The 72,089-nt window shown below is 35.0% G+C and overlaps 2 protein-coding genes and 1 long non-coding RNA gene across 10 annotated transcripts; all 3 read right to left on the minus strand.

The window, feature by feature from the left end:
* Positions 1–28,866: 28,866 nt before the first annotated feature.
* LOC136235300 (uncharacterized) lies at positions 28,867–32,890 on the minus strand. 3 transcript variants are annotated; one of them, XR_010691757.1, is made up of 5 exons: positions 32,685–32,890; positions 31,106–31,149; positions 30,263–30,613; positions 29,260–29,690; positions 28,867–29,133 (listed from the first exon to the last, which is right to left on the minus strand). It is a non-coding gene; the product is annotated as an uncharacterized lncRNA (long non-coding RNA). The 3 variants fall into 3 exon arrangements; XR_010691756.1 differs by having other exon boundaries at positions 31,106–31,211; XR_010691758.1 differs by lacking the exon at positions 31,106–31,149.
* A 9,305-nt stretch (positions 32,891–42,195) lies between these two features.
* Positions 42,196–42,756, minus strand: LOC136200533 (glucose and ribitol dehydrogenase-like). Its single transcript, XM_065990900.1, has one exon. It carries the CDS (start codon positions 42,754–42,756, stop codon positions 42,196–42,198), a length of 561 nt encoding a protein of 186 aa, XP_065846972.1.
* Positions 42,757–45,760: 3,004 nt separating this feature from the next.
* On the minus strand, positions 45,761–51,486 carry LOC136235297 (auxin-responsive protein IAA19-like). 6 transcript variants are annotated; one of them, XM_066024901.1, is made up of 8 exons: positions 51,100–51,486; positions 50,851–50,897; positions 49,138–49,563; positions 48,053–48,185; positions 47,902–47,956; positions 46,757–46,872; positions 46,103–46,323; positions 45,761–45,977 (listed from the first exon to the last, which is right to left on the minus strand). In XM_066024901.1, exons 6-8 carry the CDS (start codon positions 46,769–46,771, stop codon positions 45,914–45,916), a joined length of 300 nt encoding a protein of 99 aa, XP_065880973.1. In that variant the 5' UTR covers positions 46,772–46,872; positions 47,902–47,956; positions 48,053–48,185; positions 49,138–49,563; positions 50,851–50,897; positions 51,100–51,486; the 3' UTR covers positions 45,761–45,913. The 6 variants fall into 6 exon arrangements, 4 of the variants coding, with proteins under 4 accessions (XP_065880973.1, XP_065880972.1, XP_065880971.1 ...); XM_066024900.1 differs by having other exon boundaries at positions 48,053–48,099; positions 49,167–49,563; positions 50,998–51,486; XM_066024899.1 differs by having other exon boundaries at positions 49,167–49,563; positions 50,998–51,486.
* Positions 51,487–72,089: the final 20,603 nt, after the last annotated feature.

Raw genomic sequence — 72,089 nt, forward strand, 5'->3', positions numbered from 1 at the left:
ACTAAGCCGACTGCATAGAGAATATCCGGTCTCGTACATGTCAAGTATCTGAGACTTCCGACCAAGCATCGGAATAATGTCGGGTTGACTCTGTCTCCACCTTCATCTTTTGTCAACTTGATTCCACATTCGACTGGCATGCTGATGGAATTACAATTTTCCATCTTGAACTTTTTTAAGATCTCCTTTGCAAAACCACTTTGAGAAATAAAAATTTCATCGTCATTCTGCTTCACTTCAATGCCAAGATAATATGACATTAGACCAATGTCAGTCATCTCGAACTCACGAGCCATTGTCTTCTTGAACTCTTCAAACATCTTAGGATTGTTCCCTGTAAAAATGAGATCATCCACATACAAACAAACAAGTCACATATCTCCATTTTTCACTTTTGCATAGAGAGCATATTCATGTGGGCATTTGACAAAACCATTTTCTTGAAAATATTTGTCAATGCGACTGTTCCAGGCTCGTGGTGCTTGCTTAAGACCATAAAGTGCTTTTTTCAGTTTTAGCACTTTATTTTCTTGACCTTTCACAATATACCCAAGTGGTTGCTGGATATAAATTTCCTCTTCCAGATATCCATTGAGAAATGCGGATTTCATGTCCATTTGATGGATTCTCCACCCGTGTTGAGAAGCTACAGAAATTACTAGTCTGATACTCTCCATTCTGGCAATAGGGGCAAAAACTTCATTGTAGTCAATTTCAGGTCGTTGACTGAACCCTTTTGCCACCAATCTTGCTTTATGTCGGACAATTTCACCGTTTGCATCTTTCTTTGCTTTGAACACCCATTTAACTCCAATGGATTTTTGACCGGACAGAAGTGACGTCAGCGCCCATGTTTTATTTTTCTCGATCGAATGAATCTCCTCTTCCATGGATTTTCTCCATTTTTCATCTTTCATTGCTTCTTCTGGATCTGTTGGTTCATCATTAACAAAATGACAATAAAGAGTTAATTCATCATCGAGATTTCTTGTTACATCATAGAGATCTTTAATAGGTATGAATTTTTTAGGCTTTCCAGGCGGATGTTCATCTGAACCTTCTTCATTACTCGAGGACGAACTCGAACTGGATGAGCTTGCTGATGTCGAACTGGTTGCTAGTGTTATGGCTGCGACTGTGGTTGGTTCTTCCTGATCATTGTCTTCATCCATGAAAAGATAAAAACTGTAGCTATTTTCTTTTTCACATGTCCAGTCCTAAACTGCTTCTTCATCAATGGTGACATCTCTACTGATGACGATTTTCTGAGTTTGAGGATCGAACATTTTGTACCCTTTGGAATGTTCTGAATAGCCCACAAACAAATATTTCTTGCTTTTATCATCTAGCTTCTTGCGTTCTTCATCCGGTACATGGACATGAGCAACACTGCCAAAAACACGCAAATGAGAAATACTGGGTTTTATTCCGGTCCATGCTTCTTGTGGAGTTTGATCCCAAACACTGACAGTTGGCGATCTGTTCAATAGGTACACAGCACAGTCTACTGCTTCGTCCCATAACTCCTTCGGTAAATTTTTGCTTTTTAACATGCTCCTCACCATGTTGAGCACCGTTCTATTCTTTCTTTCTACTACGCCATTTTGCTGAGGTGATCTGGGGACTGAAAGGAAATGACGAATTCCATGATGTTCACAAAATTGCTTGAAAGAGATGGACATGTATTCACCGCCTCTATCTGATACGAGTGCCTTAATAAAATGACCACTTTCTTTCTCCACTTGGACTTTGAATTTTTTAAATTCCTCAAAAACTTCTGTTTTTTCCTTAAAAAATACACCCAAATTTTTCTACTATAATCATCAATAAAAAGTAGAAAATATTTATTTTTTCCCAGGGACTGTGGAGTGATCGGTCCACACATGTCTGTGTGAACTAGCTCAAGCGGCGCCTTTGCTCTTGACATGGACTCTTTTGGAAAACTGGTTCTGAATTGTTTTCCAACAAGACATGCTTGACATAGTTGATGAGGCTGGTCAATGTGAGGCAATTCGTTTACCATCTGCTTCTGTCCCAACTGCTTCCGTCCTCCGAAATTAAGATGCCCGTACCGTAAATGCCAAAGCCAGGGGAACTTTGCACATAAGCTTTCAAACATTTGGCCACGTCCGTCTGAATGTTAATTGTGAACATTCTATTTTTCGCCATTGGTACTCGTACAATCAACTCCTTTTTCTCATTCAACATGAGTAGTTTCCAGTCCACCATGTGAACTTCATAATTTTTCTCTAGTAACTGTCCCAAACTCAAAATATTGCTTTTCATGCTAGGAACATAATAAACATTATCAATAAATTGGTGAGCGCCATTTTTGAGCCGAATAAGAATTGTTCATTTGCCTATAATAGGAACCTTGGAGGAATATCCAAATACAACATTACCGCGAATGGATTCATAGAGCTCCACGAACATTTTCTTGTCACCACACATATGGTTACTTGCCACATTGTCAAGATACCATATATTATTTTCGCGACTTTCTTCACCTTCGTAGGTAAGTAACACAGTGTCAATTACTTCCTCATCTTGAATATTATTAGCAGTCTCCTCTACCTCCTTAGGCGGACTCCAACATTCTACCGCGTAGTGACCATACTTGGAGCAATTATAACACTGAATATTGGACTTGTCACGTCCTTCATTCGGCCTCCAGTTTCCTCATCCTTGACCGCGTCCTCAGCCTCTTCCTCTGCCTCTAGTGAATTGAGTGCTTTTGTCATTGTTGTTATTGCCGTTTTCATTTCACTGATGTCTCTAGACTCCTCCATAGCCACCACTACATAATCAAATTTTGGTAGTAGTGATCGTAGAATTTTTTCAACAATTCTGGACTCTTCAATTTTTTTCCATACTGCCGCATCTGATTTACAACAGATTTTACTCGGGATGAGTAATCACTAATGGCCTCCGTCTCTTTCATCCTCATCATCTCAAATTCTCCTCTCAGCATCTGCAAACGAACTTTTTTAACTTTCTCCTCCCCTTGAAGAGAAACTCGTAAAATTTCCCAAATTTCCCAGGCTTGTTTGGCAGTGGTAGCTTCGGCTACTTTCTCGAACATTAATTCATCCAAACCTTGATGGATGAGAGTAAGCGCCTTTTGATCGCTTTTACGATTTTTCTGCAGAGTATCTTTTTCTGCTTGTGTCAACGCTGCCTCGTTACCTGGGCCTACGTAGCCTTTTTCGACAATATCCCAGACATTTTGACATTCGAGTAACGCCTTTATTCGAATACACCAACTTGAAGAATTGGTTTTGGTGAGCTGGGGGTATTGATAAGGAAGTTTGAGACCGTCTGACATTTTTTATAGGGTCTATTTGGATGAAAACTGACTCTCGTAATATGGCTCTCATACCACTCTGTTGACTAAATTATAATTGTATGAGGAATGGATATGTAATTTGGAGAACTAAGAAAAATTGACACAAATGGCACAAAGCACTCTTTTATTCAATTTTTAATTTTTTTCATACAACAACATACACTCCATATTAAGTATTTCTATATATATATATATATATATATATATATATATATATATATATAATACTTGTAACATACCAATGACACCATTTAACTAAACCCATACTTTCACATTTTCAACATAAAAAAAAAAACAATCCCCATACCAAGACTTTGACAACCCATACCAAGACTTTGACAACCCATACATGTCTTTCTTTATTTAATTTTTATTTATTATTTTTTTTATATCAAAATTAAGTTTATTAATTTTTTTTAACAATACCGGCATAAAATAGAGATTTAACAAATTAGACCGGGTATCACTTTATGCGCTTATTCAAGCTGATAATTTGGAACAAGTACCACTTGTAGCATTTTGCAAGAAAGTAGTGAATTCATAATTAATATCTAAAAACTACAAGGTAAAAGTAACTTAAAATTACCAGCCTTCTGAAATTTCATCACTAACCACAAATTGAACATCAACGACTAAAAAAGTAATATTTTGCAAACATAAAAGCAAACAGATAGATAAGAAAAGAGGCATAATAATGATCATTTGGAATTAGAAATAGAACAACATTGAGTGAAAGCAAGAACATCATATTCATTTACTAATTTAGAACAACCTTAGTTTCATCCCATCGAAATACCAACAGTTTAAAACACCAAAACTATCCTACCGATTAAAACGGCATTGAGCGATTCTTACATAATTTCATCTCTAACTAGTAGAGTTCGATAAATTTCCGAAGAAGGGAATGGACTATGAAGGATGAAACCAAGCTTAAATCGGTAGGAACACTTCCTCAAGAAAGTAGGACGGACCATCAAGTGATAGTCATGAACCCGTACAAAATCCTTTTCAGGATTAATAACCTCTATAACCCGATGTGCAAAAAATTTATTAGCAGAAACATATGCTTGCCACAGCAGCTAGTCAAAACGACCACCATCATCAAGCCACATAGTGAATCCTCATCAAAGCAGAATGACCAGCTCCAATGAATTTGAATCTCCATTGCTACGCCCATCACCACCATCCATTTCAGAAGAAATCCCTGGAGCAATCATCGCCATCTGAATCTCCTTGCTTCGGATTTCCATTAACTAAAGACATGATGCAAAAATAAGAAATCAAGGTCTAAAACTAGATTGCAGTTTTAATTACAATAAAACAAATGGGTAACACATAAAGACATTTTCTTCAAGATATTCCCTCTGGGGAGTTCGTCATGTAAATCTCATAACCAACATCAATCTCAAAGATTTTCAAATTAACCGAAAAATGTATTGAGTTAGTGGCTTTAACTTATAGATCAAAGACAGAACAAGCATAAAAAAACACATGAAGAACAAAGAAAATTGTAATCTATGTCTCTATGCTCCAGGAAGCAAAGAACAAGAGATATTTGGAGTGTTTTCTCGAGATTTATGAAACCTAATTAATATATTTTCGTGTGTATTGCATAAAGAAATTAAAACAACATGCACAATTTCCATGAAGTTTTTTCCGAGAATCAGTGGATGCTAAAGCACCCGAACCCCACTTGGATCCATCCCTGATATGAAAATTAGCTTTTAAGATATGAAAATTCAATAGCATCCAACAGTATATGCATATGTTCAATAATCAAATTAGTGAATCTTAAAATAATTACAACAGTTAAATGATAAATAATTCAGAAAATACAATCTTAATTCTTCAAAAGACATGGATCATATAAATTCCATAACTTGTAATTAAAACAGAATTACTGAGTATTATGTATAAGTTTTCCTTAATCAGAATTAATTTAAGCTTCTAAGAATTGAATCCTAACATGGCTCAAATTCCTACCCTTCAATGTCCTTCCATTTCCAGTACAAACAGAGACATTTTTCTTATCGGACATGTTACATTTTTATATACCATGTTGCACAGAAACTCTTCTACGTCAGTGTTTCCGCGTTTTTCAGATTCCGTGCAACATAACACATATATTATCCCGTAATTCAGAAATGCCCTTCTATAAATTCCCTCTCTTTACATGGAAAGAACGGAAATGGATTAAGTTTTCAATGGAATTAAATTCACTAAGAAAAAACATATAATATATTCACCACACATCAGCATATCAAAGATAAATGCAATGCTCTTTTCAATTAATCATATCTTCAGTGTTATAAACAAACACATCATCTAACAAATACATCCAACCATAGATCTATTGAATTCAGCATTAGAATCAAAAAATTTAAAGCTATTTAATCTTCAGTTAAGCAAAAATAAATCCAAAACTTGCCATTAAAACATGAAAACCAACAAAGCAAAAGTACAAAGATTTACCATAAGGAATTGTAAGCGGTGATTGGATTGGTTAAGCAAAATAGTTTCCTGCAAAAAAAAAAAAAATTTCAGCACAGAATCAAAAGGCATATAAGAAATACGAATTGCCCAATTCAACAAAAACAACAAAAACACAGAAAGAAGTTGCAATTGCCCAATTTACCTGTAAACAAACACAACAATTTTTTGCTAATAATATTTTAGCAGATAAAGTTATGGAGGTCATTAATCCGGAAGATGATTTTGTAGGGTTCATGACCATCACTTGATGCTCCTCCCTTCTGTCTTCAGGAAAGGTTTCTACCGAATTAAGCTTGATTCCCCCTTCATAGTCCGTTCCCCCTCATCGGAAATTTACCGGACACTAGCAGTTAGAGATGAAATTTTAAAAGAATCGCTGAATGCTAATTTAATTGGGTTTCGTGGATTGGATTACGCCACTTTCTGAAGAAGATAAACCATAATCCTAATCGCATAACAAGTATCCATAATCCCTATTCGGCGATTGAGAAGGAGGGGCTATCGGCGATTGCGATCTCAAAGAGAAGATATCAATATCGAATGCGTATATCTAACCCTAATTGCTATTCGGCGAATGAGGAGGGGCGGAGAAAAGCAAAGGTGTAAGTTCATTTATATAGAGGTATTGAATCTGTGTGAGATTTTGAATTTGTGCGAATATAATAGGCTTCATACATTTCTTTTCATGCCCCTTACTCTTCATTTCCAATTACCCCTAAATTTTAGAAATTTCCTAAATTCTCCTATGTTATTATCTAATTATATTTAATAGTTTCATATTCTTATCTAATTTTATTTAGTAACTTTAGGCCTCGTTTGGTTCGCGAAATAGAGGATAAATAAAATAGTTATTCCTAAATAATAGTTATTTCCATATTTGGTTCGTTTTTTTAATGGAATAGCTACTCAATGGAATCTATATTCCCTATTTTAATAGAATAGGTATTATTTAATTTATTTAAGGAATAACTATTCCTAACATTATATTTTAGTAATTGACAAAATTACCCTCAATTAAATCTTCAATCTTTTCATTAGCCAATTTCTCAAATCCTATAAATTTTGACGAATCTATAATTTATATCATAAAAAAATGAAAAATGGAAAAGTGAGAAAAACGTTAAAAAATGTAAAAATACGGAAAATATGAAATACAAAAAACGTGAATAACATGAAAACATTACAAAACACGAGAATATACAATAAAAAAACGAAAAAAATGAAAACTTGAACAAACATGAAAATGTAAAAAAAAACACGCGAAAAAAACACAAAATAGGAATAACGCGAAAAACTGTCAACATGAAATATACAAAAACGTGAAAAATACGAAAATGTGAAAAAAATACAAAAAATAGTTAACACAAAAACGTGAAAAAATACGAAAACATGAAAAAGGGAAAACCCGAAAAACTAAAACGTGAAAACGCGAAAAATCAAAAAATGCAAAAAAAAAACATGAATAACACGAAAACATGACAAACCAAAAAAAAAATACGAAATTGTAAACAAACGCGAAAAATAAGAAAACTTGAAAAAACGTTATAAATGCATTTTTCACATTTTCGTGTCTTTTAACATTAAAAATGGTTTTCACATTTTTGTGTGTTTTAACGTTTTTTCACGTTTTCGTGTTTTTCGATTTTTCACGTTTTTCTTTTGTTCACATTTTCGTGTTTATCCTCTTTTTCATGTTTTCTTGTTTTCAACATTTTTTTACTTTTAGTGATTTTCACATTTTTCAACTTTTTTAGTTTTCACGTTTTTGTGTTTTTAACAAATTTTCACGTTTTTTTACGTTTTTTCATGTTTTTGTGATTTCCTTATTTTTTCAGGTTTTCGTGTTTTTAACGTTTTTTACATTTTCGTGTTTTCCACAACTTTTCACATTTTTTTATGTTTTTCATGTTTTACCTTTTCTTGTTTTCATGAGTTTTTTCTATATTTTTTCTTATTTTTGCGTTTTCACAGCTTTACATGTCTCTATATTTTTTTAGTTTTACCTTTTGCACATTTTTTTTGTGTTTTTTTATATTTTGTGTTAATCCATTTATATGTTTTTCGCCATTTCACCCTTTTCCGTTTTATTTCGTTTTTTCTTTTGTTTTTATGTTTTAATGTTTTTTTATGTTTTTACACTTTGTGTTTTTTCAATTTTTCTGTTTTTCAAGTTTTTATTGTTTTTTCATTTTTCTTGTTTTTTTTCTATTTTTCGTGTTTTTCCTGTCCTTCATGTTTCTCATGTTTCTATTTTTTATATATTTTTTAAAATAATATATATTAAATATTTGAATAATTTATAGTAATACATAAAAAATTTATAAAAATAAAAAATTACATTTAAAGGTAATTTTTCAATAAAGTTTTTATCTATTCCATTCTATCTCATTCCACCAACCAAACATAGAAATAGTTATTTCTAAGAAATTTCTATCTCATTCTTTATTATTCTAATCCTTTGGAATAGCCATTCTATTCCATTCCATTTCATGAACCAAATGACACCTTCATTTTTTTTTGTTTATTTTTTATAGAAATTGGGACGAAACAGAACTTGGGCGGGGTGAGCACCCATGGCCCAAGAACTGACAAACCCATAATATATATAAAAAAAAGATGAGTGTTTGAACAAGAGAAGAAGAAGGAGAACAAACAAAAAGAAGGGGGAAGGAGAAAAATATAGGAAAGTCAAGAAAAACGCAAGTGTTAAATACTACAAATGTCATCATTGATAAACCTGTGGCAAAAAGCAGGAGCTGAAGGCCACCAATTGATCACTGAGGAAGAGACTCCAAATTTAGCCAGCGCATCAGCAACTCTATTTCCTTCCCTAAAGATGTGAGAAAAAATAATGTTCATCCTAGAGCAAATGCTGAGACAATGCAACCACTCTTGACGAATACTCCAAGGAACATCCATGGAATGATGTCTAAGCAGATTAACAACGTGCAATGACTCTGACTCAATCCAAAGCTGATGCCAATTTTTCTCCCAAGCAAGTTCAATTGCGAAAATAGCGGCTCTCAATTCAGCCATATAAGCAAAAGAATGGGAGGTAGAAAAAGCAAAACAGCCTTTGGGAAATCCTCGATAGTTGTGAAAAATACCTCCCGCTCCTGCCTCGCCTAGAGTGCCAAAAGTAGAGCCATCCACATTGACTTTAACCCAACCCGGAGGAGGTTTAAGCCAATGGACCGGAATAATGTTGTGAATAGGGGGCGGCCTAGGAGAAGCTAGAAGACGGGATAAGATAACATCATCTCTCCGTGAAGAACAAAAACCTTTAGAAATGGCAAAGGACTCTCGAATCATTCGAAAAAGGGTGACCTTCGAGTGCTGAATAGAAGGAGGAACTTCCTTAAAGATTACTTCATTCCTGCAATGCCAGATTAACCAGATGCAAGTGACAGCGGCAACACGCCAGATCATCGACACCTGAGAGCCAAAATGAATGCTACGAAGAGCGCTGAGGAAGTGGATGAATTGGGAATAACGAGGCAAAGAGCATTCAAAATGAATCTCAAGTGCCCTCCAAAGAGAATCTGCAAAAGAACAGCTAATTAATAAGTGGTTAATGGATTCAGAATCCCTGCCACAAAGAGCACAACGAGAGGCAAAGGAGAATCCAACACGTTGTAGGAGGTCGTGAGTCGAAACCCGACCATGCAAAACCCTCCAGAAAGTGAAGGAACGAGAAGGGGGAGTGTGAGCATTCCAAACAAATTTATACCAGTCCATCGAGGAGGAACTAGGACTGATAGTCGAATAGTACTCTTTGGCAGAGAAAATACCCTTCGTAGAGGGCTGCCAAGCACAGAAATCAAAATCATCCCTACCCTTGTGAATAGATCGAATGTTGTCTTAAACAACCAAATGAAGAGTACTTAAGTCACGCCACTCTGAATTTACCAAAAAATCATCAATAGAATTAAAGCGTGAACGCTTATCCTGATGATCAAGACCCAATCTATCCGTCACCGTTGGAATGATCCACCTATCTATCCAAAAATTGAGCTTTGTAGACTGGCCAATCCACCAAAAGGTCTGGTCCTAAATGGAAGAATAAACAAATTTACAAGAAGACCAAATCAAGGACGGAGCAATGGTAGCTTTAGGCAAACCAGAGACAGCCAGAAATCTAGACTTCAACAGAGAAATAGCTAGGCTGGTGCCTTGAATTAATTCCCAACACATCTTATCCAAGAGAGCCTGGTTAAAGATCCTACAGTCCTTAATGCCCAAACCTCCACCCTCCAAACTTTTGCAACAAGTTTGCCAGGGAACCGTTATTAACTTCCTCTGATCCACACAACCCGTCCAAAGGAAATTCCTAACACTTCTATTGAGTTTATTCAACAATCCCACTGGCCACTTATAAATCAGGAATGAATGAACTAGAGAACTAGTAAAAGCAGATTTAATTAGGGTTAAACGCCCTGCGAATGAGAGAGAGCTACCTTTCCACTTGCTAAATTGAGAGAGAAATTTGTCAGCAAGACTGCTGAGATGACGAGCTCTTGGAGCTCCTTTAAATAGAGGGACTCCTAAGTAACTGAAGGGGAGAGACTCCAGACAGATGCTAAGACAGTGAGCAAGACGAACCCTCCTCGGAGGACTCACCTGAGAACCAAAAAAAGACAGCAGATTTATCCCAACTAACTTGCTGACCGGAGATCTTTCCATATAACAGGAAGAAATTCTTGAGAGCATGCAAATTTCTTAAGGATGCCACTCCAAAAAATGAGCATGTCATCAGCAAAAAGAAGATGAGATGGAAAAGAAATTCTTCCAGAATAATACATAGGAGAATAGGAACCCTCCCTCACCATCTTATCAAGCCAACGAGAGAAAAAATCCTCAGCAATGTCAAACAGAAGAGGAGAGAGGGGGTCCCCTTGTCTAACCCCTCTAGAACAAGAAAAGTAACCCTTTGGAGAACCATTAATCATCACAGAATTACGAGCAGATGCCAGAATGTTTAGGATCCAATCTCTGAAAGTGAGAGAAAAACCAAAAGAGTCCAACACAACCAAGAGAAAATTCCAATCTAAAGTATCAAAAGCCTTACGAATATCAATTTTTAAGGCCATGTGACCACGAAAACGTTTTCTGTCAAGCATATTAACTCCCTCAGAAGCTAAGGCAATGCACTGATGTATGCTTCGACCTTTAAGGAAACCATACTGGTTGGGAGAGACAATCTTTGCTGCAATAACTGCAAGTCGATCTGCAAAGAATTTTTGAGATGATTTTGAAACCAAAGTATAGTTACATTCAATAACCTCAAAGCTTCAATAGTGTGGCTTGAACTTTCAAAAGTTCATAATTATTTTTCTATTTGTCATTTTGTTTTAGACACATGGTGAAGTGGACCTATAAATTATCATGTTCAAATTATGTCATTTTTGTCTTCGTGTTTATTAGGAAAATATATTATATTTATTGTTTTCATATTGTAATTATGGTGGTTGGAATAAATTAGGAAGTTTACAATTCATAATCTCTCTATTGTAATTATGGTGACTGGAATAAATTAGGAAGGTGACAATTTACACAAGAAAATAACAGTTTACTAACGATATTTTACCAATGATGCATATGTCATAGTTATTAGCAAGGACATGCTTACAATTTACTTTCAAAAATTTTCAACCAACTTTATAAATGAATATGTCAAGAAAATGCAAACGACTTACCGACAACAACTATTATCAATGACTTGTGTCGTCTGCAATTGTAATGCCAATATTTGTCTACGCCATGTGGACGGCATTAGAGACCATATACCAGGGCCGCCTTAAAAAATTTGGGGCCCCTGTGCTAAATTTTTATCAAACCTATATTTAATAGAATTTTATATTAAGAAAATATAAAAAGAAATGAATGAATGGTATGGTTGTAAATTTTGAATGATTGAATATCTAAATCACATATGGCATATACCAACAACATTTATGCAAAATCTTTGTGCCAAAATTGAAAAAAAAAAACTAAAAATCTCAATTCCCTCCCACTTATTTCTCGAAATTTCCCTCTACCGCTTCTTTCCCACATATTCCCTCTCACTTTCTACTTACCATAATTTCTCTCTCGAAGTTGTTGTGGCTCTATTTCCCCCATTCTTTCATTCTCTCAATTTCCATGTCTTACCTTTCTCGAATAAGCTCTTAGCCAGTAAGAGGGTTTCTAGTTTCATCTGCCTATTTCCCACACTTTCTCGACAAGGAAAGGACAAAAAATATAGTCAGAATCCAGAGCATTATCATTAGCAAACTTCAGAAACTCTTGTAAGTCTATCCTAAACTGTAGTGGTCTCTTATCATCTACCATCTATGATTTATCCATATTGAACAAACACAAATCTATGATCAGTTATGTTCTGACTAAGTTGTTAGGGGAAAAATAGGATGCCGATTGCCAACTTTAAGATGATGGAAGTTGGGAATGGTTTTTATGTTGTTAAATTTGATGACTCCCTGGACAGAGAGCATGTAAACTAGATGGACCTTGGATTGTTCAAGGAAATTATCTGACAGTTCGTACCTAGTCCCCCACGTTTTCTCCTTTAGACTCCCTGATTGAAAATACCCTTGTGTGGCTTAGGTTCCCTCAAATACCATTGTTCTATTATAATCAAGATGTTCTTTTGGCTATTGCCAAAGCTATTGAAAAGCCTATTAAGGTCGACGATAACACGACCTTTGCTGATCGTGGTAAGTTTGTAAGGGTCTGTGTTGAGATTAACCTGTTGAAACCCCTTGTTATGATGATGTGACCACAAGGGACTCTGTTTGTGCTGAATATGAAGGGTGTTCAAATCTCCTAAGTTGTCCTGACTAAGTGAAAGGAGAATCGAAAGGCAATGTGAGCTCCAAATGTGGTTCTCATTCCAATTCCAAATTTCCTTTCACTAGTCAGAACAGCTAAGGAGCCATCAATTACAACCGAAAGGCAACACTCATCCCCCCCTTTTGTAATATAACGTAGAGCTTTGCTATTCAGTTTGTATGTATGTGCAAGTAGACTAAACTGACCCTTTTACAATGCTCCTTCCACTTGGGTTGTACTCGTGGTACTCTAAACTTGGTAATGAGGTTTATGATGCTGTCAAAACAAGGGACTCTGTTTGTGCTGAATGCATCATAAACCTATCACCATGTTTAATGTTGTTGTTACGATATCAACCCGAGTGGAAAGGAACATAGTAAGAGTATGACCAATGCACATACATAACCATTTATGTAGAGCTTGTTATTCAGTTCGTATGTATATGTATATTCTATCTAATCAAAATATATCTTATCATTTGCAAGCCATATCAGTACATGCAATTAGCCTAAATTTACCCTTTAATACATGCTTCATAAACGAATTACATTCGGAATCCTTACTTATCATTTCAAATAAAAATGAGCCAGTTGAGTTCATAACATTTTTAGCTTTAAGAGTATGCCTAACATGCTATAAAAAGTTATTCAAGACAACTTGTTCAAGACAACTTATTCCTTACTTATCATCATATGTCATGTTCAATTTCAAAAAGAGTATGGATATATCTTATCATTTGCAAGCCATATCAGTACATGCTTCATACATGCTCAATGACCCTTTTACAATGTTCCTCGTACACATACTCATTAGGCACCTCAAACATAAGCATCAACAGAACATCAAACATAAACATGTTTCATACACATACATATACTCAATCACTTCTAGCAGTATAACTCATAGGTGTAAGAGTAGTGCCAATCTCAATGAACATTCAAAGCTTTAGAGTATGCCTAATCAGCCACATGCTTAATGACCCTTTTACAATGTTCCTCTAATACTTGATGCATGATTAATAAGCTATATGCCCAAATGAACAATCATACACATACTCATTAGGCACCTCAAACATAAGCATCAACAGAACATCAAACATAAACATGTTTCATACACATACACATACTCAATCACTTCTAGCAGTATAACTCATAGGTGTAAAAGAAGTGCCAATCTCAATGAACATTTAAAGCTTTAGAGTATGCCTAATCAGCCACATGCTTAATGATCATTCATATATAAAGTCTATGAGTCCTAGCTTCCTAAACAGTTATATCTAACCAATCAGTTTATACCAATCATTTCATCATGACCCAAAACATCATACATATATGTAATCGTTCAGTTCAAACCCACATAACAATATATATACTAAATCAGGCTAGTTTCCTAAATGAATGAGTTTTAGGTTCCAAAACAGTACATCAAACATACACAATCACTTCTAAAAGCATGACCAATCAGTTCAAACCAACGTAACATTAATATATATTCAGTAAGTTAAAGAAATCTTCCCATATGCTAAAGGAATGAACCGATTGACAATCTCTTCAGTCAGCCGTCCCATGTACTGAAGCATTCTTACTATCCCTGCAAATAGTGTTCAAATAAAAAGGAAACAGATGAGTTCATACCATCTACTGTATCAGGCACTATCTTGCCCTAGATTAAAAAAGATAAAGACCCAAGCTTTCCAGCAGTGAATCTAAATATAATAAAATCAGTGTAGCTAAGCGAGAGATCTAAACCTTTCAATGATAGGTCTGAAAATCACAAGATCCTTATACCAACTGCTGAAATCGACATACACAAAAGTAAATCGGATGAGGAAAAGATAAGAGTAAGGAGCAATGATACATCTAGGAACGAAGAAAATATGGCTTACCAGTACTGTGTTTCCAGCTCACCCAGTGATTGCATGTTCAAATCAACCATGGAGATAGAGAGGGATGAGAGGGATGAGAGGGATGAAGCTTGCGTAACCTAAAACTGAGGTTTGGGATTGAGAGAGGGTTTATATATCAACTGAAATTTCAGTCAAATGATATAGAGCGCCTAAAATTTGGTATGGCCGCGTAAGTGAAATTTCATTTGCCGCTTTTTTGTTTTCGGCATACAATGACATTCATTTATTAGAAGTGTAATCTGTTGACTGCATCAAATTTAACGAAAACGTGCGTTTTCTTTGGATGACAGGATTCTGTAATCGTAATGTCATCTGAGAATCAAGCGCATTTTTTATTTCGCCTTAAGATGACATACAGTTAAAATACTGTCACGAAAAATATTCAGACGACACGAAAACAGATGTCTGTCATGTATCTTGTGTCATGTGAAAGGGAAAATGGCATAGTGCTTGTTATTCAGTTCTTATGTATGTATATTCTATCTAATCAAAATACATCTTATCATTTGCAAGCCATATCAGTACATGCAATTAGCCCAAATTTACCCTTTAATACATGCTTCATAAACGAATTGTATTCAGAATTCTTATTTATCATCATAGGTCATGTTCAAATAAAAATGAGTCAGTTGAGTTCATAACATTTTCAGCTTTAAGAGTATGCCTAACATGATATAACAAGTAGACAGCTTATTCAAGTAGACATATGTATATTCAAGTGAACATGCTATAACAAGTACACAACTTATTCGTGCATGTCTATTCCTTACTTATTCAAGACAAATTATTCCTAACTTATCATCATAGATCATGTGCAAATAAAAAGGAGTATGATGATATATCTTATCATTTGCAAGCCATATCAGTACATGCAATTATCCTAAATTTACCCTTTAATACATGCTTCATACATGCTCAATGACCCTTTTACATTGTTCCTCTAATACTTGGTGCATGATTAAGGTATATTATAAACGAATTGCATTCAGAATCCTTACTTATCATCATAGGTAATGTTCAAATAAAAATGAGTCAGTTGAGTTTTAACATTTTCAGCTTTAAGAGTATGCCTAACATGCTATAACAAGTAGACAACTTATTCAAGTAGACATATGTATATTCAAGTGAACATGTTATAACAAGTAGACAACTTATTCGTGCATGTCTATTCCTTATTTATTCAAAACAACTTATTCCTTACTTATCTGTAAGAAAATAGACAAGCCTAGGCATAGCGGAATAATAAAATTTTATCTATTTTATCTATTTCCTTTTTCCAAGATCTGTTAATTGTTATTTCATATAAAGAGGGATAGAAAGTAATACCTTTATTGAAGAACTATCTACTGTTGCAAACGAAGTGCCCACAACTTGTTATTATCAACTCATGAACCACGAACGTTTGATTCAACACAAAACAGAATTAATCAGTGATCAACCTTTAATAAATAACAATCACAATGATTGCCTCTAATAGAAATCGATACGAGATCAAAGAGGGAGTAAGAAATAAAGTAAATTAGCTGAGACGAAAGACGGAACGGTTCCTCTTCTCCTTCTTCTGTGTTAGTCAAAATTCATGGGTTAGGGAGTCTATTTATAGACTTCTCTAAGCCCTAATCCCAGTTGTGTTAGGTAATTAAATAATCAGAATCTTATTCGGAATAGGATTACTAATTAGATAATTAAATAAACACTTTAATATTATCTAAACAATAATTAATTATATCTAGATAATTATTATTAATCAAATTAATAATTTAATTATTGTTAGGGATAATTAATTAGAGTTTCAATCACATAAAAACTTTTAATTAATATTATCAGATAGTCCTTTAATTTAATTTATAACCATAATCTAATTATAATTATTAAATCAAATTAATATCCCTATTTAATATATAAATTTCGGCCCATGCACTATGTCTCACTAATTTACATTTTCGTCCTCCGATTCTAAGTCCCATATGCGACCCATTAGGTTCTTTATTGTCACTAGCCGTATATATCCTTTGAAATTATTCATCACGATTAATTCCAACATATATATAACGGAATACCGTCGCGAGCTGTTACTAGCAGAACCCATGATATTCCCCCAGAGCAATTGAGAAGTCAGGTTGATAACTGACGTTAACCTTTCTGTATTAGGTACAGTATAATACGATCCTTCATCAACTATATCCTGTCGATCAATTCCTTATAACCATGGAATGTGTCAAGGTTACATATAACGAAGAGTCCGGTTTTACTTGTACAGGTTGAATTCACTCTGAAAAGATAAGTTAAGTGAAATGTTCATTTCTACTCTTAACTGTATCACCTTGCAAGGATTTCAGTCAATTCACCACAAGTGGCCATTTGGATATATCTCCCACTTATCGGGAGTGACGAATGCTCAATCTGACATTAACTATTCTGCAATTACTTTGTGTGATACCCAACCCTACTCTCACACACCCTAGGCTCTCACCTATTGGATCGTGCTCGCACAGAATCAAAGTATCAGACTCCATAATCCAGAATCACTAATTAACGAATGTTTGAGTCTGAGGATTAGTTATACCTACTAATACCAATGAGATGAATAGTTGACACATTAAATAAATCAATCCATTCTATTATCTCAAGTCGGGTCCCAATCCTAATGAACTCCTTCACCGGATCCATGTAACTGTCTAGATATATGAATATCTAAAGCTTGTGAGATCAGCTTTCTGTCTCGACAGAAAACACTGTTACATGCAAGTCTCAACAGTAATATGCCAACCCCTATAACATATTACTTGACTTGGGTTTACTTTAAGTCTATTGGTTCTATTATAAAGTACAGTCTCACTTCATGCTTGTATGAACACTTTATAATTACTTAAATAAACTTAGGGTAACTTTCTTTATGAAAGATTTGTGCCTTTATATATAATTACATTGTAATGCTATATATCTGATTAAACAAATAATCAAATAAACAATTTATTCATTATTATTAATATCCTAACACAATTGTCTTTAGGACACTAAACTCCAATATTATCATCATAGGTCATGTTCAAATAAAAAAGAGTATGGTGATATCTTATCATTTGCTCAATCACCCTTTTACAATGTTCCTCTAATACTTGATGCATGATTAATAAGCTACATGCCAAAATGAACAATCGTACACATACTCATACAGAACATCAAACATAAACATCAACAGAACATCAAACATAAACATGTTTCATACACATAGACATACACATACTCAATCACTTCTAGCAGTATAACTCATAGGCGTAAGAGTATTGCCAATCACAATGAACATTCAAAGCTTTAGAGTATGCCTAATCAGCCACATGCTTAATGATCATTCATACATAAACTCTATGAGTCCTAGCTTCCTAAACAGTTATATCTAACCAATCAGTTCATACCAATCATTTCATCATCACCCACAACATCATACATATATGTAATCGTTCAGTTCAAACTTACATAACAATATATATACTAAATCAGGCTAGTTTCCTAAATCAATGAGTTATAGGTTCCTAAACAGTACATCAAACATACGCAATCACTTCTAAAGGCATGACCAATCAGTTCAAACCAACATAACATTAATATATATTCATGAATTAAAGAAATCTTCCCATATGCTAAAGACATGAACCGATTGACAATCTCTTCAGTCAGCCTTCCCATGTACTGAAGCATTCTTACTAGCCCTGCAAATATTATGTTCAAATAAAAAGGAATCAAATTAGTTCATTCTATCTACTGTATTAGGCACTATATTGCCCTAGGTTAAAAAAGATAAAGACCCAAACTTTTCAGCAGTGAATCTTAAGACAATAAAATCAGTGTAGCTAAGTGAGAGATCTAAACCTTTCAACGATAGGTCTGAAAATCATAAGATCCTTATTCCAGCTGCTGAAATCGACATACACAAAAGTAAATCAGATGAGGAAAAGATAGATTAAGGAACAATGATATTGTAATAAAACTAGGAACGAAGAAATTATGGCTTATCAGTACCGTATTTCGAGCTACCCAGTGATTCCTTGTTCAAATCAACCATGGAGATAGAGAGGGATGAGAGGGATGAGAGAGATGAAGCTCTTGCGTAACCTAAACTGGGGTTTGGGATTAGAGAGAGAGTTTATATATCAGTTAAAATTTCAGTCAAAACAATAGAGCGCCTAAAATTTGGTATGGCCGCGTAAGTGAAATTTCATTTACCGCTTTTTTGTTTTCGGCATACAATGACATTCATTTATTAGAGGTGTCATCTATTGAGCGCATCAAATTTAACGAAAACGGGCGTTTTCTTTGGATGACATGATTCTGTAATCGTAATGTCATCTCAGAATCGAGCGCATTTTTTATTTCGCCTTCAGATGACATACTGTTAAAATACTGTCACGAAAAATATTCAGACGACACGAAAACAAATGTCTGTCATGTATCTTGTGCCATGTGAAAGGGAAAATGGCATAGTGTTATATGGTATTTTTTTTTATCTTTTTCTTTTTATGAAAATGTTTATATCATACCATTAGCTAACAAAAGTAGAACTACACCGAGAAAATAATATGAATGAAACCTTATACAATTACATATTAAAGCCAATACAAGATCCACGAAAGGAATAAAAGGACTATGGCCTGAAACGACCTTTAGCCGATCCTTGACCAAAAACACCTAAACGACCTCATACCGAAAAATTTCAAGAATGCAAGTTGCTTAAAATATCATTAATTCTTAGAATTTTTTATTCTAAGACTATCAATGGTCATTTTGATGCGTTGAGTAGGTTTTTGTTAAATTTTGAAGTTCAGTGGCCATACTTAAAAAAAAAGCAAATTTAAGTGGGTGTAATTTACCTCCCAATTTTTTACACTTGTCAATTGACTTAATTTTCTTTTCCATATAGATTTAATATGTGAACAAATAAGATTTAATTTTTTCTTATTTATTTACACAGTAAGTTTATAGAGAAAAAAATTTATTATATTACATGTCACATGTCAAAAATTGTGTCATGTGGCAAAACTTAGTTAGTTTTCCGACCAAATATGGGTTAAATATATCACCTATGAGAATACTTTAAGGGACAAATGTTACCAAATGATACCATATGTGGCAAATGACAAAATTACGAAAACCGCACATGAGCCAAATATGGGTTTAATCCAAATATAAATAGTGACATCTGCCAATTTTAAGTCTAACATAATGGAATTGCACATTTAACTCTAACGTATAAAATGGTGTAAATTTAACGGTAACGTTTATGAGAAAATGGCCTTGATTTATTGTGGGAGAGTGTGAGAAAGTGGTTTTGATTGGTGTGGGTATATTTGTAATTTGTAACTTTGCTCTTAGGAGCTCTTTTCCTATTCCACATGTGAAACTTATCAAAGGCTCTTGGGCTTTGAGATACACAGTTTTATTCTCTTCTTTTCATAAACTTTCTCGACAATTAATCACTCTTGTTGTTTCAATACTTTCGACTTTGAGTGCACAAGTTCGAAGGTCTTTGTGTTAACCTTATGGAGCCACCGGAGTTCAGATTGCACCTCTCCGTTTGTCGAAATCGCTTTCAAGGCAGTGACTCTAGCAACGACACAGATCCATTTCTGTTTCAATTTGCCATAAGTTTTTTCTATAGCCCTAATCTTTTCTAATAACTAAGAAAGATCAACATTAGGCATACCTTACCAAAATTTTAAAAAGATTGGTTTGACTAACTGTCATATTAGACATTCCAAATAGGTTCATGGGTAAATTGAAGCAGTTTCATAAATTTTTTTTGTTCGTTATTTGTAATTATATTAGCAACATAGTAATTATTTTAGACAGTTTGACTAATTTTAAAATTGTGATTAACTTATATGTGAATTTCTCAAAAAAAAAAAAAAAAAAACTTATATGTGAAAAATTTAGTTGTTGACATTTTATCAGGTTTTTTGTATTTGTGTTGGTAACATACTAAATATCTTTTAATAATGGGGTAAGGTTCAAAATTTCCCTTAACATTGTTGGGAAGTCATATTTACATCTAACGTATGAAATGATGCAATTTTACCCCTATCCAATAGAAGTTTGAACTGACTGATTTAACCGTTATTTGTCTATCAAATCAAATTTTCTAAACAAATTTATAGATAAAATAAAACAATTATGTATATAGTTTATGCCTGTTTTAATAACATAGTACAAAATTTAGGTTTTTTTGGTGGGTAACTTGTATTTGTTAAACTTAAATATTGACATTTCAACATGTTGTTATAACTGTGTTATGGAGAGAATAAATATTTGAGAAATTGTTGACGTTTGAAATGTCTGATGTGACAATTAAATAACGAGTCAAATAACAGTAAACCAATCTGTTTAATTTTTTTTGTTAAACATAGGTAAAATTTACCTTATTTGAAAATAATAGAGCTAAAATTGCACCATTTCATATGTTATGAGTAAATATGCAAGATAGGCCAAGACTTTGATGCCTTGGATCTCTTGCAAACTTCTTTCATATTTCCAATAAAGTGAACTTGGATACACTTCATAAGTCTTGGTTGCATCTTGCTCTTTGAGCCTATATTCCCACAAGCTTTCCCAAAAATAATAAGGGAAGTTTGCAAATGATTCTTAAAATAATTGATGTTTGGAAAGACTAGAGTGATAATTAAATAGCAGTAAAACAAGTTTTTTTAAAGTTTTCGATTAACATATATTATAATTTCTAGGCCTAAACCATACATGGTCCCTAAATTTGTCATTTTTGGTCATTTTGTCCTTGAACTTATGAGACGATCTATTTGCCACTTCAACTATTTAAAAGTGGTATTAGCAGCCCCATGTTTTCATTATAACAAAAACAATCATGATATGTTCTCATTATAAACACCAAGGTCATAGTAAAAAGCGTTGTGAAATACTAAAACAAAATGAGGTTAGTATAGACAGTACATAAGTTCTCTTGTAAAAATTGCATATAGCTTTAACTCTTTCTGTTATAATGAAAATAGGGGATTGCTAATACCACTTTTAAATAGTTGAGGGGATAAATAGGTTGTCCAATAAGTTCACCGGGCAAAATGACAAAAAATGACAAGTTCATAGGCTGCGTATGGTTTAGACCCAATTTCTAATACATTAACACGATTTTCAATGAATATGACTATGACATTGGATTCAAATTGTAAAAAAAATCATGTTATAATTTTAAATATTATAAAAAAAATTAGTTACAAAAAATACATAAAATAATTAAGATGTTGCCGACACAGTTATAAACAATCTGCAATATTTGTTTCAGTTAATTAATAACTTATTTAGATAAAATGTAATAATTAAATAATAAACAAACTAGCATGTTAATTCTACCACAAGAGCCCTAATGGCAATCTATTTTGCCTTCAACTCCCATGTTTAATGCTATATGTGATCTTATGCGTTCAGATGCATCTACTACCTCTACATTTACTTCTTATTTTCCTTTCTTAAACATTATATAATTTGGCTTAATATTTTAGCATCTAAATGTTTATAATTTAGACAACATAAAAGCAAACAGATAGATAAGAAAAAAGGCAAAATAATGATCATTTGGAATTGGAAATTGAACACCATTGAGTGAAAGCTAGAACAACATATTCATTTAGTAATTTAGAACAACATTAGCTTCATGGCATCAAAATACCAAGAGATTACCGATGTCTAACTTTAATACACCAAAACCATCGTACCAATTAAATCAGCATTCACCAATACTTACATAATCTCGTCTCTAACTGGTAGAGTCCCATAAATTTCCGATGAGGGGAAAGAACTATGAAGGAAGAAAGCAAGCTTAACTTGGTAGGAACACTTCCCCAAGAAAGTACGGAGGACCATCAAGTGATGCTCATGAACCCATAGAAAATCATTTTCAGGGTTAATAGCAGAAACATATGCAGTTAGAACAGATTAGGGTTACAGAGAAAACTTATCAAAATTGAAACAGAAATCGAAGTGTGTTGTGGCCGAAGAGGCTATGGTGGAATTGCTGCCGGAGAGGCTATGGTGGAAAACTTATATGGAAAATCAAATCCTTCAGCATGTATAGTGTCATCATAATCTTCTTTGTACAAAAGACATGAATAGAAAGCATGCTTAAATCTCAAAAGAGATTTCACAGGCAACCTCAATAGAATTTCTGTCACAATCTCCTCCAGTAGCAATATCACCATAGCCTCTTATTCTGTATTTCTTCTTTTTTCTATCCATTTCGCCTTTATTGTTTTGGCAACCTCATCAACATCTGCGTATCTTAAAAAGTACTCCAGTCAATCCTTTTCTAATATATTAAGTACTGGTTGTCCTTAAAGACAATGTTCAAGGGGTATTTTTTTCAATAAAGCAGCTGCCCACCAATTAGGTATGTTCATATCAACGTCCTTGCCTTTACCTGCTTTTGGGAAAAGTCAACGCTCTGGTCCAATCTGGACTGCTCTACAGATGCTGCAGACTACTTTGCCTTCTGATTTTGATTGCATTGGCGAAAGATACTTCATTAGTAAGGGTGACATGGTAAATCTTGATTTCAGTATGGAGATTATGCAGCCCGTGATAAATGAAATTGTCATCTCGATATTTTTTTAGAAAGGTCCTGATGCAGTTTTCAAGTGCTTTCTGCAATATCTTCGTGTTTTCCTGACAGATTTGGTAACGTCATATTCTGCTATAGCTTCTCAACAATGTTGAGGTCTTTGACGATCCCATTACCATGACTAGGAACTTCATGTAGCTCGTTCTTCAACCCTTCATTAAGAGCTCCATAAAAGTATTACAATGTTTAAACATCTATATTTGTGTACATTAATCCGATCTGTTTCTTGGTTGTTTGACAATTATTCCTGTATATCAGCAGTTTGAGAGGTTTAATTAGCATAAATTCTATTATAAGCCACCCGACTAATAAAAAAATGGATGCATATCAATTCATAGAAGATTGTTTTCCACTCACTTCTAGGAAGCTTCTGATATTTGATGGGACGCACATGGTTTGAAGAAGCATTGTCCTTGAGCTATAAAAGTTTTTAGTTTTGAAAACTTAAATTCTAACAGACTACAAACAATGTCCTTGAGCTTTTTCTTTCCGTCATAACCTGTAGCAAAAATCACAGCATCACCTTTCAATTCGGAAGCATCAGTATCAGATTTCACATTAATGATAAAATAAAAGTCCATACATTTAAGTGCATTGGTTGTATAGACTTTGAATCTAAAAGTCCATACTTTTAGAGATATAAAAGCTACTCGCGAAAACTTCAGTTCTACAAAATATAAAAGCTAAATTGAGCAAGATCGAAAACTTCATTAGCAATTTTTTTTTATTTATAGCATATTCAATCAATTTAACACCATATCATTCTCAACATGCATCCAGCTAGCACACTATTCACAATATTCAATCAATATGGCCCTTCTCATACACTCCCTATTTCATGGAAAACAATCAACCCCTAATATACAAGTATGTTTTTAAATAAAAAAAGATCTTCAGCAAAAGCTTCCTCTCAATTGATTCTATGCCAGAAGTAAAAATGAACTTATATTCTCTTAACAAATTGATCAATTATTATTTTTTAGGTGCAATAACAACGCCACCATGTTTTTGTAGGAATTGCTTGTATCCCAATTTCAAGAACAATTAATCATTCCTGTATATCAGCAGTTTGAGCAGTTTAGACAAAAATTAAAATTAGTATGTATCCACAAGAATCACAACATGAACTTTCAATTAGGAAGCATCATCATCAGATTTCACATTAATGAAAAAAAAAAAGTCCTTGGTTGTATAAACTTCAAATCTAAAAGGCATTCAGGAGACATTAAAGATATAAAACTTATCATAACAAAAGAAACATAAACAGACTTGGGGTTTCAATTTCAAGTAATCATATCATCATATGACACATCAAATAGGTTATATATGCCACTCATAAACAAACACACCAGATAGCAACATCTAATAAGAAAAATTAGCAGATCAAGTTTAAAACAAACTTATATAAGACACTCATAAACAAACACATTTAACAATAGATCTATTGAAATCACCTCCTAAAATTCTTCCCTTTTGGCATAATCATCGTAAAAAAAACCACTATTCGGAACAAGTAATTAAAGAAAAATTAATAATAATAGATCATCTGTAAACACGTATAATAAGCTAGAGTAGCTGCAAATCTCATTATATCTCCATAATTTCCATTAAAACATAAATCCCAACAAAGCAAAAGTGCAAATATTTACCATAAACAATTGTAAGGGGTAGTTCCTTAAGCAAGATAGTTTCCTACAAAAAAAGTTTAAGACAGAATCAAAATACGTATGGGTTAGTGAGCAACAAAAAAAAAACACATAAGGAAGTTACAATTGCTCAATTTACCTCTAAACAAACACAACTCTTTTTTGCTAATAATATTGAAGCAGATAAAGTTATGGAGGTTATTGATCCTGAAGATGATTTTTTAGGGTTCATGACCATCACTTGAAGCTCCTGGTTTCTTTCTTGAGGAAGGGTTTCTACCGAATTAAGGTTGATTCTGGCTTCATCGGAGATTTACCGGACTGTAGCAGTTACAGATGAGATTCTAAAAGCATGGATGAATGCTAACTTCATTGGTTTACATAGATTTGATTATGCCACAGAAGATGAACCCTAATCCTAATCGCATAATTGAGATGAGAACATTAGGTAACCCTAATTGCTATTCCGCGATTGAGAAGAGCAAAGATGTAAGTTCAGTTATATAGGTGATGTCATTCATACATTTCTTGCCCCTCACTGTCAAATTTCACCTACTCCTTGAAGTTTTAAAGTTCTAAGTTACACCCTCTATTTTTGTCTAATTATCATTAATAATCTCGTATTTTTGTCCAATTGCATTTAATAACTTCTATCTTTATACAATGAAATTCAATAACCTCAAAAACTTAAATTGTTCTCTGAAATTTTAAAGATTCATAATTATTTATCTATAAGGTATTTTGGTTTTGACACGTGATGGAGCGTTTCACTCACTTTTAAAATTTGGACCAAGTATTAGTCTTAAATTCTAGAGGAAATTACATTAAAAATCAGATTTTATTTTTTATTTACATTCATGAAAATCATTTTTATGCATTTTATCAATGATTTTAAATTTTTAAATATCATAATATCGTAATTTTAATTTTGTTTTGTCAAATTTTCAGTTAGTCACTTGTAGGAAGAAACACATTTTAAAATAACACAAGATTTGACATTTTGAAAAATTTATTTAAGAAAATGATACACTTGTAAATAATTTATCAATCTTTACTATTGTTTAATTTACCTCTTTAACGCAAGAAAAAAAAAATCATGTAAAGATTTCATTTCCATTTGTTTTTTCTTTCTGGTATGTTAAGGTCTCATATTTATTTTAATGAGTAATATCAGGCGAATATAAGCTTGTCATGTGACATTTATGAAAAAGAGAACATGTAGCGTCTTCAAAATTAATAACCTCCATAACTTGATATGAAAAATTTATTAGCACAAAAGTATGCTTGCCACAACAACTTGTCAAAAATCATCAAGCCACATACTGAATCTCCATTATTGTTTCCATGACCACCATCTTAATCTCCTTGCTTTGGGTTTTCATTAACTACTGACAAATGAAAGTAGTGAACAAAAGAAGGATATCATTATTTTCATCACATTTATTAAAGTTATTGGTTTAGTTTTCAAAATATATGCTAGTCCTACATTTATATTACCACAACTTAAATGACAGTCAAAGATAAACATAAACACATATACTATGTTGTACAAAAACTCTTCTTCTTTAGAGTGTCCTCGTTTCGTCTTCGTTTTCGTTTCCGTTTCTTTTTAGAAATAAGGTTTTCATGTGTCCATTTCCATTTTTTTTGCAACAATGCTCATCTATAAATTCACTCTCTTTATGGAGGCTATAAGACTCTCAGAACCACCATAGGAAAACCTGCCCCCGCTAGCTAATATAGAAAGTAATTCCTGACTAACAGTAATCTCTATGTGAATCTCTTCCCGACAAGCCAGAACGAATCAATGAACCATGCATTTTATAGTCTTATTTTTACACTGATAAAATAATTAATTTATTTTAATATGACAATTAATTAAATGGAATTGTAATTGGTTATAAACAAATAAAGTTTTCAAACTATAAATTCAATTGAATTCGAAGACTGTTATTTTTCACAAATATTATAATTATATTTATAGTTACAAAGAGTTTTTTTTTAGAGTTACAAAACAATTAATTAGTTTTCAAGTAAGCATATAATCATAGATGATTTGTAATATAATTAGTTTTCTTGCCCCTTACTCTCAAATTTCACCTACTCCCTAAAGTTTTGAAGTTCTATAGGTGTTGTCATTCATATAATTATCATTGAATATTCAGCAAGGTATTTATAATGAGGGACTCAATTTTTGTAAACAGTCTATTATCGGATGTATCATTGTTTCTAAAGGGGAATCTCCTTGGAAACAACCGGATTTGAAATCCAAACTTTCCTCTATTTGGGGTTGCTCTCCCAATTGGAAACTGATTTCTTTGGGCAGGGGTTTCTATCACATCATTCTCCCACTTGTCAATGTTCTCCAATCTGTTTAGGGTCGTGGAGCCATTGCACTTAAGCTTGGAATTCTGCGCCTCATTCCTTGGAGTCTAGGATTTAATCCAGATTCTTATCAATCCACTTCTGCTCAAGTCTGGGTCAGATTTTACAACCTTCCATGGGAGTTCTGGGATAAGGGGATAATGACAAGCATTGTAAGAGGGGTAGGTGTACCATTTTGTTTTGATAAGAACATAGTTGATGGTGAATTGGGTCATTATGCATCGATTTTGATAAATGTTGAACTTTCTAAAGAAGTTCAATATAGACTTAGGGTGGACATTGATACCTCCATGCATTGGGTTTCCCTTGAATATGAAAGGCTCCCTGATTTATGCTCAATCTGTCATTCAATTGGTCATTCTACAGGAGCTTGTAGGAGGAACCTTCGTCGTGAGGATCATGTTGAGCTCAAACAAAGGGAAGGCAAACAAAAGGTGAGATCTCCAGAACCTTGAGGTAGATCCATCACTCGGGTTTGGAAGAAAAAGCAAGGATGTCACACGGAAACTGGTGAGTCATCTAAAGGGGAACTATCTAAAAGAGAAGTTGATAATCATAAAGACTATGAGCCACAAATGGTGCTTCATAGCTCAGTGAAGAATAGTGAGCCAATTTTGGCTTCTAACTCTGACTCGGCCCCGTCTTCTCCTACTCATGGTTTTCCTTCCTATCAACTTGATAAGGAATTGGCTAGCATGGGTTGGCATATTTTCCCTCCTGATCCCCAAGTTTCAGAATTACAAAACTTGCAAATAATAGACTCTGGAAATAATGACAATTTGCAGGTAGCAAGAATTGATGATCCAGAGGATAAAACATGGTCTAAGGTCCAGAAGAGGAGAAAACACAAAGAAAATTCCATTCCTTTTGAGGTCAATGGTAAACAGCATAGCAAGCCGCCTGTGCAGTTTCAATAATTGTGCTATTTTGGAATTGTAGGGGCATCGGTAATGATCGCACACAACGAGCCCTGAAACTTTTGTTCCAACAACACCGTCCTGACACTACAAGAAAATCGCTTTTTGGCAACGCATCATGTCATTGCGTAAAATAGTTTTAGCAACGACAAATGCTTTTTCGCAACGACCGGCGCCTATTACAATAAACTTCGTTACTAAAGATTTCTGCAACGACTTTGTTGTCGTTGCCAAACCGTCAGCTTTGGCAACGACACGCGTGTTGCCAAATTTGTAAGCTCGAAACGAAGATAAAATATGTCTTTTATAACAACTATGACGCTGCTATATATGCTAAACTTCAGCAACAAAGACTATCGTTGCCATATATTAGTCTTTGGCTATGTGTTATGTTGTTGCCATAGAGTATAAATTTCAGCAACAACCAATGTCGTTGCTATATATATGGAAACTTTGGCAACAATATACGGCATTGCCATATATATCGATATGTAGCTACAACGAATGGCGTTGCCATATATGTTTTATTTTACAACAACTTTGTCGTTGCCATATATGTTTTATTTTACAACAACTTTGTCGTTGCCATATATTATGGTTTTTGTTTTTTTTAATGAGATCCATCCATATGATGTTCCTGCTTTTTGATAATACTGCATATGAAATAAATATCAGAAATAATACGATACGTACCCATTACCACAAATTGGAAAACAACAATTATATATAAGAGAAAACTACTTAGTTACCCATCATAAGTTACCAAATCAACATGGGTTCTTTACATAAACAAATGACATCTAATTCTAAGAAATTTCAAAATTAGCAAAAAGCTTGAGTATGAATTTCACAGAAATTCAAAGCCACAAGTTCATTAACTACACAAAAAAAAGTGGTCTATTTTCTCAAGCATGGATTCCTCTTTGTACTTCACTTCCATTCGTGATAATTATCTATCATTATGAAACTCCATCCTACATAAGAAAATGAAAAGAACAGAGGATAAGCAAAATATTTTTAAGAGATTGAAAATGAACATGGCTGCAAAATAGTTACTAATATATGCAAATAAAAAAGAATTGTAAGTTCATTATAAATACCTATTTGACCATTTTTATCATTTCCATAAGTTCATTATAATGCATCTTTGTTGTGCTTTATATTCTTCCATTTTCTTCCCACTTGCTTCTTTAAACTCTTCCATTTGCTTCTTGTTTGCTTCTAGCTCATTTTGCAGATAAGTACTCTGATTTTGACTTCCTTCTAGCTCCCTTTGTAGATGTGTAATCTGATTTTGACTCTCTTCTAGCTCACTTTTTAGAACAGTGATCTGATCTTGTTGTTTGCGAATGTTTTGTTGTTCTTGCTACAATCTTGATCTAATCGAGCCACCATATCCACTGCCTTTTCCTCGAGTGTGGCCAGATCTTAGGTTAAGTACATGAAGCAACATTTCTTCTTGTGTTTGAGGACGGGTTTCCTCCCCTTTAGGTTCTTTGTCCTTGTCTTGCACAAGTTGATGGAGTTGTTCCTTCAAAAAATTCATTAAGTTGAGTTTTCAGTATGCATTTAACTTTGATAGAATAAGATTCAAAAGTAGCAGTAGCCATACCAGAATATTAACATGAGCCAAATTCATTTAACTTACATGTACTTCATTTAACTTACATGTACTTTTTTTAGAGCTGTTAAAAATATTTAAAGCATGTCTTAACAGAAAATTGCAGGACTCTGTAATAACTGAGTTGTGTGCAAAGCAAAAAAAAAAGCATGTCTTAATGTTACCTATCAAAGGAGGAAGAAGAAGGATAATTAACAGTTTATTGAAGTGCTGTTGTTAAAAAGATTGTTGGCAGCTGTCCTTGCTGAGCTATCTTGTAACTGTTTTTATGACCTCAGAAGTATTAAAAGGTCATGCATATTAATCTAGTTCATAATAGTGTTCTTCCTCTTACCTCTGAACTTCTCTTTATCAATTATTCACTATTAATCTAGTTAATATAACACTTACAGAAAATTGCAGATTCATACACAACTGAGTTTTATAGTTTCAGAATTTAAGGTTGCATTAGATCATTTAAAGCAAAAAAGGGGCAGAATTACCTTGATCATTTCTAGGTTGCACTGGATCATTGTTTGCATTTTCTTCATTTGTAGGACTATGGGTATTAGAGCCCATATCATCCATATCATTATCAGTTTCCACAATGCGTAGAGGATCACTGTGAATAGAGGTCACATGAGTTCTTATTCCACCTTCAGTGTTTTGAGTTCTTGTTCCACCTTCAGTGTTTCTTACTATCTTTTGATTGACCTTGTACTACCCTATTGACATTGTTTCTTTTTCCATCTTCAGTCGTCTTCCTTATTACCTTATGACATCGTCCTCCCATATTTGCATTTCCACCCCAGTGCTCTTCTTTGATATCTTTGTTTGACTTTGAACCACCATATCTACATTCAAAAATAAAAAGATAGAAGCTATTAAAACTTGAAGCAAACGGGAATAAAGAAAAATGAGAAACAGCTCTGTACATTAATGAAAATCATGAATAATAAGCAGAGAAACATGTCTGAATATTATATGAAAAGCACAGAAAACCACACTTAAGACAATTCTGTTTACATGAAACAGCATTTTTACGGTTCCTTAAATTAAGAAATTACCCTACTGATTATTGTATAAAAACTGTACTTTTCAATCCCTTAAAATTAGCAATTACCCTAGCTGATTATTTGTATAAAAACAGCAATATCGAGCATTCACAAACAAAGTGATGAAGTATGTTTTTTTCAACAAGACTAGAATTTTGAAAAACTCCTTGGAGATTCATTACAAGAGACCTATACTAATTGCAAGTATTAGTATTCTTAACATGAAGTTTAAATTCAGAAACAAAACTCTAACATTAAAAAATAACTTTCACAAAGTACAAGTTATAGTACCTGTTTGCTTAATTCAAATATGCCTGAATTCGAAAACTCCACAACTGTTGGTTTATATCAAGATGAAGAAAGAAATCTACATCAAATCACGTCTATAGCAAATCACCTAATTAAACAAAAAGAGCTTTAACAAAAAAGAGCTATTCTATTAAGTAGGAAAATATAAAAAGAAACTAGGAGCCTTTCTCACTCTTAAGCAAAAGTAAGCATCCCACTTTAGCATATTAAACTCATAATCAACGGATACATTAATTTATTTTTATTCTAGTTAGCCAAGGATACCCACTTGTAAGTATAATATAACCTCATACTTCATGGCAAGTATATGGATTCAAATTGATAAATAATGTAGACTATTTTAAGATTTCCGATGAAGAAGCCATTAAAAAAATCCAAAAGAAGGGACTTTTTAAATGTGACAATATAACAAAGGGTTAAGTGACCAAAATACACCTAAAGTTTTCTAAAAGGTAATTTAGTCTCAACGTATAAAATGGTATCAATTTAGCCTCAATGTTTAGAAAATGACACCAATTTAGGCTCAAAGTTTACAGAATAGTATAATTAAAAGCCTCGGTAAGCCTAAATTGGTACCATTTTATAAACGGTGAGCCTAAATTAGTACCATTTTATACATTAGTCCTAAATTGATACTTCCCAAAAAAACACCTTGGTACCTTATACCTATAACAAAAGCACACAGTTGAATGCTTCAATTCAGAAAACACAGAATAACTTCACAAAACACATTAGGCCTTATTAACATTTCATTCTAACATACACAGAACAACTATCTTATTTTTGTTCATTGGAAAGTGAATAAACATTAGTACTTTTTTTTTTCTCCAATTTGAACGCAAATAATGACATCAAAGACAATAGAAATTTGTGAAATTGCAATCTTAAATTTGGGACTAGAAATTCGCTAAAAAATTACTGAGCTACAGTAGAAGTCTCAGGCACGTAACTAGAAAAAGAATTAGGACGAGTCCATGCTTGATGAATGCACTTAATAAATTAATGGTTTTACGTTTCAACAACCTTTTAATTAAATAGGACAACTGCATTCTTATCAAGAGTATGGCCACTTATACACAAAACATGCATCTTATAGATTCAAGAACCAATCTAGTTTACATAATCAATACTGAACAACAAACCTAGATAATTAGGGTTCAACCTAAAACTCACTCTCACATAATTCAAAATTGAAAAGAATCACATTATATCAAGCTGAAGTGACATGGACTATTATTTAGTTTTGAATTGATAGAAACCAAAGGCATGTAAACAGTGTAAACGACAGCAAAATGCAACACACAAATGGCACAAACTTGAAGCATCAAAATCACAGTCCTTAGAGAAACCAAAACATAACAAAAATTCTAATAAACCCAAAATAAAAAATAATAATCTCCCATTATACCCATCCCAATTAACAACCTTCGAATGAACCCTATACTCCCAGCACTCGTAATACTCTATGCGTAAAATAGATCCTTCAACTGAGCTATCTAGTTAGTGTAATCTATATTAAGAAGACAGAAAATAAACTAGAGAGAAGCAAAATAGAGAATACCTAGACTGACAGAGAGAAGCAGCAAACTGACAAAGTATCTTAACAGGGTCTGGTGGAAAGGAGTCGGCCTCGAGGTAAGCTGGAAAGCGACGGCGCCGGCACCGGGGAGAGCTTGCAAGCGCCGGCGTCGGGAGGGCTGCAAAGCGTCGGAGTCTGGAGGGCTAGAAAGCGCCGGAGTTGGGAGGCAGAAGGAATTGGGGATTTTAGGGAATGGTGCGCAATAGAATGAGGGAAATTAGGGTGACTTGGCTTTTATATTTTCTATTAATTTTTATTTTATTTTATTTTTTTAGGAAATTTTTTTTATTTTTTTAATTAGAAAAAAAAACTCTTGTGCAACAATCGAATTGTAGCGAAATAATTTAATTAAACGCAACGCCAAATCTTTGCTACTAAATATCATAACATTTATAGTAACAACAATGTTGTAGCTAAAATTGGCCAAAATTTTCAAAAATCCACGCCACACAAAATTTTTGGAGGGAATTTTAGATATATTCAGCAGCGACATAGAGGTTCATTTTGAAAGTTCATTTTAAGCAACGACAAGCTTTTGTAGCTATACGTGTTAGTTCAGTTTACTCTTTCATTAGCTTAACAAATGTGTTTAGTAACAACGACTTACGTAGCCAAAATGTTTAATTTACCGCAACGACATGAATATGTTGATATAAATATGCCAATATTTATAGCCACTACAAAGCTTCGTTGCTGTAAAAGATGATATTTCTGGCAACGACTGGTTGTTGTTGCTATAAATCTTATATTTATAGCAACGTAGACCTTGTTGCCAAAGTCAAGGCCTTTTCTCCTTAGATTTCGTTTGGCCAATATTTTTGGCCGAGATTTATAGTAACGATATCTGGCAACGACATAAGCTGAATTGTTGCGAAAGTAACTTTTTTGCAACGAAATTTGCTTGTCGTTGCAAAAACTTGTTGCCAAAAAACAATTTTCTTGTAGTGTGATATTCTGTGTCTTGCCGAACCTCTTGTTTGCTTTAGTGACATGCATTTCTGACCGTTTTTGGAGTTCACTTGGTTTGTCCCTTTTTTGCCTAGAATGATAAAGAATCTCCTTCTCTCTGGCTTCTATCTCGAGAGACTTCTTCTCTCTCTTCATACTTCCCATGCCCAGCATGTTACTGTCCAGCACCATCTTGGTGGCAAGAATTTTCTACTCTCCTTTGTTTATAGAAGTAATTTGGCTTCTGAAATGAGGGATATTTGTGGTATTCGCCATCAATTTGTGTTGCTCCTCAAGATAAATGGTTGGTTTTTGGAGACTTCAATGCTATCAGAGGTTCTCATGAGAAACTTGGATCCCCTCATGCTTCTGGCTCTTGTCGGGATTTCAGGAATTTTATTGATGATTATGATCTTGTAGATATTGATACTTTGGGTCAAAATTTTACCTGGTCCAATGGTCGGCATAGGGCAGCCCATGTTGAATGTCGTTTGGACAGAGCATTAATGTCTGATCACTGTCCGATGCTTCTTCAATGCAAAAACGGGGGTCCAAGGATAGCTAGATTCAGATTTCATGCTATGTGGACAACTGAGGACTCTTTAAAGGGGGTCATTGCTAATCACTGGACCGCTTCTCACATTTCTCTTCCTTCTGCACAATTATTATACCATAAACTTCGTACTCTCAGGCCTATTCTTAGGGACTGGAATAAAAATGTGTTTGCCAAAGTTGACTCTAATATTCATTTGGCTGAATCCCAACTTGCAGATATTCAAAACCAAATTACAAGGCAAGGTGATTCCCCGGATTTGAGTAGAGCCGAATCTGCTGCTTGCTCCAACCTTGACTTGTAACTTCTGTGGTAGAAAATGATGTATAGAGATCAAATCCGTATTAAGTGGCTTAAGGACGGTGATAGAATCACAAGCTTTTTCCAGAAGTCTGCCATAGTTAGAAAGTCAAGGGCTGACATTCAGAATTTAATAATTGATGAAGGTAGACCTTCATCTGACATGGAGAGGTTATCTGATCATGTAATTGGATACTTCTCTAACCTCTTTCGTAGCTCAAGGGAGCATATTGATCTTTCTCCAATTAATGAAGTAATTCCCAACTTAGTAACTTCTTTAGAAATTGAGGAACTAATTTCTAAACCATCCATAGAGGCCATTAAATCCACTGTCTTTAACATGGATCCTGATAGCGCCCCTGGTCCTAATGGTTTTGGAGGGATTTTTTTATCATCGTTTTTAGGACATTTTAGGTAATGATGTTTGTAATATGGTTCAGGCATTCTTCGACTATGGTTGCATCCTTCCTGGTTTAAATTCTAGCCTAATGGCTCTTATTTTTAAGTTTGCTGAAGCCGACAGAATTGAGAATTTCCACCCAATTGTGATGAGCAACTTTGGTTTCAAAATTATTTCAAAAATCCTTACAGATTGATTAGCAGTTATTGCAGTCAAAATCATTTCTTCCAACCAGTATGGTCTTCTTAAAGGTCGTAGTATACACCAGTGCATTGCTTTAGATTCTGAGGGGGTTAATTTGCTTGATCGAAAGCGTTTTGGTGGTCACATGGCCCTAAAGGTTAATATCCGAAAGGCTTTTGATACCTTGGTTTGGAATTTTCTCTTGTCCGTGTTGGATTGTTTCGGATTTTCTCTCATGTTCAGGGACTGGATTCTAAATATCTTGGCCTTAGCTCGTATATCTGTTATGATTAATGGTTCTCCGAGGGGTTATTTCGGTTGTTCTAGGGGAGTTAGGCAAGGGGACCCCCTTTCTCCTCTTTTATTTGGCATTGCTGAGGACTTTTTTTCTCGTTGGTTATCTAAAATGGAGCGGGATGATATTTATGCCCCAATGTACTACTCTAGTGGAAATCCTTTTCCTTCTCACCTCCTTTTTGCTGATGATATGCACATTTTTTTGGTGTAGCTTCTATGTGCAACATGTGTTCGCTCAAGGATTTCTTTCTTTTCTATGGGAAGATCTCAGGTTGATAGGTTAGCTGGAGCAAATCTTCTGTCTTCTTTAGTTCTCAGGTTAGTCTGCCTAGGCGAGATAGGGTTGCTCATTGTCTTGGCATCCGTATGGAGTCTCTTCCATTCAATTACTTAGGGGTTCCCCTTTTTAAAGGAGCTCCAAGGGCTCGCCATCTCAGTAGCCTGGCGGATAAATTTATTTCTCATTTTTGTAAATAGAAAGGTGGTTCTTTGTCCTTTGCTGGTTGTTTAACTCTAATTAAATCTTCTATAACTGGCTCTCTAGTTCATTCCTTCTTAATTTATAAGTGGCCTATGAGATTGTTGAAAAAGCTTAATAGAGGAGTTAGAAATTTCCTTTGGACGGGTTGTATTGATAAAAGGAAACTAATTACTATTCCTTGGAAGACTTGTTGTAAAAGCTTGGAGGGTGGAGGTTTAGGAATAAAGGACTTCAAGGTTTTTAATCAGGCACTCTTGGGAAAATTATGTTGGGAGCTGATCCAAAGTAATAGTCTGGCTATTTCACTTTTGAAATCTAGATTTATGGAAGTCTCAAGATTGCCTAAAGCTACCATTGCCCCATCTTCGATTTGGTCCTCTTGTAGATTTGTTTACTCCTCAATTTGGAACCAACTATTTAGTGGATTGGTCTTCGGCTCTCAACTTATGGACTGATAGGTGGATAATTCCTTCGGTGGCAGATAAATTGGGGCTTGATTTGCACGTTAAGCATAATCGCTGTAATTCTGTCAAGGATTTTTTTGTTCACTCGAAGTGGCTTAATTTAGAAAATCTGCCTTCGGATGTTCAAAACAGTATTCGGTTAATTCAAAGAGGTCGAGACAGTAATGACTTCTGTGCTTCGCAGCCCTCTGAGAAAGGTACTTTCACTACTAAGAAATATTATTCGATTAGTGGATTGGCGTAAATTTTTTTGGAATCACCACATCCCTCCCTCTCGTTCTTTCACCTTTTGGAGAGTTTTGCATGGTCACATTCCGACTCAAGATCTTCTCCAGTGCCATGGTGCTCTATAGCTTCTCGATGTGCTCTTTGTGGTATGGATGCTGAATCCATTAACCATTTATTTATTAATTGTTACTTTGCAGGTTCTCTTTGGCGGGTCCTTGAGCAGGTTTTCAATTGCTCTTTACTAAGGTACTCCCAATTTATCCACTTCTTCGACAGTCTGCGTAGCTTACGCTTCGTCTCTCAGGTGTCTTTATCTGGCGTGTTGCCTCTGTCACTTGCATCTGGTTAATTTGGCACACCAGGAATGATGCAATTTTCAACGAAGTTTCTCCCTCTATCCAGTTCGCTCAGATCCGTCTCTTTCGGATGATCAGAGAGTTCTTTACCAGTGCTAGAGGTTTTTGCACCTCAAGTCATGATGCTGGTTTTATCCCGTCTTCAGGCTTCTCCAAGGACCCCTCCTGCTCCCAACATCATTTCGGTCCGTTGGGTTAAGCCTCCTCATGGCTGGGTTAAAGTTAATGTTGATGGCTCTACCCTTGGTGCACCTGGTGAGGCGGGGGCGGGTGGCATTTTTCGTAACTCTCACGGCTTCTCCAAAGGCTATTTTGCACTTTCTATCCCTCCTTCTTTTGCCTATATGGCTGAATTAAGAGTTGCAATTTTCACAATTGAATTAGCTTGGGAGAATAATTGGCATCATCTTTGGGTTGAGTCTAACTCGATGTATGTGGTTAATCTAATTAAACATCGTTCCATGGAGGTCCCCTGGGCTATTCGTCAAGATTGGTTGCATTGTCTCAACATTTGCTCAATGATGACCATTTTCTCTACACACATTTTTAGGGAAGGAAACAGAGTTGCAGACGCTCTTGCAAAATTTGGGGTCTCCTCTTCGACAATTAATTGGCTTCGGCTGCTTTTTGTCACTTGATGATTGATCATGACATTTGTAATTTTAGTCATCTTCGTTTCTCCTAACTCTCTATTTTTTTTTCCTTTTGTTTGTCCTCCGTCCCCTCTTCTTGTTTAAAACTCAAACTTTTTATTTTTTAATATATTCGGGTTTTTCAGTTCTTAGGCCATGGGCGCTCACCCTGCCCAAGCTCTGTCTCGTCCCAATTTCTATCAAAAAAAATATCTATAAGTTATTTTGGTTTTGACACTTGATGGAGCGTTTCACTCACTTTTAAAATTTGGGCCAAGTTTTAGCCTTAAATTCTAACTCAGAAAAAAAATTCATGTAATAAGTTTGAAACCCAATCGAGTTCATGTTTTTTTTATATTGTATTACTCGACATATTCTTTTATTATTTCTGTTAATATAAACATTTGAGGAATAATCATTTTTCGGAATTTCGAGACTTAATGGCAGGAGAGATTTCATTTCCATTTCTTTTTTTGTTTCTGGTATATTAAGGTGTCATATTTATTTTAATGAGTGATGGCAGACGGATATAAGCTTATTATGTGACATTTATTAAATATGAATATCATCTCGAAAAATTGAACATGTAGCGTCACCCGGTGAATACGATTCCGTATTGAAGGCATTGGCTTGAGAAGTTTCAAAAGACACAGTCAAGATCCACTCGTTATCGTAATCACAATCCCATGAATCGCGAACCTAGTTCCTTTTAGGGTTGATATCCGAGGGCAGATTCATCTATCAACAGGTCACACGTCTCATTTCTAAGCTCAAAACCGTCTTCTATAGCTCGATCATATTGTAAATAGAGTAAAAAACACTCAAGGTACACTACTTCATTCGTCCATTAAGATTACATCTTATCTTTGATTTAATGTTGTGTTGATTCTTAAGTCTTCTCTAAAAATGAATTAGGCATTGGACCGTGTGTAAGCCGGACCACGGCCCCCTTTGATCTCGTTTCTATCCAATTACAAGTTTACAAGTGAACTTATAGGATTTAATCACAACAATGTATAAACCATTAATTAGTTCATATGTTTTTACCTAATACACTAGTTTTCCACATATATAATTTAATGTCGTTAAGTTTTATGTTAGTCAACGATTTACTTACTCCTTTTAGTTTTGCACATTAAAAAATGCCCTTAATTATACAATTAAAAAACTTGCCTTTTATTTTTTAAAGTTTAATCATTGTATTTATATTAAATTTGTATAGTGTATATATTAATATTTTTATACTTGTACATATTAATATATATAGAAAATATATTATTTATACTTTGAAACACCAAGACTATTGAGCAATTTCGGTAAATTTCCGACGAGGTTAATGGACTATGGAGGAAGAAACCAAGCTTAACTGGACCATAAAGTGAACTCATACAAAAGCATCTAAAGATTTTATTAGCAGAAATATATCCTTTCCATAACAACTTGTCAAAATGATCACCGTGATAATAAGCATTTGAATCTTCATCAAAGCTAAATGACCACCTGCCAGAATGTGAATATTTATAAGCATCTGGATCTCCATTATTTTTTGCAGCAACACCATATGTTTCGAACACAATTTCTGGAGAGTCATCACCGTCTTAATCTCCTTGCTTCGGATTTCCATTAACTAAAGCAAGGATGCAAAATAAGAATCAAGATCTAAAAAGTAGATTACAGTTTTGATTATAAGAAAACGAATGAAAATATAATGAACAAGAGAATGATAGCAATTATTTTCTTCACATTTAGTAACATAAGTTGCTTATATTTTCAAAATCTACAGCTAGTCCCACATATACAAATTAAAATCGATTTTCCAATAAGGAACACAACTTAAATGGCAATCATAGATGAACATAAATGCATAAATAAGTAGCACATAAACTCTTTCTCATTAGTGTTTTCATTTCAGTCCCTTTTCTGTTTCCTAGCTATATTGTTTAGAATTAAAGATTCCCCATATCCTTTTCCATCTTTGTGCAACACATCACATTATATTACATGCACAAAATGGTATGCAATAATTTAATCAAAAAAAATTCCATCAACTGTAAATAGAATCTATGCTATTTAATTTTATAAAATAGAAAAAATAAAATTACCCCAAGAGCAATATATGTATAATTTGTCAGAGATGTGAATTTAACATTTATAACAACCAATCATCTGACTTTATTTGAATACTAAATCACCTCAAGTTGAGTAACAAACTAAACATACGGAATTTAAGAGGTTTATTAAGGAAAGAAAACTTCAAAGGTAATATCATAAGTTTTAGTTACCTAAAACAAAATATATAATCTTCTTGTTGTAAGTATACATTATTAATATGATATCATTTCATTTCATTTCTGTTACAATTAGTGTCTTCCTCATTTCATTTCCGTTTCAATTTCATTCCCATTGCAGTTTCTTTTCCGTTTCAGTTTTTCATCTTGTTCCAAGAACAAGATCTATTGTTTTTAAGATTATATATATAAGTTTGAAATGGCTGTTTATACACCAAAACATCATGAACCGACTAAGCAACCAAAGGCTAGAAACTCTAATGATTCTCAAAATTAGAAAAGCTTGACACTGAAAATATATATGATAACCAAGGTCTATTCTCTCACTAAAAAGGTTTTTCAAATTTTCAGAGATAAGTATGAGTCAGACAAGAGGTCAATAATCCTAAAAAATATTCATAAATTGGTTTTCTAGTTTCAGTTCTACACTAAAGTACTACAATCATACAATCTCAACTGATTGTCCGTTGAAATTTAGATATTATATCGAGCATGGCAAGCATAGTTTTCCCTGAGTCTAACTTCAGTCCCTTTCCTTCACTTCGTTTGTGCTTCTGGAAATTTGTATTTCGTTTTTTCTTCAAAATCAGAAGCTCGCCTTAATGCTGCAGAAAACCTAGCCGGGCCTGAACGACGCTTTCTCAAAACTGGTCGTACTGCAATAGAGAAGGCGTGTTCCTCATCCTCGAAGCCGGATTTCCACCATTCTCCAGTCGCTTTCTCATTCTCCGGTGGCGTGTTCCTCACCATTCTCGATTTCCACCTTGCTCCCTATGATATTTTTGGTAAATTTCCCTTCCATATATAGGTATTGTTTATCCACTTGTCTTCTACTTTTAAATTATGTTGCATAGGTATTTTGATTTGAATAATTTCACAAGTTTGGGTTGAAATACCAGTACATTTTGATATGGGTCTTGTTTTAATTTGTTTTAATTTGGGTATTTTTGAAGTTCATATAGTTTGTTTTGATTTGGGTCTTGTTTTGATTTGGGTATTTTGGAAGAGACGTCATGAATTTGTGATTTGGGTCTTGTTTTGTTAACTTCCTGTTTGAATTTATCTTCTTTAAATACGCAATATGTGATTGTGGAGCTGGGTTTGTTTAAGGGTTCTATACATGTGTTAGTTGGTATGTTGGTTTTGTTATGATATGAGATTGTTATGTAGATCAGGCATGTGCTCCAAATTGAATAGAATTTAGCGTTTGAAACAAGGTTTTCTAGGAGAAAATGGGATAGAAAAATGAGATACCTTGATTCTTTGCTTAATTAAGTATTTCTGTTTGATTAGACTTGATTGGAACTAGAGGTGACTCTCAATTCGAGTTATCATGTTACGTTATCTAATAATATGAAACAAATATAAGAAAAATGATAATTGTGTCAACTGTCTTCGAAAATCTTATTATCGTATCAGAAATTATGCCCTCAATTGGATCTTGATTTGAGTTGCTACTAATTGATACCTAGTCTACATGATTTCTGTTGTTTCCTAATTTGATGATATAATCTTGTTGTTGCATCCTAAGTGATGAAATCTATAAAAAGGTAATACTGATATTCATTTATCATATTTTAGATAATTATCTAGACAAGTCCTTGGCTTCCTGCAAACTAGGGGCCGGTTCTTCGTCGTGATTCATTGACTAAGGGCCTCAATTCATATTGGTGGTCAAACTTCAATATTACTAGTATTGATAATTCTCATATTGGCTTGTTGTTGCCCTTATTTGTAACGTCTATTATATAATAGTCCTAGGTGCATATCTATTCTAGTATGTATAGTGTTCCTAAATTAACTTTCGGTTTGTAAGCTAGGCATAACTTTGACCTTAATAATAGTTTTGTTATGCTTAATTCTTTCATGTTACTATAGAAGATGTAGGGGGTGTCTGAAACATGGGTTATACTGCTAATAATTGGTCTCTCAATTGCTGCTAAGACTTCTCACTCAGCAATTTATTAAGCTGAGGATTCCAAGTTATTGCACCTTGTGTCCTTGTCATATAGTTATAAAACCGGTTCCAGTCCTGGTGATGTGTTTTATCATTTTATGACTTTTTGGTTATTTTCCTGATCACTGAGTTGGCCTCATATGTCTCTAGTTTGTTGCTTCACTAATAATAAGAATGGTTTGTGTGGAAATGTAGGAGGAACTAAATATGCCAGCTGCTTTATCTGTAATGGACATGGACATTTGAGCAAGTACTATCCAAAAAATACTCGTGGGATATACACAAAGGTGTGTAAAAGAGAAACAAATGTCTCTCTGTTAGTATACTTTTGAAATGTGGTGCAACATGCTTAGCTTCTGTGTGTGTATATCTCATCCCTTTGAATCTTTTAACTAAATTTAACATGCTACTTGCTATGCCAGTTAAATGTTAATTTCTTATTAACCACTGCCCCCTTTTCCTGCACACCACTATATGCATTAACAGATGTGGAGTTAATGATGCTACGCCCTTCTTTCATGTGCTTCAAAGCATGCCTAGTCAAGTAGAAGTGAGAAAATATATTGGTTCTGAACACTCTTTCAAGTCTAGCTACAGTGATGTCTTCAATGTTAGAAAGATGTTGTTCAGCTGCATTATTAACCAAAATATCAATCTTTCCAAATTGTTGAACAACATGGTCTATAACTTTCTTGCAATTCTCGTCAAATCCGAGATCAGATGGGATGGTAATTGGCTCTTTTGCAGTTGTTAATTTGGCACTTTGTATCATGTGTAGTGTATCGTCCTTGTCTCTGTCTTCTACTCCTTTTACATAAGTGAAGGCCACAGTAGCACCTTCTAGTGCAAAATGGAAGCATACAGCTCTTCCTATGCCTGAGTCACCTCCTGTCACTAAAGCTACCTTCCCATGGAGCTTGTGAGAGGGTTTGTAGTCAGGGTTTGTGGGTTGGGGAAGTGGGTGCATTACACGTTCTTTGGCAAGTCAGTTTATTGTGGTAATATGTTAAATGTTTATTTTAGAATTTTGGTGGAAGAATTGTCTACTCAGATTTGGATTCTCCCAAATCTTAATTATTCAATGTCAAATCAAATCAGTGGTTGAGATAAATATGACGTCTTAAGTGGAGTTTCAGCTTGAGAGGAATCCTAATGTTATTGGTTCTTTCATGCTAATTTTTAGGCAAGGTTTCATAGTCCTAATTATTCGATAGGTTTTAGAGATTTTAGATCTTGAGCCCTAATACTGAAACGAGATCTGGTTGTTTGACATCTTTAGCTGGACGATGAAAAACGTTGGTTTAGATACCAGTAGTGGCTCTGACATTGGAGAGAAAGACCATGAATTCTGTATGCTTATCTTAATGACATCTGATTTAGTTTTAACATTGCATCCATTAGCAAGTTGTATAAATCTCTATGTGTTTGCTTCTATCTTGGTCAGCTAGTGGCAGTGACTTTCATAAAATTATTCATTCAATCAAGTTTCAGATGAACGACATCGAACCACACAACATTCCCCTCAACTCAACTTTTCTCTTTTTTCTTAACATAATTACATTACATTACTCAGAAAGATATATATAGAATAGAATAGAATCACATGATGAGTAAAGTAATAAAGAGTCCACCTTCTACACTTGTCCTAATCTAATCTTACTACGTTTTCACACCTTTTATAACCCAACACATCTCTTTTTATAATATTCTTTTTCTATTTTCAGGTCAACCCCCAACCCCAACACCTTTTTTAGCCTCCATCCATCCTATGAAACCCGCCTAATTACCCTTCCTTGCTTAATCACCTTTTCTAACCATAATACATTTTGGAAATATCTTTCATACCCTCACAAAACAACAGCTACATTTAGGTAAATCAAGTTAATACATATATAGTCTTTAGATATCTACTTGGAATGGAAAGTAAGGGAGTCCCTCTCTATAGTCTCACTCTATATCTAAGTTGTTTATAGTCAAAGGCTGAAATCTGCGCTTTCTTTCTTCTTCCTTTTCTTCAAGCCCAATCTTATGAACATCTGCTTATCTATTGAATTGCTTGATTAGTTCTTAATATATAAAACCCTTTGCTACCTTTGAGTTCTTTCTCCTTCAGGTGCATGCATATCTTCTTTTCTTTCCGTGTCTTCTTCTAATTGAAAACTTTGGTTAATTGTTTTCTATTTGAATTTCTCCTTTTCATATATGCCTTTTTTCTTGAGATATTTGCTACGTTTTTTCTGACTCTTCTATTTCCGATTTTAGGGCAGATTGACCATAAAAAAGTTCTCCTTTCCTAGAGTTTTATTATTTTTTTCTGTTATCAATTCAAGTTATGTTCTTTAATCTGATTACAAAACTTTCTACTTGTCACACTACTGTTTCTATAATTGAAGTTTCTATGTAACGGTATCAAATTAGACGATTCTCTGAAAATAGGTAAAAGTTATGATTTATGCTTTTTCTTGTAATATGTGTAGCAAAATTTGTTCATACCTATTTGGAATTTATCAGAAATTACAATTTATTGATGATATTTTAATGCCTGATCATAAACACTCCAAAGATTTAGGGCTATATGATCAAGATAATAGACCTTGATTACAGCGCTACTATTGTGTTCCCAAGTTGAACTTTAAACAGTTGTAGTTATTAGTTAATGGTTGAAAAATGTCATTAACACTTGTTGCTTTCATCATAATTGGTACTATAAACTTGTTTAACCTCAAAAAGTGCTGGATCACCATATAAGTTATGATATTTCATTGAACTTGATGTCTTATGATAGTTTCCGTGTTGTAGTTGTTGGCAATGGATCGAAGTTGGATGTATGAGTTAAGATATACTACAAGGTTTCTAGAAGGGCTTGAGGATTTTATTAGTGTTGCTCTTAAACACCAATCCGATAATGAATCTAGGATAATTCTTTGTCTTTGTATTGACTGCAATAACTCGAGGGGATATCGCGACATAGTTGAAATTAGGGATCACTTAATTCGCCGAGGGTTTAAACCTAACTATACAAGTTGGGTATGGCACGGCGAGATCAGAGATCATGTGGAGAGCTCGACTAATTTAGGGATTCATGATGATGATTGTTATGATGATAACAACGAAAATGAAAATGATGATATCAATATGGATGATGAAGTTGGGAATGAGAGTGAAATGGAGAGGGATAGGATTGACGCGATGATGCACGATGTAGAAGCCCAATTTACAAAGCGACCCCGTATGTATGAAAAAATCTCGAGAGCCGCCGAGAATCCGTTATACCCTGGATGTACAAGATTCACCGTACTCTCAGGCATTCTCAAATTATTTAACTTAAAGGCGAGCCACAGTTAGACTGATAAGAGTTTTACAGAGTTGTTGGGACTTTTAGCGGAAATGCTTCCCGAAGGGAACGAACTTCCAATTTCTACCTATGAAGCAAAGAAACTTACACTAGTGGAAAAATGGTCATTTGCATCGGCCGTTTAGGGCCTTTTGCATCGGCCGCAGCGCGATGCAAATGCAATTGCATCGGCCGCTGGCCGATGCAAATGAGGTGATAATTTGCGTCGGCCCCTTATAGAGACCGATGCAAATGATCACCTCTTTTGCATCGGCCCTTTGTAAGGGGCCGATGCAAATGATGTATATTTGCACGCAAATGTTACAATCATTTGCATCGGTCCCTTACAACGGCCGATGCAAATGATCCTTTATTTGCATCGGTCATATTTAAGGGCCGATGCAAATGATTACATTATTTGCATCGGCCATATTTAAGGGCCGATGCAAATAATGAATTTATTTGCACAAATAAATTTATTTATTTTTCCATAAATTTGGATTAAATGGAGCTCGGAAATACATTATATTACTAAGAAACAAATCCCAAATTTTAATAACCATAAGAAAAATTTGTAAATTATATACTATGTAATCATACAATCAAACAAAATTAGGAAATGATATACTATAGGAATTTATTTGAACATCTTGTCGAGGGAAGCAGACAGTTCCTGATATGCAGAGTAGTTTCTCAAGTCCACTTTCCTTAAATACGGAGCTCCATCTATACTTATCTTGATGTACAAAGCACTAGGTACTACTTTTCCATCCATTTCTTCAACGTTCTTTCATGAGGTAGCAATGGAGTTCTTCCTAAATGACCTAATAGGTGGCCAACCCACAACCTGTGCCCTAAAAAGGAAGAAAGATTAGAGGCCATTCTCACATTTAAGAGGCCTAGAATAATGTTTCAACGCATAAGAAGTTAATTAACTAGTACATAATTGACCTAGAGCAAGGCCCCTCTCCAGCCTTACTTGGTCGCAGGAGCACTACTGTTGTTAGCAGCAATGTGGTTGGTTCCTGCATCATTTTTACCAAGAGGCCTTTCCTGCGCTACCTTTGCAGCAGCTGTATCTTTTGCTTTAGCTGTCTGAGCCCCAAAATTCTTAATCACAGAACCAGGTTTCAGTCCCATATTTGGAGAGGGTCTCGGTGATAGGATTACATTAACCTCTGAATTGGAAAGAAATTTACCCTGCGTTAAAGGTTAGTGGTTAAAAAAATAGATACATCATTTGACACATGAGATACTTCATACTTTCACAAAAAAAAAGGTGAGAATGATATCGAGAGCAAAGAATCCATTAACAACATTATCAGCAATTGAGAGCGCTCCTTCTGGTTTTGTAAGAAACCCAAATTCAAATGGTGATACCCAAGCTGTGTAAATAACCAACACAACTAGAAAAGTCTCCCATATTCTGCAAAATTAATTCATGTCACTTTAAGAGACTAATCAGTCGTTTGCAATAGTCTAGGCCAAAATTAGAGAGTTAATCATGTCACTTTAAGAGACTAATCAGTTGTTTGCAATAGTCTAGGCCAAAATTTATTCGCAACACAAAAAAGAAAAGGAAAAAGAAAAAGAAAGGTCAAACACACGAGTTACCAGAAATTACTCTTTTTACCTGATTACCCTCCATGTTTTGAATGGGTTATAAAGCTAGGTTTACTTCTTCTTCCTACCACCTCCACCTTTGGAATTTTTAGCACTAGTTTCTTTAGCCGTGGTTGCAGGAGTTTCCTGTCACATCGTAGGCATAGAATTAAAAATAAGAAGTATCTAGCAATTAAACAATAACTCCATGATTCAGACATCATAATCATGGTGTGATTAGGGGTGTTAATTCGTGTAAGTGGATCGTGTTCGATTGGTGCCGACTATGGGGTTAGTGTTCATTGAGTAAACCTTAACCCAAACCAAAAAAATCATGTCATAACCGAGTCGATTTCAGGTTAGCACGTGTCAGTTTTAAGTCAACCCAAAATGACTGATTATCGATTTAATAAAACACTAACCCACTAAATTAGTACTGGGTTCGTGTCGTGTACAACATTGCCACCTCTAGGTGTGATATAAATGTTTACTGTTTAGTGGGAAGAATCAAGAAATCCCTAAAACAATTAGCGTTCCTCATGAAAGCTATGTTGTACGGGCACTCCTCTTTAATAGCATTTCTACATTTGGTGTCCAATTATGTTTGAAGGCTACTTTATGAAGGTTATGTTTTAGAAACAACGTTTGCCGGTGTACATTCCATGTCCGTGCAACATAGCATGAAAGTAATATAAGTGACCTATGTGAAGTAGATATAATTTGAATATTTGTTCTGAAGGTTCACTAGAGTTTCCGGCTTCATATGATGAAGCAGAGTCCTCTAGACAATGGCACAGAAAGCTTGAAACCTAAATCCAGAACTGGCAGGCTTAACCTGCCATTGACCTTAGGCATGGAAAAGTTACACACTTGCACAGAGAGCATTTTATACTTGATTGCTGGTTTAGGATTTTAAAGCACACATTTCGTTTCCTGTCATCCAATTGTATACTAAGAAAATTATCGTTGAAATCACAAGCATATTTCAATTTTTTGATTTAATAATATAGTATCAGAATTATGATGATGTTGTACAAAATAATATAGTATCAGAATTCACATCATCAAACCTACAAGTTAGGGCTGAAAATTGATTGAATTTAAGCATTAAACCCAGAAACTCATGTATACAAAGATGCAAATAACTGATACTTTAAATGTTTAATAAGACCATACCTTTCGTTTAACGGGCGCTGATGAGTTAGTTACTGGCTCAAAAAATGATTCCAATCTGTACAGTTAGAAAAACAAGGCTAATCAGATAATGAAATCTGCATCAATCAAAAGAGAAATTCAACCCAATTTTAATCAATGAAAAGTTACTTACCGGCCCTGAGATGACTTATTCTTAGCTTCTTTAATTTTTTCTATCGCCTGTTACATTACACGTATGAAGCAATAAATAGAATGTTCGGAATTGAAGAAGCAACCCAAACACTTGGTCCTGTTAGTTTGGTGACCTGCAGCATGTTAATGAAATTTAAATCTAGGCAACATCCACAAGAACACACGCCCAAATCAATCAATTATATATCTTCTAGAATACACCATGTTAGAATTAGATTCTTATTGCAGGCCAATATGGAACATACACCCAAATCAATCAACTATATATCTTCTAGAATACACCATGTTCACTCCACTTATCAAGTGTTTGAATCATTACCTGTAACAGCTCTCCAACTATCAAATAAACCAACTGTAACAACATGGACGAGACATGGTGTTATGATTGCACAGATGAAATAGAGTGATAGTAAGGCAACATATAAACACACACATTCTTCAGTCTCCTCGCCATAAATGCAGCCTTTGGGATATCAGTCCCATCAACCATAAATGACAAACATGTCAAAGTAAGCATATGGCACTATATCAGAGATTTAGACAAGTTGGACCGTTCTAAGCTTGCTTAAAGTAACATGATTACTCCTAAATCTTATGTGATACCAGCCTAAAATAGAGATTTAGGTATCATTTTATGCACTTATTGAATAATTTGGAATAATTCTACAGAAAATAAAATACTTCCACATTAAATATTTGGTCAATATTTCAAAATTTTCTTCCAAAATTTTGACCTTTTAGCTTATCCCTAATATTTTGACCAGCATTCACAATTTTCATCACTAACCAAAAATTGAACAACTATACTAAAATAGTAAGTAATATTTTGCAGCTTCATTTCTCAGCCTGACTTGGTTCTATAAATTCTGAAATATTTTAGCATCTAAATGTTTATAATTTAGACAACATAAAAGCAAACATATAGATAAGAAAAGAGGCATAATAATGATCATTTGGAATTGGAAATAGAACAGCATTGAGTGAAAGCAAGAACAACATATTCATTTACTAATTTAGAACAACAGGTTACAAATATCTAACTTTAAAACACCAAAACTATCCTACCGATTAAAACGGCATTGAGCGATGCTTACATAATTTCATCTCTAACTAGTAGAGTTCGATAAATTTCCGAAGAAGGGAATGGACTAGAAGGATGAAACCAAGCTTAAATCGGTAGGAACAATTCCTCAAGAAAGTAGGAACGACCATCAAGTGATAGTCATGAACCCGTACAAAATCCTTTTCAGGATTAATAACCTCTATAACCTGATGTGCAAAAATTTTATTAGCAGAAACATATGCTTGCCACAGCAGCTAGTCAAAACGACCACCATCATCAAGCCACATAGTGAATCCTCATCAAAGTTGAATGACCAGCTCCAATGAATTTGAATCTCCATTGCTACGCCTATCACCACCATCCGTTTCAGAAAAAATCCCTGGAGCAATCATCGCCATCTGAATCTTCTTGCTTCGGATTTCCATTAACTAAAGACATGATGCAAAAATAAGAATCAAGATCTAAAACTAGATTGCGGTTTTAATTACAATAAAACAAATGGGTAACACATAAAGACATTTTCTTCAAGATATTCCCTCTGGGGAGTTCGTCATGTAAATCTCATAACCAACATCAATCTCAAAGATTTTCAAATTAACCGAAAAATGTATTGAGTTAGTGGCTTTAACTTACAGATCAAAGACAGAACAAGCATAAAAAAACACATGAAGAACAAAGAAAATTGTAATCTATGCCTCTATGCTCCAGGAATCAAAGAACAAGAGATATTTGGAGCGTTTTCTCGAGATTTATGAAACCTAATTAATATATTTTCGTGTGTATTGCTAAAGAAATTAAAACAACATGCACAATTTCCATGAAGTTTTTCCGAGAATCAGTGGGTGCTAAAACACCCGAACCCCATTTGGATCCATCCCTGATTGATAAGTATGATAGAGAAACTTCAAATTCGCTTTTGGGATATGAAAATTCAATAGCATCCAACAGTATATGCATATGTTCAATAATCAAATTAGTCATCCTTACAATAATTACAACAATTAATTGATAAATAGTTCATAAAATACAATCTTAATCCTTCCAAAGACGTGGAAATGGTTTTATAATTAATTAATTTCTTCATCTTGTTCCAAAGACATGGATCATCTCAATGTGCAACCATAGTTACTGATTATTATGTAAAAAAATTTCTTAATCAGAATTAATTTAAGCTTCTAAGGCTCAAATCCCTACCCTTCAATTTCCCTTCCATTTCCAGTACAGACAGAGACATTTTTCTTATCCGACATGTTACATTTTTATATACCATGTTGCACAGAAACCCTTCTACGTCAGTGTTTCCGTGTTTTTCAGATTTTGTGCAACATAGAATATATTTTATCCTGTAATTAAGAAATGCTCATCTATAAATTCCCTCTCTTTACTTGGAAAGAATGGGAATTGATTACGTTGTTCAATGGAATTAAATTCACTCTGTTTATCAGTGTTGGATCAAACAGTAAGAAAAAACATATAATATATTCACCACACATCAGCATACCAAAGATAAATGCAATGCTCTTTTCAAGTAATCACATCAAACACATCTTCATCATCATCAAGATAAATGTAATTATAAACAAACACATCATCTAACAACCACATCTAACAATAGATCTATTGAAATCAACAAAAGCAAAAACGTAAAGCTCATTAGATCTTCATAATAGCCATTAAAACATGAAAACCAACAAAGCAAAATTGCAAAGACTTACCATAAAGAATTGTAAGCGTAACGGGATTGGTTAAGCAAAATAGTTTCCTGCAAAAAAAAAAAAAAAAAATCATCGCTCAGAATCAAAATCCATATGAGAAATTGCAATTGCCCAGTTCAACAAACACAAAAAAAAAAGACAATTCACCTGTAAACAAACATAACTCTTTTGTGCTAATAATATTTTAGCAGATAAAGTCATGGAGGTCATTAATCCGGAAGATGATTTTGTAGGGTTCATGACCATCACCTGATGCTCCTCCCTTCTGTCTTCAGGAAGGGTTTCTACCGAATTAAGCTTGATTCCCCCTTCATAGTCCGTTCCCCCTCATCGGAAATTTACCAGACGCTAGCAGTTAGAGATGAAATTCTAAAAGAATCGTTGAATGCTAATTTAATTGGTTTTCATAGATTTGGTTGCGCCAGTTTCTGGAGAAGATAAACCCTAATCCTAATCGTATAACAAGTATCCATAATCCCTATTCCGCGATTGAGAAGGAGGGGCTATCGGCGATTCAGAAGGACGGGCTATCGGCGATTGCGATCTCAAAGAGATGATATCAATATGGAATGCCTATATCTAACCCTAACCGCTATTCGGCGAATGAGGAGGGGCGGAGAAAAGCAAAGGTGTAAGTTCATTTATATAGGTATTGAATCTATGTGAGATTTTGAATTTGTGCGATATAATAGGCTTCATACATTTCTTTTCATGCCCCTTACTCTTCAATTTTGGAAATTTTCTAAATTCTCCTATATTATTATCTTATTACTATATTTTTTGTCCAATTCCATTTAATAACTATTAGGGCCGTTTGTTTTGAGGTTTCACGAAAGGGTAATGGAATGTGGAGATTTCATTCCTTTTATTGGTGTTTGTTTTATCAATTCAATCTTTTCCTTTACCCTCTTTTAGTTTTGGGTTTACCCCTAATTCCTCTAATCTCATTCCCTTCAACCCTGTAAAATTTCCATTCCCTTTCCCCATCTCTCTCTAATTTAAACATATACTATCCTTATAAAATTTTATTTTAATCTCTATTTTGTTTATAATTTTTATTTTAGTCTATATATTTATTTATTTTTACTTTTTTAATCATTGGATTAATTTCACTTTTGATCTTTATACTTAGACCTCGGCATGGGCCAGGCTCGAGCCGAGCCTGTCGGGCTTTTGATAAAACCTGATAAGCCCAAGCCCAGCCCAAGCCCATACTAATTAGAGTCGGGTTCGGGCTCGGGCGGGCTCGGGTCTAAAAAAGGAATCCCAAGCCCGCCCGCCCAAGCCCATATCTATATTAAAAAAATCAATTAAAATAAAATACTAACTTTTTTTAATAAAAAATAATAAACATAATAGTTAATATGAGGCATTTAAATAGATATTAAATTTCTAAATGTATATATAGATAACGGGCCGGACCGGGCCAGGCCCGCCGGGTATTTATATAGCCCAAGCGCACCTATTTTCTAGGCGGGCTTATTCGGGCTTGGACTAGACCGGGCCTCACACTAGTTTTATGTGTCCAGGCCCGGCTAAATGGGCATGGGCTTGGGCCAGGCGGGCGGGCTCATCGGCCCATGGCGAGGTCTATTTATATTTATATATTATTTATTTATTTATTGTCCAAAAATATTTTTGACTAACTTTTACTTTTTTACTTTTATTTTGATCCTTATATTTAATTATTTATATTTTTTTATCTCTAGACTAATCTTACTTTTGATCCTTATACTTATTTGTTTTTATATTTTTACCCTGAAAATAATTTTGACAAATATTTTTCTTTTATCATATTATTCGAGTTTGGTATTTATTTTTAATTATTTTAAAATAAGTCTTTTCTTTTTAAAATAGAATATTTATGCATTTTCTTTGATTTATTTTATTTCTGTTTTTTCAGTTTCATCGTCTTTTGATTTTAACAGTTGAATAAATTGATTTTTATTCTTATATTTACATGTGATTAATTTATTAATATAGACACATGCATGTATAGAAATTATTGTTAAAAATACAATTCTAGTTTATTACCTCATTTGAACCAAACAACCACAAAGGGAATATCATTTCATTGGTGGAACTGAAACAAATAGAGGGAATTCAGGGTCATTCCATTCCTTTCTCCTTGTTTCTCTTTCTTGATTCCATTCCATTACCCCTGTGCGAACCAAACGCCCCCTTAATTTTGTATAATTACATTCAATAACTTTAAAACTTCAATTGTGGCTTGAACCTTCAAAAGTTCATAATTATTTTTATATTTGTCATTTTCTTTTTGACACGTGGTGAAGCAGACCTGGCAATTATCGTCTTCGAGTCGTGTCATTTTCGGGTTTGTGTTAAAAGGTAAACTCAAACCTAATCCAAAAACTTTCGTGTTACCTGTTCGGGTTTCTGTCGATTTTGTATCGTGTTTTCGGGTTACATGTAACTTTTTTATGCATATATATTAATGATAACTTATAAAAATATAAAAAGATATGGTACTATTTTTTAATATTTTATGTCATTTTTAGATTAGTATATTAACAACAACCATCAAAAATTCCACTAAAATCATGTAAGGGGGTCATGTAATGTGTTTATAATAATTTAGGAGGTTTGAATCATATTTGCAAGTAATATTATAACTTAATTATCTTTATTAATAAAGTAACTTATAAAAACACGAGAGAATATGACAATCCTTTTAAATATTCATATCGTTTTTGGGTTTGCATATCAACTCTAACCCCACCCAAAAATTTCCATGTCAGTTTCGTGTCAATCCAAAAATGATACATGACCTACTAAGCTAAACTTAAACACTAAAATTGTGTGTCATGTAATCGGATCGTGTGTACTTTTGTCACCTCTATGGTGAAATGTGTCTCTCCCTTTCTATATCCAACAAATTTTATTGAGGAATAATGGATAGGGGTGTGCATCGGTGCGGTTTAAACCGTATACCGAACCGAATCGATCGAATTTGATTTTTCGGTTCGGTTTTTTTACACTTCGATTCGGTATCGGTTTTATTTTTATATGCATTTCGGTATTCGGTTTGGTTTAACAAAAAATATAAAAAAACAGAACCGCACTGAATTACACATATTCTATATATATATATATATTTGAATTTATAACTATAATTTTTTTAATTGTTTTTTGGATAACAAGCTAATATTATGAATATATTTTGAAAGTATTTCAAATTTTTTATTGTTGGGGTAAATTTAAGGGTAAATTCTAAAAAAAAAACCTTGTGGTTTTATGGTTTAAAAAAAAAACTCATGTTGTTTGCTTTTACAAAAAAAAAAAGGACCGTTGTTTACACCGTTACAAGAATTACGGAAAATGGCTTAACGTCGTTTAATTTGATGACATGGCAAAGGGGTATTATGGGAAAAACCAAATTTTTTTATTTTTTTATTTTTCTTTCTATCTCTCTCTTCCTTCTCTTTCCTTCTTCTTCCATGGTTTTTCTTCTTCCATTCCTCCTCCTCCTTTCTTTTCTTCTTCTTGTTCTTCCTCTCTTCTCTTCTTCTACCTTTCTTCTTCTTCTTCTTCTTCTTCTTCTTCTTCTTCTTCTTCTTCCTTTCTTTTCTTCTTTTTCTTCTTCCTCTTTATCTTCTCTTCTTCTTCCTCCTCTCTTCTCTTCTTCTTCTTTTTTTTTCTTCTTCTATTTTTTTTAATTCTGAAATTTCCAGAATTTTAGAAATTTCAGAACGTCTGAAATCCAGACGTTCATCACGTCTAGATTTTCCAAACGTTGAAGAACGACTGGAAATTCTAGACCTTCATCACGTCTGGTTCCAGATGTTGAAGAACATCTGGAATTTCTAAACGCTCATCACGTCTGGTTCCAGACGTTCTGAAATTTCTAGAATTCTGAAAAATTCCGAATTTAAAAAAAATTAGAAGAAGAAAAGAAGAAGAAGAAGAAGAGAAGAGAGGAGGAAGAGAAGAGAGAGAGGAAGAAGAAGAAGAAGAAGAAGGTGTTCTTTTTGTTATTTTGTTATTTTTATTTTTTTATTTTAATTCAGACCATTTTACCCTTTGCCACGTCATCAAATTAAACAGTGTTAAGCCATTTTCCGTAATTCTTGTAACGGCGTATACCACGATCCTTTTTTTTATAAAAACAAACCACAAGAGTTTTTTTTGAAAACCATGAAACCACAGGTTTTTTTGTTTAGAATTTATCCTAAATTTAATGATGAAATATGGTGATTTTTATTTATTGTTTTTCTTTTTTAATTAAATTCGGTGTTTGCGATTTAAAACCAAACCAAACCAACCCGAAAATATCGGTTCAGTTATATTTTGATTTTTAATGTTATTCGGTTGGATGTGTCAGTATGAATTATTTTAGTAATATCGGTATTCGATTTTTTCGGTTCGGTTCCGTTTGAACCGATGCACGCCCCTAATAGGGGGTTATCGAATGCCACTTGATAAAAATAAAGGTTATTTAAAAATTTTGAGAGTTCAAAGATGTTGTTAAAGTTTGGGCCAAGTATAAGGTCCCTCTACATTCGGCTACCTTTTGGACACAAGTCCACAGGTTACGAGGATTTTTTTCCACTAAAACGATTGGGCAAGCCATTGGCAATTTTCTCGAAACTTTTTTTTGTTTATGACGAGAAAAACAAATGGATTGGAGTCTCGTCAAACTTCTTATCAAATTCCAAAAAAGGGGCAATAAAGGTGCTTCGTAATTTAACTGTGAAGCTTTTGATCAAGAAAGGATAGCTGAAGTACAATGGAGTCCAGTGAAAAAAAGAGAATATACAGGCCCTATGAAGAGGGTTTATCGACATTTATGAAGATTTCGCGCTAGAACTGGTGGGGGTTGGATAGTGCCCGAGTAGTTCCCATTTTTAACGAGCTCATTTGAGCTCATAAACCCGATCTCATATTTTTATTTGAAACTCTTATATGCACTTCTTGTATTGAGGAAATTCGTAATACAATTGGCCTTTAAGGTTGTTATTCGGTTGACTATATTGGCCATTGTTGTCCTAATTTGAGACTCTAGCAAGTGCACTAGATACAAGTAATAAAGTGATAAGTCAAGTATCGTATCCACAGGGATTGAGGACTAAAGTTTACAAGAGATACTTTGTAGAACAGGGTGTTCGTGGTGTGTGAATTCTTTAAATTGAGAGATGTTATTTAAACAGCAGCAAAGTCAATGATTTAGTTGATTAAAAGGAGTACTTAATGATGATAAAAGGCAGAACAGGTTAAGCACAGCGGAACAGGTTACTTTCAGTCTCTAAACATCCTATTTATTCATGAATGACGTAAAGTGACGTCAAGGTTTCTGTTTTAAAGCTCACTTAAGTCAACTCTCGTGTGTTCTTAAGATCCTAAGATATACTACAACCGTAGGCATCCCTAAGGTTGGTTCTTTCTTGCAGTATGATCGAAACAGCATTTCAATGAAGAAAACCATTGATACAACCTCCTAACATCTCTGTTTCGGGGTTGAATGCTTGACAAATAGTTCCGTGAAGATGAAAGCAGTTTCATATCATGCATCTAACACTAACATACATGCATTTAGCAATGGAGTTAAAGATTTATCAAGCACATCATAATATATCAACATTCATTCATAAATAAGATAATAGGAGACTTACATAACCGGCCCTAACTGGCCAAACCCATTCAAAATGACTACTCACTCATAGTGTAGAGTGAACATCCTGAGTTAATTCCACAGATCTCCATTGATGGAGTCATCTTCCTTAGAGAGCTTCGCCTCTCTCCAAGAAGCCAAAATTCTAATTAAAAATGATTATCCAAAGTCAAAAGTTACTTTTCTCCTTCCCTCCACTACATCTATATAAAGGAAGAAAAACGAACCGTACCACAAAATATTACAAAAAGATTGTTTTTTTCTCCAGCTACGTTACTAGGAAATGATTAATTATATTTTGACCCTTGAGCACTCAAGGGGTGATCCATCTTGTCATCTTGTTGCTTTTCTGCCTTTCCTACGTCTGCTGTAACTGCCACGCCGCTCCTTCCACTTGTCCAGTCACTATCCGTCATCCGGTACGCAGCGGAGATCCGCTGGATCAAAGGTTGCTCGACTCCTCACGGTTTGTTGCAAAACAGGCTGTGTAGTAGCCCTTTGAATTAATCAATACAAATCTGCATGAAACACTTATAAGTCCTTTTATTTAGGAATATTTCGCCTAAAATACTCACAAATTGTTATTAACACGCTGTTTAAGTGCAGTCATATTCATGCCTAAAAAATGCCCCCAAATAGAATCCTTGTTTGTCCTCAAGTAAACAAAAAGATAACAACAATAACACAAGGGAATAGTTTTAGGTATGAATAATGAAGGAATATTTATAGAACAAATAGGACAGGGGAAACAAATTTATAGGAAAAATGATTCAAACAGAAAGAATTAAGACAGAAGACTTTTTGAGCAAATCGTGATTACTAATGAGGTTTTTGCTAGAGTTAAAATTTATATTCCTTTCTTATGAAGTTCCTCAAAGCTTCAAATTGAACCTCAATCATCATTTAAACCACCTGCTTTGCTCCAAGTGCCTCACTAAGTTCAGGAGGATTCACTCACTCTCAAATGGCCTTTGTTGCCATAAGGGAAGGGATCATAACTCCTCAGCTTAGTACCATTATCGTTAGGTTATGACATTGCTTATTGGCCCTATCTCGATGGATCAAAAGTTTTCCGAACATAGTCTAAAGGTCTTAAACATAGGTTGTAATGTTAGGCTAAGGCTAAGGTATGAAGTGAATGGCTATTTAAGTGTAAGAATTCTGTCTACATGCAATGCAATTCAACTCTACTCAGTTCTCAACACTAAGCAATTCTGCCTCAACCTAATCACTCTGCACAGCCCGTTTCACAACATTGGCCAAACTATTCTTCAAACACACAAAAGACAACCATCCAAACATTTCATTTCAGGCTCAATATATGAACATGTGTCCTGAAAATGAAAAGACTTTATTCAAAGATATATTTTTTTTTGTTATCATCTAAAATTCCTATTTGGGATATTATTTTTTTTTAAACCTTATTCAGAAAGTGGTCCTCACTGAATCATCATCCCTCAAATGTCATCATTTCAACAATTTTATCTTTATACACTCAGATTTTCTCAAAAATGTATTTTTCTTTAACTAGAGCAGCTTGTTCTGAGGCATGAGACAAATTCAAGGCGTTTTGGGATTAAAGTGAAGGGAATTGGTTCCTTTAAGTAGTGCTTAAGAAAGAATAGGCTAAGGCACAAGTTGGTTATCCTAAAAGTGTGAGTGCAATGCACGGGTAAGCTTTTTGTGGAGTGAATTTGGGATCTAAATGCCTTTTTCATCCTATGTTCTTCCAAAATTTTACCATTTTGATTAGGCAACCAAAGCAATACCTACCTAAAGACAATATGCACTAGCCCTCTCATGAAGAATCAATGCATTTTCGTGCTAATGTAGGCTCAAGTTCTCACATTTTAGGGTTTTTGCATTGGAGCAGGAGATTCCTTAAGTGAAGATTGAGTTAAAAATTAAAAGTTTTTAGAACTTCACGATCAGGGAGTTCAAATAATAACACAAAGCTATCACCTCAAATTGCAATCATAAAAGCGCAATCAGTTAGGAATTAGATTAGAGAGTGAGATGATTACAAGAAAACAAATACCGGATACGATTTGCTTAAAACGGACGCCGAGATTTATTAGAGGGTATTATATTAAACATATCATACTACAACAACAACATGTTTCATCTTTTTATCATGTTATGCTAAAAAAATATTGCAGTTATCCGTACCCCACCCCTAAATAAAAATCAACATTGTCCCCAATGTTACACTAAAAACGGGAGAAAAGAACCATAACATGATAACATGGGAGTGTAACAATAAATGCAAAAAAGGGTTATAAGTGTTACCGGATGCTTGGATAACGACAAGTTTGAAGGTTTAGACAAGTGGGGGAAGAGAGGAATCAACCTCTCGATCCTTAGCAGGAGCAGCACGATCCCCTTTCGAGGAGTTAGCGGCATGTGTTTCAGGGGCAGCAGATTTCGCTCTTACCGGACTTTTGATCGAGGTACCCGAAGGACTCTCCCGCCCATGCTCCTCTACACAGAGATGCTTCAGCATATCCACCTCTCCTTGCAAAGTAGCAGTTTTATGCTCAAGGGCATGGATCAGGTCTCGGTTAGCTACATTTTGCGCAAACAGTGCATTGAACTGACAAACAATATCATCATTGGTGAGCTTTGCACATTTCTTGTAAAAGGCAAGGTCTTTTTCGTGCTCAATTTTCTCGGACTCAGATGAGACAGAGACAGTAGGTTCACTCTTTCTCTTTCGGCTTTCGACTCTCCTTGCTTCCACAAAGTTTGCCATCCAGACCCACTTCCCATTCACCAGTTTCCCAAACAACATGCTCTGTAAACTCCTTAAATCAATCTGCTCAGGGTGGTTCACAATAGTGAGCCGGGTGCGGTCCTCTGGCTTAAAAACCCCAATGGCTTCTGCAATTCGAGTCACGATGCTTTCACAGCAAATGACCGAGGAATTCTTCTTTCCAAAGGTGCTAATGTACTCCCCAAACCAATAGCCTAAATTCATTCTGGGCCCGGTCGTCATACTCCACAAAGCCGTAAGGTCGGCATGGGGAATAGTGGCCTGGTTTTCGCGGGCAAAGATTGTTCCAGAGACCAGTTTATATAGGTAACGGACGGCATAGTCATCAATATTCAAAGCTTTGGAAACACTACCGTCATACTTCGGCTGGCCCGAAATAGAATGCCAGAAAGCTGTTGGGTCAAACACATCAGGCGTTTGAGTAAACGCCTCCTTGTAACTTTTCGACTCCAGCTCATCATCATCCATGGCACCCAATAAATTGTTAAACATGTTCAATGAAGGCCTCTAGGTGTGAGTCATTAGCCTGAAACTAAACTTTCCTTCTTCCTCTGGGTCTGTGATCTCGGGATTATGCTTAAACGTAGCCAGGAATTCCAACGTGAGCTTTTTGTATGCCGGCTCCGTCATTTCAAAGAAACAGCCGAAATGGCCTGCTTCCATGAGCCGTCGCACACGCTTGGCAAGTTTGAGCCTTTTCAAGGTGTCCCAGCAAACTGTTCTCACAGGCCTGAATTCTAGTTGCGCAAGTTCCTCGTAGTATGTCTGCACGGCCGCATCTTTGAACTGAGACAGCTTTTTCACCAATTTTTCGTCAGGGATGAAAGCAACTGTGCTTGTTCCCGTCATTTTGCCCTTAGCTTTTTCTTTCTTCGTTGAGCCTTCGATTTTTACCTGCTTGCCAGATCCACGAGTCCTCATCTGAAACACAAACTAAATAGCGTTTCCCAACGATAAAGAGCACAGAGCATGTGGTGAACAGTGAAAAAGATGTGTGAAAAAGAAAGCAAGTCAAATAAGGGGCCGTAATTTGGTTGGTCTCCTTAAGTAGGGAGAGGAAATGAAACGGCATGTTGCCAACCCGTCTTTATGAGAGCGGTCCAATGGACGCCACCTGGACAAGTGGTTGGCAAAAGGCGCGTACCTCCGAAGAGACCCCTGGGCGACGAACGGTCACTCTTCAAATTTTGAATTTACTACTCTCCTATCCGTTCGATTTTATCGAGAAAAGGAGAGCATGTGGAATAGGTACCTAGTGACAGGTGATTAGATGTTTTACTTTTTCAGTCTTTTAGTTCGCCTCCCATTTTCCAAGGATAGCCCTTCCACGGAAAGGTAAATCAACTCCCTATTTGAACAAGTAAAAACGTAAAACTTGACCCTTGTGGAAAGGTGTAAGTTTTACATCTTTGCTTGCGCCGAAGATACTCATTACAACATTTGCACGATACAAAATTGATCTAAACTACCTTTAACATTATTTAACAAACTTGGAAATGTAAACTAATTTAAATGTAATGTTACTTGTGCTACAATTGGTGTTTGTAGCAAACACCCTGTTTGTGCTTCTAATGGCGTGGGGGATCTTGGAAGTGAACTGTGTCGATCTTCCTTGTGTGATCATTCTCTAGATAGGGTTTTAGTCTTTTCCCATTCACCTTAAAAGGTGCCTGACCCTCCTTGCCAATTTCAACTGCACCATGACCAAACACCTTGTTTACCAGATAAGGTCCCGTCCATCTTGATTTCAGCTTCCCAGGAAACAACCTGAGTCTCGAATTGTACAAGATAACTCTTTGTCCTTCGTGAAACGTCTTCGTCTGGATTTTTCTATCGTGCCACATCTTGGTCTTGTCTTTGTAATTCACCGCATTTTCATACGAAAACAGCCTGAACTCTTCCATGTCACAGAGTTGAAGTCTTCGCTGGCCTCCCAGAGCCTGTTGCTCAAAATTTAAGAAGGTTAATGCCCAAAAAGCCCTATGTTCCATCTCAACCGGCAAGTGACAAGACTTGCCGTATAATAATCTAAACAGAGACATTCCGATTGGCGTTTTATAGGCCGTCCTATATGCCCAAAGAGGATCGTCAAGCTTGTTTCCCCAGTCTCCCCTAGAACTGCCAACAGTTTTTTCTAAAATTCTTTTGATTTCACGATTGGAAATCTCCACCTGTCCACTTGTTTGTGGATGGTAAGGTGTGGCAATTCTGTGAGAGACTCCAAGCTTGCCTATCAGCTTCTCAAATTTGGCATTGCAAAAGTGGGTTCCTTGATCACTAATAATCGCTCGTGGGACACCGAATCTGGCAAACAGCCTTTTCAAGAATTTTACAACCACACGGGCGTCATTGGTGGGGCTAGCCATTGCTTTAACCCACTTGCTCACATAATCAACAGCTACTAAGATATATTTATGCCCAAAGGATGTAGGGAATGGTCCCATAAAATCTATGCCCCATATATCAAAAATTTCATAAACAACTATGTTATTGAGGGGCATGGCATTTCTAGCTGAGATATTGCCTGTTCGTTGGCACTCATTGCATGTGCGAACGAACAGATTGTGTTGGAAAATAAGGCTAAGGTATGGCAGCGGAAATATAAAAATTTTAGCCTACTTCCTTTTAACCATAGGATCCGTTAATCGTTATTTCATATAAAGAGGGATAAGAAGAAATACCTTTTGAAGAACAATCTACCGTTGTTAAAGAAGCGCCCACAACTCTTCTCCGAGTTCCCAAGCACGAAGTATAACACGGTGAGGTTAAGTTAGAATCAACCGTATGAGATGCAACCAAAATAGATTGCCTCTAATTAACCAACACAAGATCAAAGAAAAAGGAGATAGATGAAATTAATCGATCGATGGAAGCCGTATGAATTCTTGTCCACGAACTAGGGGAGTCGAATTCTTTTCTCTCTCTCTCTTGCAAAAATCGAAATTCACAAAGGGCAGTATTTAGGCTTAGTCGAAATTCATGTATAGAGGGGGTATATATAATCGCTTGTATCTAAACCCTAGTTAGATAGGAATAGGTTACTTAATAGGAATTCAATTCGGAATAGAATTCCCAATTATTATCTCATTATATATCTAATATATCTAGGATAATAATAAATAACCTAATTAGATAATAATAGGAGTATATTAATCTAATTAAAACTCCTAACTTAATTATCTCTTAATTAATTTAATTCACAAACCTAATCAAATTAGGATTAATGGAATTAAAATAATTCCTTATTTATTACATATAAATTTCGGCCCCCTCTATTTAAATGGGCCTTACTGGGCTCAATTGGGCTTCCATCTATTAATGACATCCATCTATCTTTTGGTTCCAAGTCTTATGTGTGATCCATTAGGTTCTTACTACTTCTGGCCGTATGCAACTATTAAATTAATTTCTTCAAGAATTATATTTAATCTTTGCATAACGGAATGATGTACTGAGTATGTTATTGGCAAGTCTGTAATCATTCCCCCAGAGTCCGTTAAGAAGACAGGTTGATTCTGTCGTTAACCCTTCCGTATTAGTTACAGTATAATTCGATCCTTTATCAACTACATCCTTGAACTGAATCTTATGACTATGGGTGATGTCAAGTCACATATAGCGAGACGTTCGTTTTACTTGTATAGGCCGAGTCAACTCAAATAGATAGGTTAAGTGAAATCTGTATTTCAAGTCTTAAGCTATCACCTTGCCAGGATTTAGAGTCGAGTCTTCCACAAGCGATCCTTGGATGTATCTCCCATTAATCGGGAGTGATAAATGTTCAATCCAATGTATAACTACCCTGACATTACCTCCTGTGACACTCAACATTTGCCGTTCACACCCCAGAGTCATCTCTGTTAAGGATCGTGGGACAGCAGGATCAAAGTCTCACATTCAGTAATTCAGGATGACCAATTAACATTCCTTTGAGTCTGAGGATTAGTTATACCTATTAATACCAATGAGATTAACAGGTGACAAGGATGAATCTACCCATCCTATTATCTCAAATCGGATCCCCAATCCTAATGAACGATGTTTCATCGGATCTATGTAACTGTCCAGATATCTATATATATGAAGCTTGTGAGATCAGCTTTCTGTCGGACAGAAGACATTGTTACATACAAGTCTCAACAGTGATATGTCAATCCTAAACATATCACTTGACTTGGGGTGGTTTTAAGTTTATTAGTTTATTATAAAGTTTTGTCTCACTTCATGCTTGTATGAACACTTTATAATCACTTTAAACAAACTTACGGATTTCCTTTTATTAGACTTTATTTAGTGCTTAAAAGGGATTGCCTTTATATAGTTATAAAACATATATCTCATTAAAACAAATGATATAAAGAACAATTCATTTACATTAAGTTCGTATCCTAGAACAATTGTCTATAGGACACTAAACCCCAACATACTCCCACTTGGACTAAAGCCAATTGTTTCTAAAACTTATCCCAGTAGAAGTTAAATGACGATCATGTACTTTCTGGGTTAAAGGCTTTGTCAACGGATCTGCAACGTTGTCCTCTGTAGGTACTCTTTCTATTCTCACATCTCCTCTAGCCACAATCTCTCTTATGATGTGGCATCGCTTTAGGTAGTGCTTGGATGCATTATGAGACCGTGGTTCCTTTGCTTGCGCAATGGCTCCATTGTTATCACAGTACAGAGTAATGGGATTGACAATGTCAGGCACCACACCTAGTTCTGTAATGAACTTTCTAATCCAAACTGCTTCCTTTGCTGCTTCCGCAACAGCGATGTACTCTGACTCGGTCGTAGAGAAAGCTACGCTTCCCTGCTTGGAACTCTTCCAACTGACCGCGCCCCCATTCAAGATAAACAGGTATCCTGATTGGGATTTAAAATCATTCTCATCTGTGAGATGACTAGCGTCTGAAAATCCTTCAATTTTCAGATCTCCTTCTCCATACACTAGGAACATATCTTTAGTCCTTCTCAAGTACTTAAGAATGTTCTTGACGGCAATCCAATGCTCGTCTCCCGGATTCCCTTGGTAACGACTCGTTACAGATAACGCGAACGCTACGTCAGGTTTAGTGCATAGCATAGCATACATAATTGAACCGATCGCGCTGGCGTACGGGACTACAGCCATGCGTCGTTTGTCATCATCAGTTTTAGGACATTGATGAATGTTTAACTTTACTCCATGTAGCATGGGTAAGTTACCTCCTTTCGATTCAAGCATGCTAAACCGATTTAGCACCTTTTCAATGTATGTAGCCTGTGAAAGACCAAGCAGTCTTCTCGATCTATCTTTATAGATCTTTATACCAAGTATATACGCTGCTTCACCAAGGTCTTTCATTGAGAAGTTACCGGATAACCATACTTTTACCGACTGTAATAGAGCAATGTCATTTCCCATTAACAGTATATCGTCCACATATAGTATGAGAAATGCTATAGAGCTCCCACTTGCTTTCTTGTAAATGCAAGCTTCTTCGCAATTTTGTTCGAAACCAAATTGTTTTATGGTTTTGTCAAAACGCTTATTCCAGCTTCCAGATGCTTGCTTGAGTCCATAAATGGATCTCTCAAGTTTGCAAACTTTATTTGCATCCTTCGATATGAAACCTTCAGGCTGCATCATATATACATCCTCAAGCAGGTTTCCGTTCAGGAAAGCTGTTTTCACATCCATTTTCCAAATCTCATAATCGTAGTGAGCAGCAATAGCAAGCATGATTCTGATTGATTTGGACATAGCAACAGGAGAGAAGGTTTCGTCATAATCAACACCTTGCTTCTGACGATATCCTTTCGCTACCAACCTAGCCTTGTAGGTGCTAACCTTTCCATCCATGTCAGTCTTCTTTTTGAAGATCCACCTGCACCCAATGGGAATTATCCCTTCGGGTGGATCAATCAAAGTCCACACTTGGTTAGTATACATGGAATCCATTTCAGAATCCATGGCCTCAAGCCATGCTTTAGAATCTGGACTAGTAAGAGCCTCTTCGTAGTTTTCGGGTTCGTCGTCTAACACGGGAACCTCATTATCATCTCCCACTAGAAAACCATATCTAATTGGGAGTTCACGAACTCTTCGTGATCTACGAATAGGTGCCACTAGAGTCTCATCTAATGGGACTACTTCGGGTACCTCAACCGCTTCTATTGTTTCAGTCGGTGTTTCTTCTTCTTGAACTTCGTCGAGTTCAATCACGCTTCCCTTTTGTGTTTCTTCGAGAAACTCTTTCTCTAAGAAGGTTGCGTGCTTGGTACTTTCTGATCATCTGGATGATAGAAGTAATACCCTACGGTTTCCCTGGGATATCCAATGAAGAAACATTTATCAGATTTAGAATCTAGTTTGTCGGACGCCATGCATTTGACATACGCTGAACAACCCCATACTCTCATAAACGAGAACACGGGTTTCCTACCAACGAACAATTCATATGGTGTGGAACTAGCAGATTTAGTTGGTACTCGGTTCAGGGTGAAGAGGGCAGTTTCTAAGGCATAGCCCTAGAACGTCTTTGGAAGTAAGGCCATGCTCATCATGGATCGTACCATATCTAATAGGGTACGGTTTCTCCTCTCGGATACACCATTGTGTTGTGGTGTATAGGAAGGTGTCCATTGTGAGAATATCCCACATTCAGTTAGATAATTCAGAAAATCATCAGAAAGATATTCGCCACCTCGATCGGATCGAAGCGTCTTTATTTTCTTTCCTAATTGATTTTCCACTTCATTCTTGAAGCATTTGAACTTGTCAAAAGCTTCTGATTTGTGCCTCATCAAGTAGATGTAACCATATCGAGTATGGTCATCTATGAAGCTTATGAAGTATCTGAATCCTCCTTTTGCTTGGACCGACATAGGACCACATACATCTGAATGAATAAGTCCTAGAGTGTCTGATACACGCTCACCTTTATTGCTAAAGGGTGTCTTTGTCATTTTACCGTTTAAACATGATTCGCACGTTTCTAATGATTCGGAATCGATTGGATCTATAAGCCCATCTGAATGTTGCTTTAGCATGCGTCTCTTGTTTATATGGCCTAAACGACAATGCCATAAGTAAGTTGAATTATATAGCTTATGTCTTTTGGTATCAATTGCAAAAGCAGGTATTTTGTTATCTAACACATAAATCCCATTTTGTGAAATTCCTGAAAAATAAAAGATCGAATCTTTATAAAAATTGCAACTCTTGTCTTTTATTGAAATATGAAAACCGTCGTCAACAAGACGGCTAATAGAAATAATGTTACGAGACATCTCAGGAACGTATAAACAATTCCTTAATTCTATTACAAGCCCAGAGGGCAAAGGTAAAACATAATCTCCAATTGCGAGGGCGGCAACTCTTGCTCCATTTCCCACTCGCAATTTTATGCTTCCTTTCTTTAGTTCCTTAGTCTGATTTAGCTCCTGCATATTTGTACAAATATGAGATCCACATCCGGTATCAAGTACCCAAGATTCAAACAGTGAAACTGTATTTATTTCAATATAAAACATACCAGATGTAGAAGCACCGCCTTTTCCCTTCTTGAGGGTGGCTAGATACTCCTTGCAGTTTCTCTTCCAATGCCCATCTTTACCACAGAAGTGGCACTCTCCTTTGGGCTTCTTCACTTCCTTTCCCTTGGACACAGCTTTCTTACCTTTCTTGGGATGTTTAGGATTGGGAAAATTCCCTTTCCTTTTCTTTGATCCCTCAATTACAAGAGCCGGTATGGTCTTGTCTTTCTTCATATTGGGCTCAACTGACTTGAGCATATTTGCAAGCTCTTCAAGAGAGGTTTGCAAGTCATTCATTTGATAGTTCATAATGAACTGTGAATAACTTTCTGGGAGGGATTGAAGAATTAAGTCTACACTTAATTTGTTATCCATCGGAAATCCAATACTAGAAAGTTTGGTAATGTAGCCAATCATCTTGACACAATGTGTCATGACTGATGTGCCCTCTTGCATCCTGCAACGATATAACAACTTGGATATCTCGTAGCGTTCGCACCTGGTTTGTTTCCCAAACAATTCCTTTAGGTGCATGATGATGGAATTGACATTCATCTCCTCATGTTGCCTTTGTAATTTCGATGTCATCGATGCAAGAATGATGCATCCGGCATGATCGTCATCAGCCTTGTGCTTCTGATAAGCATCAATTTCCTTGATGGGAGCATCATCTTCAGGGACAGGGGGTATCGGTGTATCAAGTACATACCCAATTTTCTCGAACTTCAAAACAATTTTGAGGTTACAAAACCAGTCGGTGAAGTTTGAACCATTCAGTTTGTTATCGGTAAGAATGTTTTGCAGATTGGTTTTAGTCATGATTTTAAGAGTGTGTTTAAACAAAACCTGAGAGTGAGAAAGAGTAAACGTATGTCATTCATTTGCTTTAAAGTATAACAATCTAAAATTATAGGCCTTTTAATTTATTTCAGATTGCTCCCACTATTTTGCCAAATTAATAGCCCTCCATATTAATTCGAAGAATTTCACAAATCCTTTAGTGAGCTAGGATCCTAACTCCTGAGATTTCGCCTTGAGTTTGCTCAACAAGCTAGTCTCATTTGTTAGGTAGATTCATGTAATCAATCACATCTTGAATGTGACTCCTAGGTTATTGGGTTACTAACCACATTAGTAACTAATATGCTATTCACATTAATCCCAACCATATTGCACATTAGTTTATGACAACATGAGTTTGCTCATCCAATTATCATAATCTAATTTAAGTATTACCCCATATTCATGAAAGAATGACTTTCGATAATTCAGGTGTTACCATAAGACCCCGAGCTTGAGTTTGCTCAACAACCCAAAGGCCTCCAGTACTGCCGGCTGAATTATAATATTAGGGAGGGGCAACCGATTTTAATAACTTGCTTATTTACTTAACTTTTTAACGAGGGATTTTATTTAAGTCTCATAATCTAACTTAGTCTTGATTTGCTTTAGCATACATCAGACACATACATTCACATACATTGGCATTATGGACATATCATCTAAATTATTCCGTCGAGCCAGAGACGGAATAAAAGGGCAAACCTAAGAAAATACTAACTATTACATATTTCTCTTTAGGTCCTCCGTCTTCTCCATGGCGCCTTGAAATTACATATTAATTTCTATACTACTGTAAGAAAACTTCAATTGAATTGAAGGGAATCAGATGAGAGGAGAAATTACAATAGATAGCAGAAAGGCAGGACACGCAGGCCCTATTTCAAAATACCAAAAGACTAAAAGAGGGTCCAAATATGTCCATAACTCCAAACATGCATAGACTCAATTAAATAAATTTAATTGGTTGATTACATAACCGTCTTATGTAATATTTAGGTTAATCACATTAACTCGTCAAATTAACTTTCATCCAATTTTACTTCTAATCGTTTTGTATCTTTATATTAATTCTTAGATTAATATAACCATATAAAACGTCGATTATGCATGTCCCAATTATTTTGATTTCAATTCATTTAACACTTTGATTTACAACTTGGTAAAAACAAACTTTTAAACGAATTTTCATTCGATAATCAAAACAGAAAACTATTAATTTCCGAAACATATATTTATATATACAAATCATATTCAAGCCGATTTTAACGATTAAAATCAAGTGGGATTCGGGCCGGGGACCCGAAGCCGGGCTGCTGCCGTTTGGCAGCAGCCCCACGGCTGCGCACGCGGCTACTGCCGCGAGGCAGCAGCCGCGCGACAGCGGCTGGTCGCGCCGTGAGGCGCGACCCGAGCCGGTGTCGTATTTATATATATATATATATATATATCAGATTTTAAAACGGTTTTCAACACGATTTTCAGAAATAGGAAAAACTACAATAGATTTCCGTTTTATCTTTTAGAATTAATAAAACTAATTTTATTAACCTAACTATAAAACTAATAGATTTTTTTATAATGATTATCAACCGATATAATTAGGAACATACGCATAATCTATTTTAATTAACAATTAATTAAAATTTATTTATCTTTAGAATTAATTAATCAAACAATTTGTTAATTAATCCTAACCATAAATATTTATTCAATCATATTGAAAAACTTCTAAATTTTCATATATGAAATAACGGATTTAACGATGGCTCTGATACCACTGATGAAAAATAAGGCTAAGGTATAGCAGAGGAAATATAAAATTTTTAGCCTACTTCCTTTTAACCATAGTATCCGTTAATCGTTATATCATATAAAGAGGGATAAGAAGAAATACCTTTTGAAGAACAATCTACCGTTGTTAAAGAAGCGCCCACAACTCTTCTCCGAGTTCCCAAACACGAAGTATAACACAGTGAGGTTAAGTTAGAATCAACCGTATGAGATGCAACCAAAATAGATTGCCTCTAATTAACCAACACAAGATCAAAGAAAAAGGAGATAGATGAAATTAATCGATCGATGGAAGCCGTATGAATTCTTGTCTACGAACTAGGGGAGTCGGATTCTCTTTCTTTCTCTTACTTGCAATTTCGAAAATCACAAAGGGGGGATTAGGGAGCTTAGTCGAAATTCATGTATAGAGGGGGTATATATAATCGCTTGTATCTAAATCCTAGTTAGATAGGAATAGGTTACTTAATAGGAATTCAATTCGGAATAGAATTCCCAATTATTATCTCCTTATATATCTAATATATCTAGGATAATAATAAATAACCTAATTGGATAATAATAGGAGTATATTAATCTAATTAAAACTCCTAACTTAATTATCTCTTAATTAATTTAATTCACAAACCTAATCAAATTAGGATTAATGGAATTAAAATAATTTCTTATTTATTACATATAAATTTCGGCCCCCCTCTATTTAAATGGGCCTTACTGGGCTCAATTGGGCTTCCATCTATTAATGACATCCATCTCTCTTTTGGTTCCAAGTCTTATGTGTGATCCATTAGGTTCTTACTACTTCTGGCCATATGCAACTATTAAATTAATTTCTTCAAGAATTATATTTAATCTTTGCATAACGGAATGATGTACTGAGTATGTTATTGGCAAGTCTGTAATCATTCCCCCAGAGTCCGTTAAGAAGACAGGTTGATTCTGTCGTTAACCCTTCCGTATTAGTTACAGTATAATTCGATCCTTTATCAACTACATCCTTGAACTGAATCTTATGACTATGGGTGATGTCAAGTCACATATAGCGAGACGTTCATTTTACTTGTATAGGCCGAGTCAACTCAAATAGATAGGTTAAGTGAAATATGTATTTCTTACTCTTAAGCTATCACCTTGCAAGGATTTAGAGTCGAGTCTTCCACAAGCGATCCTTGGATGTATCTCCCATTAATCGGGAGTGATAAATGCTCAATCCAATGTATAAATACCCTGATATTAACTCCTGTGACACCCAACCTTTGCCGTTCACACCCTAGAGTCATCTCTGTTAAGGATCGTGGGACAGCAGGATCAAAGTCTCACATTCAGTAATTCAGGATGACCAATTAACATTCCTTTGAGTCTGAGGATTAGTTATACCTATTAATACCAATGAGATGAACATGTGACAAGGATGAATCTACCCATCCTGTTATCTCAAATCGAATCCCCAATCCTAATGAACGACATTTCACCGGATCTATGTAACTGTCCAAATATCTGTATATATGAAGCTTGTGAGATCAGCTTTCTGTCGGACAGAAGACATTGTTACATATAAGTCTCAACAGTGATATATCAATCCTAAACATATCACTTGACTTGGGGTGGTTTTAAGTTTATTAGTTTATTATAAAGTTTTGTCTCACTTCATGCTTGTATGAACACTTTATAATCACTTTAAACAAACTTACGGATTTCCTTTTATTAGACTTTATTTAGTGCTTAAAAGGGATTGCCTTTATATAGTTATAAAACATATATCTCATTAAAACAAATGATATAAAGAACAATTCATTTACATTAAGTTCGTATCCTAGAACAATTGTCTATAGGACACTAAACCCCAACAGGTAGAGCTTCTGCTTCTACCCATTTGGAAACATAGTCAACCGCCACAAGAATGTATTGGTTGTTGTGGGACATGGGGAAGGGTCCCATGAAATCTATGCCCCAAACATCAAATAGCTCACACACAAGTATGCCCTGTTGAAGCATCTCATTCCTCCTAGAGATATTCCCTACTCTCTGACATGCATCACAATATTTAATATAGTTATTAACATCTTTATGCATTTGTGGCCACCAAAACCGACTTTGGAGGATTTTTGCCACTGTCCTATCTGGCCCGAATGTTCCCTAGAATGACACATATTAATCACTGAATCTACCTCCTCTTTAGGTATACATCTCCTAATTATGCCATCAGTGCTGAATCGAAACAGATATGGTTCTTCCCAAAAATATTGTTTGTTCTCAAACATAAACTTACATTTTTTGCTTGCATCTAAATCAGGGGGAAGAATGTTACCAACTTTGTAGTTCGCGATGTCTGCAAACCAGGGGAGAGATCGTACCGAATACAATGTTTCGTCCGGGAATACCTCCTTGATTGCCTCATGTTCTAAGGCTTGTTGATCTGACTCTAACTTGGATAGGTGGTCTGCTATTACGTTTTCCACCCCTTTCTTGTCTCTGATCTCGGTGTCAAACTCTTGGAGTAGTAAGATCCAACGAATCAGCCTAGGTTTTGCATCTTGCTTGCTCATCAAATATCTTAGAGCTGTATGGTCAGTAAAAACAATTACCTTAGATAGCACTAAATAAGATCTAAATTTGTCAAAGGCAAAAACTACGGCTAGCAATTCCTTTTCAGTTATGGAATAATTCTGTTGTGCATCATTCAAG

Source organism: Euphorbia lathyris, chromosome 7 (genome assembly GCF_963576675.1).
Source record: "Euphorbia lathyris chromosome 7, ddEupLath1.1, whole genome shotgun sequence".
Lineage (NCBI taxonomy): Eukaryota > Viridiplantae > Streptophyta > Magnoliopsida > Malpighiales > Euphorbiaceae > Euphorbia > Euphorbia lathyris.

Coding starts and splice junctions, on each gene's coding strand:
- LOC136200533 (XM_065990900.1), bottom strand. CDS start 42,756: ATGCACCCACTTCCCCAACCCACAAACCCTGACTACAAACCCTCTCAC.
- LOC136235297 (XM_066024901.1), bottom strand. Junction 45,978..46,102: donor AGTAGTGCTCCTGCGACCAA/GTAAGGCTGGAG, acceptor CTTCCTTTTTAG/GGCACAGGTTGTGGGTTGGC.